Source organism: Molothrus aeneus, chromosome 1 (genome assembly GCF_037042795.1).
Source record: "Molothrus aeneus isolate 106 chromosome 1, BPBGC_Maene_1.0, whole genome shotgun sequence".
In the NCBI taxonomy this organism is placed as follows: domain Eukaryota; kingdom Metazoa; phylum Chordata; class Aves; order Passeriformes; family Icteridae; genus Molothrus; species Molothrus aeneus.
This window is the reverse complement of record NC_089646.1, coordinates 56,849,327-56,921,415: the sequence shown is the minus strand read 5'-3', so window position 1 is coordinate 56,921,415 and position 72,089 is coordinate 56,849,327.

The following is a 72,089-nucleotide window of genomic DNA, read 5'->3' as shown; positions in this document are numbered from 1 at the left end:
TGCTTGCTCTTGTCTTGAAAAATACTACTGGCATATGCATGAATGTATGAATATGCAGTTTTGTTAGAAAAATTGTAAGATAATGGTTGGTCACTTCCTCAATTCATCCTGATGCAGCTTTTTTTTTTGTAAATTGCTGGAACTTTCAGATTGGCCAAGAATCTTGTTCTTCTATTGAACATAAAGAAATTTGAATCAGCAGGAAGTGAGACTTGTCAATCTAATACAGTTTTATCTTTCCTTGCAAAAGAATTATCCTTGATTACGTGTCAAAATACTTGTGAAAGCAATATGACCCATTTGATTCAAAAAAGTAATTTAGCTGCATTTATCATTTGACAAGGAAATAATAAATTTTAATATAAATTATCAGCAAAACAGAAATTTTCTTGTTCTGACATATATGCAGGTTTCTTTGGCTTTACTGCAAGAAGATTGTGATAGTTACTGCTGCATACATGCAGAAAGATGAACAGGCTGCCTTGCAGTGAGAGACTGATAACTGATTGGTAGCATTTTAATCAAAAAGTGTGCAAAATTAACCAGGCACCAGCTCATCACCAGGATCCTGAGGAGCTGGAAGTATGCTGAGGACCTGTGGGCACAGATTATTAGGTTAAACTGGGAAAGCTAAGGAAGAAGATAAAAGGCATCTATGGTATGGTTGACACTTTACATTAGTGTGCATGGGCTGCTATATTTAAGATTGATAACTCAGCCAAGATGCCATCTAAAATTAGATAATTTTAGGATTGGAAGCTGTTTATTTGTGGGGCAATTTTAGAGACTGGCTTATTATATGTCTTCTCTTTCAAAGTGTTTCTCAGCAGCAGTGAGAGATCCAAACCATGCCATTTTGGAAATAAGAAAAGCAAGCTCAGAAAGGTCCTCTTCTTTCTAAACAACAATGTTCTAGTGTCCTTTTTCATTAATGGATTACTACTGGTCTGTGATCTAGATTGAGGAGTCAGGTGAACGTCAAGTCAGACAGGGCTGTGTGGTAGATTATTGGCTTGTCTTCTTTCTGAGGAAGCTAATGGTCATCATGAGGGCCATGAGGGCTGTGTCTACGCTAATGAGTCAGTTTAGACCACTAGTGCTCTTTTGGAGTGATTACTTCATCTGTCTTCACATACCAGGCATTGTTTTGTTTTATTTTTCTGTATTTTTCAGCATGTAAAAAAACCACCCTATTTTTTATGAAGGAAGAGAAATCAGAGGCTGTCGTTCAAGACCCACCATGGAGTTTAAGGCTGCATCATCCCTGATCCTCCAAAAGATATCTACACACTGCCACACTGAGATTCAGGAGAGCCTTGTTGGCTCTTCACTCAGCATTTGCAAACCCTGACACTAGCATTCCTGGTACCAATTTGGGTAAATATACTACTTTTCTATTAATAACTTCAGAGTTGTTGGTGAAGAGGTTGTTAGAGGTCTCTAGTAGAACCTCTATGTTTGGCTTCCGGAGCTATAAAATGAGAACGTGTGTGTGTGTGCATGTGTGTGTGTGTGTGTCTGTCTGTTTGTGTATGTCTACAAAAAAAACCCCAAGTTTCCCCAAGGCATGTTAGCCAGTGCTGTACTCTATATGAGGACAAGACACTAATAGTGATAGAAATCTAGCCCTTAAGTAGCTAAACTATTGAAAGCTCTATGATCTGCTTTAAAAGGGAAAAACAAAAAATCCAAAAAGAAAACACTTCAGTCCAAATCCCTATTTCACTGATCAGGCTGTTATTTTTAAATATACATTTATGCTGAATGTGTGGACTGATTGATATGGTAGTTGTTGCAATATTTTGGAATGGAGGGATATTGCAGTGTATCCAATTGTGTGTCATGCTCCCGTGTGTGCCTCCACATGGCCATGTTACCTTTGTTTACATGGGACAGTTCAGTTAAATGTCACACTGTCTCCCATAACCTAGACCTTGACAATAATTTGTTCTTGAACTCTGCCTCCTTGTATGCTTCTATGGCTGCTTCTAGGAGAGTATATTTAAGAATGAAAAAGCCACACAAAGTTCTCTTGCTCCCTTCTCTCTAAAAAGAGGTGGGGGGGCTGGCTGGGCCCCCTTCCTGGTAGGGCCAGGGCCCTTCCTGGAGGAGACCACTGGGCCTCATCCCAGCACAGCTGCCAGACAATGCTGCCGGGGATCATCCCACTGCTGCAAGCAACCATGCGGCCAGAGCAGTGCCATGTGGCTGCAGCTCTCTCAGCATGGATTGCAATGGACTTTATTTACTTAGCTGCTTTTAGCCAGCCATGCTGTGGACAGAAAGGTAGAAGCAGTGGTAGCAGTTTTCCTTTTTACACCATCTCGCGTGAAGAAAAGGTGCAGATTGGAGCCTTCAGTCAGTGTAGCATCAGTCATCAATTGAAACAGTTCCTATAGAGTTCTGCAGCACTGAAAGTTTGATCTTATCCAGGCTCCACAATTGGGGAATCACTCGCCATGCTTCTCTCTCTGTTGGTCATGTGGTCTCCACTAGCACTACGCAGGCTACACTGACTGACGGCTCCACTCTGCACCTTTTCTTCATGCGAGATGGTGTAAAAAGGAAAGCTGCTACCAGTGCTTCTACCTTTCTGTCCACAGTATGGCTGGCTAAAAGTTGGGAACAAACAGACCTATGAACACCAATTCTCTCCTGAGTCAGGAACAAGGAAAAGGTGAAGACAGGTGAGGAGAACAACATGGTGGCACCAAGGTCGCTGCAAAGGAACAAACTGTTTCCCTGTGATTCATGAAGTGCATGGGGGGATGCAGCATTCACCCTCAGCCCATGAGAAAAAGGCCCTCATGCTGGAGCTTGTGGATGCTGAGAAGCTGTGATCTGGTGAGAGGCTTGAATAGAGCGAGAGAGAGAGAGAGCCCCTCATTCCAAAGACAGAGGAAGAGGACCTTGCTTTTATACTCTAGAACAGCTCATCCTTTAAAACTGCACCCCATAAACTAAATGGCCCCCAAAAAGCAGTTGTGGAAAGACTGGAAGACGTGGGAGGGACTTCTCGTTGCAGATTTTGGGCAGACTGTTATTTGTGAAAATTAAAACCATATTGAAAAAGTTCACAGAGAACTGTCTCCCATTGGAAGGACTCTATTGCATAGCAAAAGAGACTCTTCTCCTTAAGTGAACTGAAGAAATATTTTCAGAAGTGACATACTGACTAAAGATCCCATGTTTTGTCTCCCTGTGCTGTCAGTGGGAAGGAAAGAAGGCTTGGTGGGGCGGGGGAAGGTGTTCTAAAGGTTTCTTTTTAGTTTTCATTATCCTCTTTTAATTCTGTTAATAAATTTTTCTTTATACCTTTTAAAGTTTTAAGCCTGTTTTGCCCTTAAAGTGTTTTATTCTAATCTGTATCTCACGCCCTGAGTTTTTTCCCCTCATCTGTTTAACTATAGCAGAGGAAAACGAGTAAATGATTTTCATGGGTGCACTGGTGTTTGATCTTGGGAAAAGGGTTTTAATATCAAAAACATGGAAAAAGCAGGAAAACTACTGATATTCTTAGCTTTGTTTACCTTTTTCTTATCCTTTATGTGTCTTTCATTGCATTATAGTCTGTTTTGTCTTTGTTTAATTCTGTCTTGCTATTCCTCTGTAGTCAAATAATGCCAGCATAATGCATAAGAAGATATCAGGCCACTATGTAATCTTTTACTTGTGATATATTTCAAAAATGGAGCTCTGATATTAATTGAAAATGTGCCTCATCAATTTGAGACACTCAGAAATTATATTTAGCAGGCAAAATATTCAAAACTAGCTGTGGGTGGAAGTAACACAAAATAGGACATTTGTCTTCACTTTATGCATCTGTGTACAGGTAGATGGTCTTCACAGATCACTTCTATATGCCCACATGACTTTCATTAATGCTGCTGTATACATAGAACAGTATCCCTGACCAGGCTGGCAAATATCTGAAAGTCTTGAGAAAAAAGAAAATCTGTTATTAAGGATGCGTGCTTTCTATTTACAGATGAACCTTAGGACCCTGAGATAAATACATCCAATGTACCTTTGCTAGCCCTAAATAAGAACCTGATATCCAATCATGAAAATTCTATTTTATTCTAAAGGCCTGACTCACAGGAGACAAGAAAGACATAAAGTGTAAAGGTGTAGCACTTGAGAGGTGAATTGATCCTTCCCAAACAAAAGCAAGAACTTGAGATTAGATGGGAATTTTCTACTGTCTACTGTCCATTTCTTGTTTTGAATGCTCTCACCTGTTCTAAGAGAACTGGGAGATGGGGGACTCCATGCTAAATAGAGTTAAATGCTTCTCAAATAAGCTGAGGAAACAAGTGAAATGTAGGTCCTTTTATTGTCTGTCTACCAGGAAGGAAAGATGAATGGTGACACACATTTTCCTTAGTTTTGTTAGTTTTCAAAGATTTCCACTTGATATTTTTGCTTAATACAATTGGTTATTAATGAGAAATTTCCATTTCTTTTCAAGGTACTCCAAGGCATCTAGTCAGATTAATTGCTTCAATTTCTTCTTCTTTTGCATCAGCTTTTATTTTTGGGCATGATGTCTATCAGAAGCCTATTAATTAAGATGTCTATCAGGCTCTATTAATTAAGATCTGTCAGTCAAGGAAATCTTAGCTGTGGAGCCTGTCTGAAATCTGAAGTCCACACTGTCATGAGAAGGAATCTGCTCAGTGCTTTTTTCTGTCCTATTACATCATCACAAGTGTTTGTGAAAAGAGCAGGGGAAGAGCACTCTCTTCTGAGCAGCACTGGACAGCAGTGTTCTGACACTGGGGAGGAATCTCATGGACAAGACTTCCAAATGTGACTGCTGATTCAAGGTTTCTCCATCTAGGATTTTGAACCTGAAATACCTTCAAAGAAACCTACATTTTAGAAGGCATATTCTTAGATGTGAGAGTCAAGCTTTCCTAGACATTTCAGATTTTCTACCAAAATTACTGATTTCCTAGCATTGTAATGTTCCTGGGTATCAAAAGCAAGTTAGTAATTTGAAATTATACTATTTAGTTTTCTGTCTTTAGACAAACTGAAAGTATCTGATTTAGTCAGTATAAGTGCATTTGGTAGGCCAATACTACAGTATTCAAGATAACGTCAGTAAAAAAAAAATCAGAAAACGACAACAAAAATTTTTCTACTTTATATTAACAAGAGACAGGTCCTTTGGAAGAGAAATGTTTTTTCTCAATTGATGTTACACTGTTGGGATAAATGACATTTTGCTTAGCTGTTGCAGTTGATATAGTTTTCAATTTTTCAGATTGTCTTAATTCATACTTGTTCTGGTTCTTTTGCTTCAAAGCAGATCAAAAATTCAATTAGGCTTTTATTTCCAAGCCTGTAAACTTAGTTATTAAAGTGTGACAGAAAATCAGCAATCATTGGCAGTGGGGACAGTGGGTCAATAATAATTCCCATTGTCGAAACCATTAGGGATAGGGAGAACTTGGGATTAAATACTGGTGCATTTAAAATCACATACTTCTAAATTCTAAATTAGCAACTGGTAGCTACCAAATGTATTCATTCCAGCCTAGGGAAATACATCAGAGGAACTACTGGCTGGTATTTTGGATCCACAGTAACTTCTTTACATTTGTAACAGTGAACTTTTATCTAGTCTGCATCAATCTGTTATGAACAGGGGCAGAGACAAGTAAAAGTATTCTGCCCACTGAGATGGAGAACACTCATCAAAGACAGGATTTGTGAGGGATGTGTTATTTTTGCAGCAATATCTACAATTCACAGGTTCTTTAATGCAGTTTTTGTTTAGTGTCATTGGAGACCATCAGATATGGTCTAGTACAGGCTGGTGGAAATGACTTAGCTTATAACAAGATGATGTTTCCAAGATAGGAAGAATATCTTGACTTTATTTCACAGAAAATACTTAAAGTAAAATTGTTTCTGAGCATCCAGTTCAGGGGTTTTTAAACAAATATGGCAATATTACTACTAATTTTAACAATAATCCTCTTACCACTGAAATAAGGCCTCTATAGTTAATACTCTTTCTTTGAATAATGTGGCCATCTGGTCTTTTTTTCCCCTATAATTAATTATTTATGTTTATTTTTTTTTTTTTTGCTGCTGCTGCTGTGTGGTTTTTTCCTAATTACTATATTATAAATTGCAGTTTAATAATTTGTATTGCTATGAAAATGACAATATTAGATTTACAACATTCAGTTAATTGAAAATTAGTATATATCAGTAACATCCCTTTGGAAAAGCATGGATTCTGGATGACCTAATGAAAATGTTGAATTATTACTATTATTTTAGAAATATATTAATTATACTCAGTATTTTAATTATTTGTTCTTTAGAATTGTAATTTCACTCTAGAAATACCTAAATTTCTCATGCATCATGTGAACCTTTCAGTGCCTGTTGTGATGCTGCTAAATTTATTTCCTAATGAATCCATTTATTAACACACTATATGTTGACCCAATTGCTGTAGGTTTGCATTAACAGGTTCATTTTTTAAAAAGAATAGGATGCCATATGTGAAGTGAAAGCCCACTGCACTGCTCTATAAGAACTGACTGAAAAAATAATTTATCCCTATGACCACACTGACATAAGTCATGTCAGATCTTTGTGACACTTGGTGGCTGCTCAGCTGTTATTTGGCAGCTTGCAGTCACCAGAAGGCCTCTTGCAGGTTACAGCTGAATTTGCACTGCAATTGAGGAAGGAGAAGACATGTAAGCGCTTTCCAAATAGATTCCATTTATTTGTTACCCCAAATCTAGCAGACTATTAGGAAATTAAATCAAGGAAGATTTACAAGTTAAGAAGTACCAGAGATACCTTGATAAATATATGTGAAGAGCTAAAACAATTTACACTGCACCAGTAGCTAACTTTGGGCAAAAAAGGAGAGAATGAGGGAAAATGCAGTGGTATAAGTAGTTGAAACTAAAGCATGAAATAAATTAGGGAGGAAAGACAGGACACAAATATTTTAACTAAAGTTAGATTTCTTGTAAAAACCCAAGATGAATTATCAATACATAAGAAAGTAAAATAGTTGTTTGTTTTTTGAAATGGGCAATACATGCATATCACCTTTTGGTCTAATTGGGCTCATTTGCTCGGTTTTCTCTGGCAGACTAATATCGTCAAGCAGCACTGTATCTTTGATTATAATAACATAGTCTTAGATGTATCTTTAAACTACAAAAATACAGTCTATAAAAAAAGAGATAAATTATATAATCCATGAAAAAAGCACTCTTGGAGAGAAGTTATCATTAGCTTATGAGTTAAATGGGGGTATTTCAAATTGGGTTCCTCAGTGGAACTGAGGAATTAATTTTATCTTAATTTTATCCAAAATTTCTATGGCATTTTGAATAGGATGTAAGGTTACAACGTGAACAATTAAAACAAAACTAGAAGAGTCGGCAAATAGTTGGCTTATCATTCTTCTAATGATCTTGTAAAACTTAGGAATGAGCACTTCAAATTCTTGAAAACATGTTTTTCTTAATATTTGTGCAATTGTTCTTAAAATTAGTAAGAAAAATATGTTTATTTATTTCATTATATTCATTGCTTTCCTAAGTTTAAAAATCTCTTGGTATATTTCCCTGAACTTGAACTGCATTTATTTTGACTATATGAAAATTTTAGCAGTGTTGTTTTCTACCTGTTCTTAAGACTAACTTTGGATTCCAGTAGTGATCCATTTAAAAAAAAATAAAAATGTCATTTCACACTGTGAACCTTATGGTTTGCTTATGCATCAGTAGTTGCTTTATAAGGAAACATAGTATGTCATGTAGATGTGGGACAATGTCACTGTCAGTGAGGCTTTTTACAGTACAGGTCAATCCCAGGGATGGTAACCTCAATTGTGTCCTCAATGGTGGCCTATTTATTCCACTTGAAGTATTAGATCTATATCTGTAGTGTAACAATTGACAATTAAAAATTAAAAGGAAGGAAGGTTATTTTATTTTTCCTGTGGGAGACACTGGGAACTCTAAGGCTGTGGGGGAGTATTTTAATTATCTTGAAATTAAAAATAGCAAGTTATGTGGCTCTGTGCAATTTTAAATTTACTGAGGGACTAGGAGGACTGTTGTTTTCTCCAATTAGCCTGGTACAGTTTTGTATCATATTCAAAAAGAAAGAGTACATTAATTCCTATGTATTCATTGATATCATGGCTGAATTTACCCAAGCTTCTGACAACAAATAAATGTGGGTGATAATGTGATAAGAGTTTGGAGTGGGAGCTACCTGGGGATTGCTTAAGCCTCATTTGGCCATGTGGTAGGAGGGAATACATAGTATACAATTCTTTTGAGAAGAGTTTTTAATGTTCTCCCTGTCTTTGACTCCTTGTTTCCCACTTCTTTGTTGTGGTTCTGATTAATTTGACATCCAGGCACATCATAATACCTTTCCAGTGTCTGTGGTATGTATCAAGAATGTAGAGGGTAACAGCGCTCTATAACAGACAAAATGGAGATGGAAGATGGATAAACAAAGCGATACAAGATACAGGAGAAATCCCTGTTCATTCACTGATATCAGGTCTATGGTAACCGAAACAGTAAAAATGCTCCAATTACCATATTTTATTTAAAGTTCCATTCCTCTCAATAAGACTTACAACCTTAATCTCAATAAATGAAACACAAAACCTCTCTACAAAAAGAAGTGAATACGGCTTCATCAGAGAAAATTGTTGCCTACAGCAGATGAGTTTCTACAGTGTCACTGTGCATATACTTCTCGAAGCTGAGATAGAAGAAAATTGCAGTCCTGAAAGAAGCCTCATAAAATCATAGAATATGCAGAGTTGTAAGAAACCGATCAGGATCTTAGAGTCCAGTACCTGGGCCTGCACAGGATACACCAAGATTCACACCGTGTACCTGATAGCATTGTCCAAATGGTTCTTGAACTCTGTCAGACTGGCACTGTGACCGCTTCCCTGGGGAGCCTGTTCCAGTGCCCAAACACCCTCTGGGTGAAAATGATTTTAAATCTAAACTTCCCCTGTGATAGCTATATGCCATTTCCTCGAGTCCTGTCACTGGACATGAGAGTGAAGAGATCAGTACCTACCCCTCTGCTTTCCCTCGACAAACCTGCCCACACAAAAAAGCTTTGAATTAGAATAGCAAGGAGAAAATTGTTTCATATTTCTGTAAAAGAACTACTGGTTTTAATTTGAGATTTAAGGGTCTTGTAGGACATGCCTTTCATCTGAGGCACTTTGCTCATTCTTCATGGAAATGGGGACTATTTGAGCAGAGGTGCTGGGATGTGTGGGATGGGGTAGTAGCAGGAATTGCTGGTAATACTTTTTCATTTTTCTTTTCTTTCTACCTTCTTCTCCAGCATGACTGCAGTTGTCTTTAAGATAATTTAGGACTTTTAGTTTATAAAATAACTGCTATTACAGAGATCTAGTAATTGGTGTGCCCTTCATCTCTTCTTCCTTTCCTTTGTCCTTAATATCATCTCTGAATGCTATTAAGAAATGTTTTCTGTATGCACTTGTGATCAAAATGGATGTTTGATAGACTCTTTGAACGGAGCATTATGCAATAATTTATAATTGTCAAATCCAGAATTCAGCAATGGAATTTCCCACCAAATTTAGACTATATTGTATTTAACAGCAGACAGCTTAGTAGGTGGTTAGGAAACTTTTCTCCCTCCCCCACTCTCTCCTTCCTTTTCTTGGTTGCTCTGTTTCATGCTCCACTTACTTAACATACACAAGCAGCCAGAAAACTGCAGCAAAAATGAGGAATTTAACCCCTCACTCTCCTCAGTCTGCACTAGGACCAGGTGCAGAATTTGAAAGGCAGAATTTGACTCAATGATGATGACAAAAGAATTTGATACTAAAGTAAATAAATCCCAAGTAGATATTAGCTGGCACTGTTAAGTCTAACTAAATAAAAAAGATTTATTTTGGATGGAAGTGGGTGAGGCTTATAAAGTTTGTAAAGTATCACCCACTACTTGCTTTGGGGAGCTGTGTAGATTTTATGGTAGCAGAGCTGTGTTTCTTACTGAATATGAGCTATACTTTCTGGTCTTAAGTCTGATGTTTCTTTACTTTTCAGTGTAACTCTATTGGATCATGAGGGACAAGGGAGCTACCCATCAAGATGTCTCACCATGTTTGCTGTTGTGACCTTGATTCCTTCTATACAACAAATTCATAGCTTTCTTTGAAGAAAGCAGTGTTACATATATTGAACTTTTGCAGAACTGCTTGGTCTTCCTCTGACTTTTGTCTCATTAAAATTGTTCATAATAATCATGTGTTGTAAGCATTTCATTTATTGGCTTAAGCATGTGGGTGTACTTGCAAACACTGCAATTTGGAAGGAAATTTGCAACCTCATCTAACAAAATGCAAGCAAGCAAGCAGGCAAGCATTATCACAGACATACTTATTCAAGGAAAAAAACCCCAAAGCCTGCAGCAGGAGCACACACACTCTTAGAGGGTGTTTTGCTGGGTTAAGCTAGGTACTGTAAGTGTAGTAGAAAATCATTTAGAGAGCTAATTTGGAAACACGTAATTGTGTATAACACAAAACCTAGCTCATATAACAGAGCAGTGTTGTAAAGGGGAGTGGGATAAGGAGACAGGGTGGTCTTAAATGAATACATGAAAAGGAAAAAAAACCCAAAATACTATTTAGCACATTTCTTGAAATACCTTTGTGGTGAAGGATACAGAAAATTATATGCCTTGCTACTTAAGGTACTAGTACTCTGTTTAATAGTCTGGTATTTGGTTTAGTCTTCTTGTGTTTTATTTTGTGTTTTTGTCTTCCCTCTATTGGTTATCACAGTTTGATTTGTTTTGTTAGGGGCAAGATGAGATGAGCTTTATTTTAATGAGGCTTAGTAGAAATACTAAAATTTCCTTTAAAATTATGAAATATAATCTACACATGTAGACTTCTTACCCCATAATAAGATTTTTTGATTGCAATGTCTATGATTCAATTTCTTCTTGAAATAGTGTACAGATGATTTACTTTAATATCTATTATATACACACTTATGTGTGTATACATCTATGACTATATTGCAACTAAAATTGAGATTAATATGCCAAGAATTTTATTTTAAAACATGGAATGGGAATGGGCTATGAGCATAAACACTGGGAAAGACATGAAAAATATATGACTTTATGAGCATAGGTAAAGGAATTTTCTTTGGGATCCTGCATCCAGTTTGACTACCTTATACCCCATTTATCTTTCTGACATCACATAAGATTCATTACAACATCACATAGAATTCATTCATATGATAAAATCCACAATATTAATTATACATATTGTGAAAATGTATATTCTTATTGAGCTCTTTTGATAATTTCATTTGATGTTCTGAATTTCTCATTTTAAGACAAGGTTCAAAGAGATTTCTCTGTTTGCTTTCTCTTTTTTTTTCCTGTCACTTATCTCTCTTCTTAGTTCCTTATGCCTGCTAGACATTGCTCCTAGTTATGGATTGTATTTGATTTTTTAATATCCAGGGCCAAGTTTATTTTCATCAATTCACCTCCTGTGATTAATTCAAGAAGTCTGTATAATTTTTTATTTCTGCTTCCAGTTAGTGAGCCCTCAGCTCATTATTTCTTCCCAAGGTTGTGAACCTCTGTTTCATAACAAAGATGTCAATCCATTTATATAACTCCAGTATTCAAGGTCAAAAATTCTTTCTCCAAGACTCCTTTGTATTGACAGCTCACCAAGTGCGCAGTGATGGCAAATTTCATGAATGTATATTGACTAATTTGTCAGTATCATTAAATGAAAGAGTAAATGAAACTGATCCCAAATTGTATTCTAGAGAAATTCATTAGGCATGTGCCTTATAGTCTCAAAGATCCTTTTTCAGTGTAAGTCATTTTGGGCTCTTCCTTCAACCAATTGCTCATTTACTTCATATATCTGACACCCATACTTCCCAGACTTCACCATTATTTTCCACTTGGCATGATAGGAGACATTTGGAGATATCCAGGGATATTATATTTTCTAGTTTCCTGTATGGACATAAATGACATGTTGAAGAAAGTAAGTACAGAATTATCTTTCTCTAGTAGAGTAATTTTTCATTATCTCTTCTGTCATTTAGCTCCCAATTTGCAGAAGTTTTGCTTTTCTTCAGAGCAAAAAAACCAGATTTTTAGTTGAGCAGATCACTTCTTACCCTTTACTATTCCCCAGTCAAATAGTACCTCAGCAAACTTGAATGAATTTTAAAATATTTCTGTTAAATCACCAGGAATTTTCCATCTTGTACAACAGAAAACAGAGACCCCCTACAACATAAGTGCATCTAGGTTTACCAATATCTCAGTTGTAAATATTATAATTTGTATATTGTCGCAGACATCTTTTTGTGAAAATCTTTTCTTTAGGATTTTCCTGCTGAAGCTGAGACATTTCAGCAACAAATGTAAACAATTATTATCTGCTGCTGTGGAATGCAACAGGTCCACCTGTGATTGGCCCCTCTTGGATGTTTATAATTAATGGCCAATCAAGACAGAGCTATCTCAGAGAGAGTCCGAGAGAGCTGCCTTTGTTATCATTCTTTTCTTCTCTATTCTTAGCTTAGCAAGGTTCTGAAACCTTTTCTTTCTTTTCTTTTTAGTATAGTTATAATGTAATATATATATATATATATCATAAAATAATAAATCAAGCCTTCTGAACATGGAGTCAACATTCTCGTGTCTTCCCTCATCCAAGAACCCCTGTGACCACGGTCACAGTATATGTAGCAAATATAATAAAATATATGAGTTTATTTTCTCTGCATGCTATCTTTTCCCAAAAGTTCATTGTCATTGCGCTCAGATCAAGAAAAGCATTTATGTTTTTTTTAATGGGAATAGCATGAAGTGATGCCTTCAGCTTTAGGTTTCACATTATCCACATTCTGTACTGCATTAGTATATAGCTCTGAACTGCATATAAAGTGTTAGCAAGCTCTCCTCTCAATTTCATTAGACAAAACAATCCTTTTCCAGCCTGAGAATCAAGGACATCATTGCAGCTTCGGGCCCAAAAAGTGTAAAAAACAGCAAACAAACAGCATGGGAGGATGGGACTTCATAACCTGAAGCTGTAATTGGACAATTAACCCCAGTATGTAAATGGACCAAAACCTATAAAAGTTCTAAGTTACACATTATAAAACGTGTGACCCATCATCCATCTTGGGTATAGCCATGGCTGGGCTCTTGTGCTGTCCAAGGTGTATCCTTTGAAGGCCTTTTAATAAATACCTATTTTATTCCTTTAACACTGTCTAGCCTCTGTTCTAGGTAGCCTCTCAAGGCATCAGGAGTGGATTGAGAAGCAGCACTTTAGAATGTACTTCAGAACTTGGTGCTGACACCAAATTGGCCTGACATTGCTATTAAAATAGATCTTTTGTGAGGCAAACTAGAAAAACAGAGGTAGAAAAAAAATCGTCTCCCATTTTCTTCTATCTTTCATGGAGGATTTTTCAAAGTTTTTCTGAAGCTTTTCTTCAGAACACAAAGGGTGAGATTTGCTGGCTAGAATATCTCCAGGAGGTATCTATTTATTGCAGAGTGGTTTTTTTAGGCCTAGTTTGCTTTGAGTGGATTTTGGCTGAAGGCAAAGCCTACGGATCACGCTTTTGTAAAATATTTAAAGCATTACTGACACTTCTAGTGCTTTTTAAGTATCCCTTCCAATTTGTATTAGTTTCTTAATGGGTGTTTTGTCCACCTGCCAGCCAGTAATAGAATGTGGGAACAATGCTCTCAGTGACAGCTGGATTATATTTTTTTAATCTCATAGCATAGCACCATAGTTTTTAATAGAGTGGTAAAACTATCTGAAAACTGTGTGTAGCAGAAGATGAAACAGAGTAACTTTTTCAAATGTTCACTGCTCAGAAAGAAAAAAAGCCAAAAATAGCTGGAAACAAGGATAATGAATTCAGCTACTAAAAGGGCAATTTTTTCCCTCTGTTTCAAGATTTACTCTCTGCATCTACAACATAAAAAGGAAAAACTCAATACATTCTCCTTTGAATCTTTTGATTTTATGAAAAGGTATTTCTTTTTTATTTTTGAATGGCACCAACTATCATCAATGAAAATTTTACTAAAAAGTCTGCTCTAAAAAGTGACTCTGTAGGATCAGCCAGGTTTAGAATAGCCTAGATGTAAGAAAAAGTCAAAGTCATGGCATGGCATCTTCAATCAGTGCTCAAGCACACCCTGCTGAAGCTTGTGTTACATACTTCTCTAGTTAATGATGTACAAGTGCAAACTGTTAGCTATTATGGTGAGCAGCTTTATGTGGCTTAATGCTGTCTATGACATGCTGGCTACCCATTAAAATTGTAGCAAAAAATATGCAGCCAGCAATAGGTCTTTGGGAATGCAAATGTAACATCAGTGGCCTTGACAGCATCTCACATTGGAGCCTAGTGTTCAGTCTTGCCATGATAAAATGCTGGTGTAGCTTGGTGTCCCTGAGAAAGATTGTTTCTGTGACTTCCCCTGAAAAAAAGATGATAGTGATTTATGTATTTACTTAAAACTGCATGTGAAGTGTCTAAGCCCAGGTCCCTAAAACTTCATTAAATACTAGTTAGCATCTTGCTAGTCTTTCCCTGACTGGTGTCTCCCTATGTTCTGCTTCTAAGCATGTTTCAGCTTTTTTGCACATCAAGGTTGGAAAAAAAAGTGTGTCAGACAGAAAAAAACACCTTTCTGTGATCAATACAATTTCAGTGAAGAACTTTTATTACCACTGAACATATGCTCTCAGCTTTTTTAAAAATCCACCAGAATAGAGAGCATGTGGAGCAAGATGATCACTGGTCACCATGGCAGTCTCACAACTGCTCACAGTAACATGCTATCTCTGCATGTCACAGGGGTTTTACAGTCAGCATGGAGAAAATCACATGATGGTGGATAAAAGCATGGCCAGTTTTGAGACTGAACCTTAAGCCTTCTGCCTAATACAAAGTGCCCTATTGTGACAATGTCAGTGTAGCACGATGCTTTGCCTGGAATGGAAAAAAACCAACTCACAGAATGTCCTATTTTGCATAGCTATCATTGGTGAATTGAGAAAGGCATGCTACTTTGGTGCTGAATTCTGCTAAAATCAGTCGGATTGATCAACCCCAAAGTTAAACATCTTGATAGTGAGGTGAAGATGGGGCAGATCGAAAGCATTCTTATCTAAAAATTCTAACCTGGTGCAGCTGGTGTGGAAATATACAACTGTCAGTCAACCACTTTATACTCCAAGAGTCCAGTTCCACTTTCAAATGGCCAGGTCTTCTACAGTTCTTCTAATATATCCCTTCTCAAAGTGTGTGTGGAGATTCCTCCTTTGGATGAGGAAGCCCCTCTAGCTATCTCCTTGAGGCTGAAAGAAAGAGCTTTACCCACAGTTGTTAGTATGGGCATAAATGTCTACTTAAAATTTGGGGGTTTGGGAGTTTTTTGCTAGCTTTAATATGATTGCTTTAATATAATTGCTTTGACAGAATACATTTTACTATACTATACTAGTAGTTTTAGATTCTATACTCTGCAGTAAATTATTCTGATTAAGATATTTTTGCTAAATCACTTATCACACTAAATCACTCATTTTTGTAGAAATATATCTGGTTTGTGATCCTTAGTGCTGAAGGATAAAGTTGTACATATATTCCTCACACTTCTATAACTCTTTAGGCTTAAACTGCTGACAAAGTCTGGGGCTAAGATTGGATCCAGGGTCTTCTCTGAGAAGGAGTTTAGAAAACCAAAGGGGTCCTTTCTGCACTTTCTGACTCAGTGGGAGGACTTCTCTAATAAATTTTGTCTGAAGCTCCCACTCTGCCTGTGACAAAGGGGACATAAGAATTGCAGTATCACATAAAATAAATCAATGTCTCACCTAGTAATTGTTCATTAAAATGTAGTTTTATTTTGAAGTTATTAAGGAGAATAAAACTAAACAAAACCCATTTGATTTTGTGTACAATGAACTGTATAAGTCTACTATTTCTGTGTTTCTCACTGCAGAGAAGCTATTAACTTAGAATTGAATTCACTTAGAGACAATCAAGCAGACTCCTGGCAGCAAGAACTAGTAACTTTTACCCATTTGGAAGATACGAGGTTCTAGCTTCCAGGGAGCAGGAATGCATTTTAAGCTGATCTTCAACAAGTTTGTGACAGGGATTTTGTCACACAAGTTCCAATTTGGGTCAAAATTAGGAAAAGTGATATTTCTGTGTTGTAAAGTCCTTTTATAACCTTTTCAAAGCTCTGACAGGATTTCTGATATTGCGTAGAATAATGGAGTAGAAGCACAGATTCATGAGGAATAAAAAGTAAAAGGGATTTCCAAAGGTCATCTGCACCACAGGTCTATCTTAAAAGGATCATGCTTCCTTTTTCCTGGAAGTTATTTACCTGACCTGGTCTTGGAGAGAGGAATAAAAATCCGAAGCCCCTTGTGATGCAATTCCATAGACTTCCCCTGCAAACTAGTCCAATGCTTCCCAATAAAATAATATTAAATAAAAATTTACAAATATCCTTTTTCCACAACCACAGTTTGACTTATTCTGCAAAGGTGGGGTGATGGAACTTCAATAATCTTTTAGGTCCATTAAAGCTGCTATATTTTTTCCTTGCTGGTATTTTCCTTTCTGGCTGAAAACTCTGGTAGTTTAGTCTCTCCTTGTAAGTCAAGCTTTCCTTTTACTAAACTGCATCCCTGATCCTTTCTGTATTTCCTTTCTAGACTACCCTGGCTAACTTCTTTCTTAATTATGGATGTGATATTTATGGAGAAATGCTAGCAACTACTCAGTAGAATGGAAAGATTCATCAAATATGCATTCCATTTCTGATAGAAATGGCTAGTGAAAAGGTATGGTATTTTCTTTTGTGGCATGGCATTTTGAATTTCTGTAAAAATCAGTGGCCTAGTATAATAGTCTCAGGCAAAAGTGCAATCTGTATTTTACATTCATACTGTGGTTTAACCCCAGACACTATATCCCGCACAGCCACTTGGTCACTTCCATCATGGTGGGATGGGGGAGAGAATTGGAAGAGTGAAAATATGAAAAGTCATGGGTTGAGATAAAGAAGTTTTTAGAGAAAAAGCTGCTCACAAAATCAAAGCAAAACAAGGAATTCATTCACCATTTCCTATGAGCAGGCATATGTTCAGCAATCCCCATGAAAGCAGAGTTCTGTCATCCTGAATGGTGACTTGGGAAGGCAAATGCTATCATTCTAAACACCCTGATTCCTTATTCTCCCCCCACTGTGTGGTCACTTTACACAGTGACCACAAGATCATAGGGACCAGAATAACCCTTCGGTCAGTTGAGGTCAGCTGTCCTGGTTATTTACCATCCCCTCTCTTTGTGCAGCCCCAGCCTCCTACCTGGAGGAGTAGTACCAGAAGCAGGAAAGTCCTTGATGCTGTGAAAGTGCTGCTCAGCAATAAGAAAAACATCTCTATATTAACAACATTATTTTCAGCATAAATCAATAAAAATTGCCCTACACTAGCTACTGTGAAGAAAATTGCTAAAACCGGAACCACTTAGAGCTGCATGATAATTTTGTGACAAAAAATCAGACTGATTTCTAGACTTGTCCTGTAACATGTCAACCTTTTCGAATACAATGTACTCTCATTGCCGTTAAAAAAAAAATTAAAAAATCAAGGAAATACTTCTATTTATACAAAGTAAAATTTTCTGATGAAATTAGAAAATGACCCCCATAAAAGGAAAAAACCTTCATCATGTCCATTCATATGTCCTGTTTCATTCTGAATGATTAACTCTTCTCAAGTAATTGGACTTCTCAGTGACTTTACTTAAGTGGCTCAGGGCTCTTTATTGATTTTGCTTACATTTGCGTTTATTCAAGAAGAAAATTTGAGAGCATTTTTCTTCTTTCTCATCATATCTGTAAGAGGAACTGTTTAACTATCAATCTCCTGAAAATCATAGAAATAGAAGATAACATCATTATTCTGCAACTACTACTGAAATCTGAGACACCCTAAACTATTACTTATCTGCCATGATAAAAAATTGCTTTTTCAAATGTATTATTGTGAAGCCTACCAGACTCTTCACCAAGAAAATTTCATCCCATTAAGCCTTGAAAATTTTCTTAGAAAGTTAGGCCACAAAGAATGACTGGGTGGTTTTGAATGCAGGCTTAGATTTTTGAACTGTTTTTAATGCTGATATCTTGTGCAATCTAGTAAAAAAAAATTAAGGGACTGGAATATTCAGCATCACAATGAATATATCACAGCTGGTCAACGTGTTCAGTAGTGGTTTTGGTAAGGTGGTAAAAACTGCAAAAAAAAATACTGGGGGAAGATGCTATTTGAAATTTCCTGTGTAGTCCAGGATATTAATGAATCTACTAGAAAGAAGTGAAATAGCAGATATTTTAGTGTCTTCGGGTATTCAGTTGTTTAAACGGAGGGAAATGGATTGTGTCCTTTCTAAAAGCCTCAGACACAATTAACTAGATCTCTGTCTTCGACTTCTAATAGATCTTATTTTCAAGAACCTCTTGCAGAGGAACAAACATCCAATATTAAATCCCCACTGTGTTAATCACCTAAAATTATTTCAGAATAATAGAATTTATATATCCTAGAGCCAGAGAATCACAGAATCGCAGAACCACCAAGTGGTTGAAGTTCGAAGGGATCTCTGCACTTCATCTAGTGAAATATCACCAGTCAAGCAGGACTACAGGCAGTCAGTGTCCCAGAGAGCTTTTAATATTCTCCAAAGAGGGACACTGCACAGTCTCCCTGGGCAACCTGTGGCAGTACTCAGTCACACTCACAGACAAGAAGTGTTTTCTGATGTTCATAGGACACCTGCTGTGTTTCCAATTATGCTCATTGTCTCTAGTCTTGCCACCACTGAAAATAATCTGTCTTCTTTACATTTTCTCTTCAGCTGTTTTGCAAATTAGTAACCATACGGATGAGCCTTCTTTTCACCAGGCTGAGGGTCACAGATGTTTCAGCTTTTCCTCACCAGTGAGATGCTCCAGTCTCCTTAACATCTTAGTTTCTCTTTTCTGGAATTTATCTAAAACATCCACATCTCTCTTGCATGGCAAAACCCAGAACTGAACACAGTACTTCAGATGTGCTCTCACAAGTGCTAAGCAGAGGGACTGGAGCATGTCTGTTGATCTGCTGGCTATATTTTTTCTCATGCAGCCCAGGATGCCAGTAACATTTGCTGCAAGGGCACATCACTGACTCATGTTCAGCTGGGAACCCCAGGGCACTTTCTGCCCAGCTGCTTTCCAGGTGGGTGTCCCTCAGCATACACTGTATGTGGATGGGGTTGTTCCTCCTCAGGTGCAGGACTTGATACTTCTCTTGATACCTCTCTGAGGTTCATGGGTGTCCTAGGGTGACATTATGATGCTTGTATCCCCAGTCGTCTGTTCTGTTTATACTGGATATTATGTTCTGTGCCTTCAAGACTGGCTCTGAAGAATGGAGTTTTGTTTTGTTATCAGCCTGTTTCCCCACTGCTGGCGGGACACAAAGGCAGGGCAGTACGTAGCGCAGCTTTTGCTTGCCTTTTTGCTTTGCTCTTGCTTCTGCTTTGCTCCTGCTTTTTGCTTTTGCTTGTTATTTAGTTTAGCTAAGCAGTCTGAATTTTTGCCTGGACTGTTTCTCCTTTCCTGTTTTTGGAACCACTCGAACCTGCTCTGGACTGGGACCTGGGAACACTGAGAGTTTGCACCTTGTGGCCTACAGCAGCTACCCCAGCACAGGACAGACTGATAACAGAGCGACCACCCCCAAGAGAAACTTTCTGAATTTTTCATCTTTTTCAGAGCGGTGGGAGAGTGGTGTCATCCGGTATTGTTCATTTTGTGTGCTGGGGGGTGCTGTGCCTGTTAAATAAACAGGTTCTTTCCACTTCTCTCCAAGGTATCCTTCCTGAACCGGTTGGGGAGAGGGGCTGTGTGGGTTTGCTTTCTGGAGGGGTCCCCTTTGGAGGTTTTCTCCCAGATTTGCCCTAAACCAGGACAATAGGTCTTCTGTCATCCCATCCCTCTAGCCTATCAGCCCCTCTGCATGGCAGCACAACTCTCTGAGGTATCACTGCCTCTCCCAGTCTCATGCCACCTGCAGACTAGCTAAGCGGACATGCAGTCCCATCATTCAGTCCATTGATTAAGATATTTGGCAGGATTAGACCCAGAATGAATCTCCACATGCCACTAAACATCAAGAATAGCTACTTCAGTCATTAGCATGCCACTGGTCTCCAGTGATGTAGGGACACACATAGATTCACCAAATCTAAGGAATACTATTTTACCTTTTCCCTTTTGTTGTGTCTATTTCTGAAAGCAAACATGTGCTGAGAGTTAGAAATGTAACTGTAAAACAAAATAGGCAGGCTTGTAGTGGATGTGGGTAAAAGGAGAAATAAGCCAAAATACTTTCTGGTTTTTGAATACAAAGCGTGTTTTTCTCTCTGTGGATACTTAATGTGATGAGCAGTGCTCCATGCATCTAGAACTTGTTTCCAAACATTGCCAAGCTCAAACAAGTAACATTTTTTCCCCTTTTGCATATGAGGAAACATATAAATCTTGCTCCTCTTCCAGCAACATTTTCCAAATTGCTCTGGGTCTCTCATGTCTACCCTAGTAAAAAAGACTTTTTGCTTTCGTATGCAGTGTTGAGGCATGCAGTTAGTGTTTTCCTCAGTGTCATGCATTAAGTTATTCTGAAAATGGTTCCACTGAGAACTGCAGCCAAAATAGTACCATACTAATTGTCAACATGAATTATAGTCTCTATTAAGTAAACAGAGAATTGCTAATGCTAAATTTTGGGAGTGGAATTGGTCTATGATGGAAAGAGTATTTTAAAAACAATATAAAATAATACATTCTTCTATCATTTTAATCTGCAGTAGTTCTTTACTGACTGTCATTTGATCATTTCACTTTCTGTGAGCACTTCTGAGGCTAATTATTCTTCTGCCTAAATTTCTTTTTTTTTTTTTTTTTCAGAAAAATGCCAGTCAATAAACCTGCTTTGCATTCTTTTTGAGACACAGAGTTGACCATGACATTGTTTGATCAAAACTAAACTTCCAGGTAATACATAGCACAGCAGAACCATATTTTCAGTAAACTCTTACTCATCATTAGAGAATATCTTCATAAGATGTAACAGTAAATGTGAGATTGCAAGTGTATTTCCTGTTAGCATTTTGTTTTATACTTAATACACCGAAGACTACAAAAATCTAAATTTATCATTTTGACGAATTGGCAGTGAAGGATTTGTTGAAATAAAAAAGTCTTGTATTTGTGATTCTTAGAAGGAAAAACAAACAATCAAGTATGGCTAAGTCTTCAAAGTAAAATACAAAGCAAAGCAAAACAAAACAAACAAACCTACAACAGCCTCCAAACTAAAAAACATGGCATTCAAGTTGTCTTCAGTGGATGATTCTACATGCAAACATAATTGAGAACAGGGTATGGGGCTTTTACATATTATTTATATTCTTAATATTATAAACAGAGAAGAATATTGCTAGTTTCCTTCTGAAAATTCCTTTTTTATCTCATCTTCAATTCTTTCCTAATAAAGTTTTCTGAATTCGGCTTTTTTGGCATGTGGTACTGAATATATGGCTACCATATTCTACTTTTTATTGCCTGGAGATAATAAACTTGCAAAAATAACCTGTGATGCCAAAGTCTTTACTTAGCCAGAAAAATTTCAAAATTTACTCTTCTAGGGAAGCTTATTCTGTGTTTTTAAAAAATTAATATTATAAAAGCAGTATGGATTTTATCAAAAAGGGAAGTTCTTCCACAGATAAATTCTTCTAAATTTTGTCTTGATTGTCACCAATACATGAATATATGACATAATATTGTTCACTCTTATTACCTAATACTACCTAGTTAATATTGCTCCATTACCATTGAATCTAACATCTTCTTTCAATCTAGAAAATCCACTAACTTTAAAATTAATGTGAATGTGTAATTTAATCTAATAGCTTCCAAGTAATACACTCTAATTACAGTCACCTTCTTGAAACTATGAAAAACTTTGAATCTTAGTTTGCATAACTTATGCCCTTTGTAATGTGATTTTGCAGTGATGATAGCACTAATGCCATGGGCTATGAATTCTAATTGAAATCAACTCTGGATTCAATTAGGGGGAAAAACTCATCAGTTCCTATTGGTCTCATTGAATATCATTACAGAGAATTCTTTCCTTGGAGTAAAGCTCACTTTGAACTGTTCTCTCTTTTTACTGTTTGCATGTTTCTTTACACCCTCTCGGTTCTGCTGGTTTATTTTTATAGAACTGCATGATCAAACAGATCAAGGAACTGATCCAGATTTTTAATGTTTGTACATGATAACTGAAAACATATTTGAAAACCAGGTGTACTTTGAGCCATCTTTGTCATTCAGCAAAATGATTGGATTACTGTCAGAATTATTGCCAGGATAAGGTAGATGCAGGTTTGCTATTGGAGGATTACATGTTATGATATCTCCCATTATAAAGTTCAGGTAACTGTTTCTGAAATTTCATTCTTCTATTTATACATTCTGATATTAGTTTTACCTGCACAAACCTGTAACAGCTCTATCTAAGAAATGAAAAACTGCTTGACCTCTTTATCCGTCTCTCATGGTGTTTCAGTCATATCTAGACATGAGCAGAAGCTGTTACTGGATTTAGAAGCCTTCTGCCTCCATTTGTGCCACTCTTTGCCCAAGCAATAAATAAACATTTCTCTTGGGATTCTAGGAAATTATCTGACTGTCTACAGGGTTGTTAGCCAAGTAAAACAACAGACTAGCTGATATATTATTCATGTAAAAGAACAAAGGAATATAACTGACAGCAGTAGAACATGCTTTGTTAAAAAAAATAGTGTTCTAAATTTTTCATTCTTGCTTTAAATTTGTAATTTTTGTTTGGGATTGTTAACCAGGTTGATATTTTGAAGGTTTTTTGTTTTATTGCTTTATAATCAGAGAAAAAAATGAGCATGCTCATTAGAGAATATTTATATTCAAAGGTAGTAAAGTCTATGCTCAAATGTGATGTAGTCATAGGCAAAGCAATGTATTTATACATGAAGCCTGTAAGATGTTATCCTAGAAAATTCTTTGTAAAGGGCAAAGAGATTATCAACTTCTGCTAAACTGATGTGGCAAAAAATTTGATATGATACTTTGGTGTATTAGGAGAGTGACAGGATTAAAGGAGGTTACATTATCTTTCTTTCTCTGGATATATGTCCATATACAGAAATAAAATTCTTACAGCTGAGACCAGCTTTCTAAATTTTTAGTCTGTAGTTAAATTCTGAAGGCATATGGCAACATACAAGTCAGTAGAGGGTAGGAAAAGGACACATTTTTGATAAATTTTTCAGGATTTTGGAATGATATATGTCTCATAAACATAAAACAATTATTATTTGTTATGTTTAACCTTAGTAGGCAGTTCAGCTTGCTCACTCCCATGCAGCAGGATGAGCAGGATGGCAGAGAGAACTGGAAGAGTAAAAGTGAGAAAATTAACCGGTAAAGAAAAATCTGAGCATGCAAGCAAAACCTGCACAGGAAAGCAGGACTTCACCAAGAACAATGGTTACTTGGGAAAAAAAACCACCCTCTCTCTAAATGTCACGCCTTTGCCCCTATTTCCACGCTCCCCCCCTACCCCCACCACCATTTTTTATCACTCAGTACAACACCTTATGACCTGAAATACCTCTTTCATTAATTTGGATAAATTCTCCTGGCTGTGTACCCTACCAACTCCTTTCCCGCCCCAGCCTAGACATTGAAGCAGCAACATGAGAAACAGAAAAGGCCTCGATGCTATGCAAGCAGTGGTCAACAGCATTATCAGCACAGCTTTGATCACATATACCAAATACAGCACCATGCAAACTACCATGAAGAAAGTTAACTATAACCCAGTCAAAAGCAGTACACTACTTAAAGTAATAGAAAATCTAGGTCACCACTATTTTAGCAAATGAATTAATTTCTAACAACTTTTCACAAAGACTACATGTCCTAATAAAAATTATGAAGAAATTTGGCATCACATTTTCTTCTGCCAGTATTTGTACTGTTGCTTCTGGTAAGAGCCCTCCCTATAAATTTCAGCCTTGTACCAGGGCCCATACAGCAGCTAGTGTGAAGTGAAACCATGTTTCAGGAGGCTTTCTGTTTAAGAACTGTTCTTCCATTTTAAGAATATTTAATAATGACTGAGGGAAATGAGTTTGTAGGAATCATGTGCTTAAAGCTATACTAAGCTATAAATATACACAACCACTTGAGTCCGTGATAGCTGATGGATGATGGTAGAATGGTTTAGACAGACAGAACTGAAAGTTCTTTTATGATTTTTCTTTTGCTTGTGTGAGAAACAAGCCACTAACCATAGGTTTAATAAGTCTGCTGCTGAACTACCACTTGTCTACTAGAAGCACAGATTCATTTACTGTTATTAGCTGCTGTTTGAGTTGGTTCTTCAAGTGAAGAAAAGTTCGTTGCATGTACATTACATCAAATAGGATGGAAAGGTTCCCTAACCTGAATTGCATGGGCTGATTTCTCCTGTTGCACTGCATCTATGTGTCCCATGAATAGAAAGGGCTATTTGGACACCTGAACCTTAAGAAATGAGGCAGGCAGAAGGGCAGGATGCGTGTATGGAAGTATATATTCATAATGTATTCTTTGAGGTTGTGGTGAGATGACTCCATCCAGCTGCTACCTCTTTGAAAAGTAGGTCACCCATTCCCTGACAGTGAGGTTGAAGAGACAATCAGAAACATGAAAGTGAAAAAATCTGTGGGCTTAGATAGACAGTTGAATAAGTGAAACAAAGCTGCACACACAAAGAAAGCAAATCAGTAGTTAATTCACTATTCTTGTTGAAAACTAGATGTCCAGCTGCTTCCTGAGAGCCCAGGTCTCAGCACACAGAAAGGCTGCTTGGGGAGACTGACACCATAGCACTGAGGATCAGCTCTTCCTCCTCCTTTCATTGAGTTTTCATTGCTAAGCAGACATCTAAGGTATGGAATATCACTCTGGGCACTTTGTGTCAGCTGTCCCAGCTGTGTCCTTTCTCAGACTCCTGTGGACCCCCAACTCACACCTATAGAATGGGAGGAAAAAAGGCCTTGATGCTGTGCAAACATGGCTTAACAACAGCTAAAAGATTGGTGTGTTATTGCTATTGTTCTAGTCACAAATCCAAACCACTGCACCATATGGGATTATGTGATGAGAGTTAACTTCAGCCCAGCCTGACCCAGCACCCAGCTGCAGAGCTTTGTACCTTCCCTCCAGCTCTGGAAATGGGAGAGAGGTAGAGGGAAACAGAGTGCTACACTACTGCACAGCAACTGGGAGCTTAGCAGTTCCCAGCATCACAGAATGCAAACACAAGGCAGAAGTTAATGACTGGACTCAGGCTCTTTAGTAGTCAAGTAAATGCACATTTTCTTCAGACTAACAAAATTCAAGAGGAATATCTGTGTTTCTAGTTAGCAACCATCTTGAAAGAGAGGACTTCGATGACTAAGTAGTCATTCTGTCACTGAGCAAAACAATTCAATATTCAAGGTTCCCAGTCTCTTCTGAGATGAATTAGGGCTGCAGGTGAGGCAAGGCAAATGCCTTGTGTGCAAAAAAAACCACCCTCACTATGATGGTTTTTGCATACTCTCCTTGCTGAACCAGCTGTGGGACCAGAGACTCTTGCTCATTACAGGATCAAGACTTGGCTGAGAGATGTCCTTGCTGCTGTAAGAACCTGATACTTGTAAACTAGTGAGCTTCATGTTGTTTTGAAGACCTGAATACTTAGAAGTACTGGGGTTAGCAGCCAAAGAAGGCAACAACAATAGCAGCAAAGTGCCTATCTTGCTGCCTGCTTTGAGCTGTCCCCATAATAATAATAAGTTATTTAACTCAGTTCTTCCATGGTCATTTTTGACAGCCAATATCATTACTTCTACTCATGAATTAGGAAATAGCCCTGCACTGTGTCTACACCACAGGCATTCAAAAGGCAAACCTGGAAGTAGAATCTAATTGAACTTACTATCTCAGGTTCCATCTTTTATCACCCCAGAAACCTGCTGGAAAAGGTTTCACAGAGATTGAATTGAATGTTTTGTGAAATTCTAATGATCTTACATAGTATGAAAAAAATTGATACTATTATTATGCTTAACTTGATATTCAGAACTATTTGCCATTCCTTTTTCGTTCCTCTCAAATGGCTAGAGCCTTCAGAATCATATTCATCAAGAAATTAATACATAGAAGAATGAGAGGAAGAGAGATGGAAGACACAGATTAGACACTGGTTCCCAACAATTCTAATATGCTTAGATGGATGTTTAGATGCTTAGGGGAACACACTCTGTTGCTACCTTAAGTAAAACCTTCATACCTTCTCTGTGAGTTCTCATGGGCATCTCCTCACAACACTGACTCCCTCCTGTCCCTTGCACAACCGCCTAACCCTTACTGTCCCCCACACAGCCACCTGACTCCAACTCCTCCTCACAGCACAACCAGCGCCTCCAACTCTCCTCTCAACTAGCTAACCCACTCTTTTATAACATCCATCCTCACTGGACATAGCTGTGATCTATTAAGGGCAGGCCTGTTCCTAATCCTTAGTAATTAGAACAGCCGCAACTCCTCAGGGGTGAGAATGCCTTCAGCACTCTCTCTATTCTCATACATTCCATCCTCCCACACACCCTCTCTTTTTTATTTCCTCTTTCCAGTGATTTCCCTACTCTCACCCACTAGTAACTTGAAATTCTGGCCAAGGCAGCAATGCTGAAGTTTCACTAGTGAAACTATATTTACAGGTTTTTTCTTCAGCATTGGAAGTAAGGATGTACACACAACTCCACAAGTAAGCCTTTCCCTATGCGATTTCCTATCCCATTAATTTTCCTTGTACTCAAGAGAGTTGGGAAACTGACAAGTATTAAAAACTGTGATCTTAAAAATGTCATTCTAAGGTAGGTGTGTAAGTTATTTTTCAGGATTTCTTTCACTGAAGCCTAACAATTATAACGAATGTTTTACTGGTCAAATTAACTGAGTGTGCACTCTGAGCTTCTCCAAGCCACTACAGCAACACTGAAGTTAGCTGACAGTGACAATTCTGCTCTAGTCACACACTTATGAAAAGGGTTAATCTTATGGTATATCTTGCCCAAGCTGGTATCTGACCTACCTGAATTAAACAGGTTACATTATTGTGTGTGGATAAGCAAGTAGTTGAAGTCAAAAATGTGAGCTAGTGTGTGAAGTGTTCCTTTTTCCTTGTAATTAGACTTTGAAGGGCTTCAGATTCAGAAGAGCTTCCCTAAAATTTCAGGCTATAACTGGCAAAATAAAATAAATAAAGCAGATGTGTCAGCCAGGAGTGTCAGCCCCTTCTTTTGGCAAAAGGCTAGAAGGAAACACTTGAGAAGTGCCAGAACTTTAACACAAACATGAATCATGTTTAATGCCAGACATGCACACAGAGCTATTTCAAAATGCACTTCTTTCCAGGAATGGCTTTAATTCAGGCTACCATGTGATAGAAAAATTTTGTTCTGCTTCAGCAGTGTAAAGGCACTGGGGCTTCTGAGCACTATCATCTTGAAATGTAATTTCCCTTCAAATGCTTGTGCTGATTATTATCTTTCTGGTTACCGCTGAAATAAAACATTTATGTTCCAGTAGGAATGGTGGTGCTTGAACTTCTAATTAATTTTGAATGCTCTTTGGAAGATTAATATGAAGATGTGCTTCGGTGTGTGTCTGTGATTGTGGTATCTCAGTATATAATATTTCCATTCACAACCAAGAAATTAATCTTTCCCAATATATCCTTCAGTTCCTCTTTAATTTTGTGCAGTGGAGTATTACAACATTTTTCACTCTGGTATTTCCTGTATGGAAGGGTTTCAATAAGATATAGAATGCTGAGATGCTCTTGGAGAATTACATCTTGCATACTGGAAGAATTTAATCCCTTAAATTTTTTGATTGCATTTGGACTTTAAATCTTTGAACAATGTAAGGCAGGAATCACAAAATACGAGACATATTTGGGAAAGAACAAAATAATTTTCTCCTAAGTATATTGTAACCATACATTTTGATGTTTCAGTTTTGGGGTTGTTTTGGTTGGGTTTTGGGGTTTTTTTCCTCATTGAACTAAAATTCCAGGCAAACAAATTTCCTTTTTTGGTGATTTTCATTTGATGAATTTGTCTATTCTGCTATACAGGATTTAATCTATATCACTCTGAATTTGTCCCCTTTTAGCTGAAAGTGACTGTTTCTAAAAAATAATTTTTCTTTTACTTTTTTCTGCCTCCACTCTTTTTGTGATGAGTTGGCCTCAGCCAGCAGTTAAGCACTCACAGAAACTCATTTTTCCCTCCCCTAGCCCAACTAAGTAGGACAGAGGAGAGAAGAGAAGGACTGAAATTAATAAACTCATGGATCAAGATACAGAAAATTTAATAGGCAAAGGAGAGGAAAAAAAAAGCTACACAATGAAATCTAATAATTTGCCATCTCCCACAAGCATACTGATGCCCAGACAGTCTGCACATAATGGCCACCTTGGAAACCAAGGAGCTCCACATCTTTCTTCCTCTAGCCCAGTTTTAATGCTAACTATGATATATGCTATGGAATTTCCCTTGAAAAAAATTGGGACAGCTGTCTCAGACAGCTATCAACTTCTTTCTGACACCCAGCTTACTCTCTATGGAGGGATGGGGGTGCATGAGGGGAGCGGAGAAACCATTGATGCTGTGCAAACCATGTTTAACTGTAGTCAAAATACTGGTGTATTATTGATGTACTTTAAACCTAATTAGCATAAAAGATTTGATAATCAGGATGCCTTGGCAAGAACAAACAGAGCTGGAGATTGAATCAAGACTAGTGACAAGAAGATTGACTCAAGGCTTCTGCAAGCAAGAGATGTTGCAAAATGTATGAGTTTGTCTATGTGATGGTTAACCCAATCATTGTAGCAAAAAATTACTAGCCTTCCTGGAATAGTATATAAGTATATGTAGTCCACAATAAAGACAGATTCTGACCACCTCTCAGTCTCCTGCCTCTCTCCATCACTGATATATCATCAATACTGATTTAAGCTCAAATCCAACGCACAGCACTACAGGAGTTGCTATGAAGACAGTTAACTTAATACCAGCCAGGTTCTGTATGGTCTTAGAAAAGCTTGACCATTTTCCAGGCACATTACTTATCCAGCTTCTCTTCCCAGTTTCCAACAAATAAAACATACCCTACTGTTTGTTACAATCTTCGGCTTTCTAAATTTTTTGTTCCAGAATTGAGAGGTAAAGAGGTGTTATATATTCGCATTTTATAAAGTTGTGATCTTTCAAGATAAGACTAAAGACATTTAATAAGTTAGATTTGTTTCAAATAAAGTTTGTTCCCTCCAGAGCCTATGCTTGGTTCGAGGAACATATGATAACCACAGTGTCGGAAATGCGCAAGTACTTTGATAAAAAAAAAAAAAGTAACTGCTTTGTTTACTTTTTTTTTCTGTTATAAAGAAGCAATAGTGGAAGTGAAAATCATTACTGTTCATGTAGCAGCCATTACCTACTTAAAGAACTTTGATACTTCCCAGCATGGATGGGGCTACCGGAGAAGTCAGGGAATTCATATCTATTAGAGAGCTGGGACCAGAAAATATGGTGGGTGTGGAGCTTCCATGCTTTGCAAATTAGTGCCCAAATTACATCGACCTCTTATAGCTACTGTTAATCCAGTGTTCTTTGCTTTTTTTCTATCAGATGGACTTAATGGTAATTCAGCAAAACAGCAATAATAGACCTATAATTTTTGTGTTCTCCACCTCAGCTTCATTAAAAGCTTTAATCTAAAGCTCCACCATGGGAAGTCTCCTAAGACCTTTTGGTTTCAAACTCAGTTCATATCTCATAAGCACACTTTAGTGATTTTTTTTTTTTTTTTTTTTTTTAGGACTGGGGTGTTTTGGGGTTTTTTATTTGGATTTTTTTTTTTATTTGTGTCTTCTTTCCTTCCAATGATACCTTAACAAAAACTTTGCAATTGCTTTGGAAAAAATTAGGCTTAGTTCACAAAACTCAGTTTTAATGGGCTGTGAAGAGGGACAGAAAGAATAATGTTAGAAGGGGAAGATAGGGGCTGACCAAAGTAGAGGCTGAATGTCATTTCACATTCATTTCACATTCTCATTCTGCAGAGATGGATGTAATTTATAGGAAGAGCTGCAAAAGTCACTAGCTGATAAAGCTATTTAATTTCATCCTACGTTTCTGCGTTCTTAGGGACAGGGAACCAGCAAGTCCCTTTATCAACATGGGAATGCCTGTGAATTTATAGGTTGAGCAGACCTTCATTTTGAGGACAATTTCATCTGAAATGTTAAAGTTGGTAGGCTAATAGGCAACCTCACAATTCTGTGGGTCTGATACTGTGGGAATACTTAAATAAGTACTTGATTTGCATTTTGATTAGATACTTTGGTTTCATCTTGCTTAATTTTTCTGGAGGCTCTGGTGTTGTACAAATAAGAGGTCACCAAAACATCACACCCACCAGCCCTTCCCGTGTCTCTGTTTCACATAGAGAAGACATAATAGAGAATCCAAGAAGATTCTGTGCTTCCTTGCAGCTGAAACAGCATTCCAGTTTTCAGTTGTACAGAATTCGTTACCTTGTACTCATTTTGCACGCACATATTATTGATCTGCTTGTTAGCATGTTCTTAAATCCTTTTTTTACTTATCTATTCATTCCAGGGTCTGTAATCTCAAGGCAAGGCTTTGCAGCAGGAATGAACTTAATTCAAGCATTTGCTCACAGTAGATCAATTACAATATTCATTCACTATAAAAGTTTGCATTCAAAGAACATTAAAGTTATAAATTAAAATAACAGGTTCCACTGTGCTCATAATCAGACTTCCCATGACATGTTTAGCTGGCATGCAGCTCTACAGTGTAACAGAGAATGACACTGGTGTATTAAGACCAGGGTAAAAACCACAACACTGAAAATACTTCAAGGGATAGCAGTAGAACACTACATGAATTTATCTAAAGGGAAAAATGGAGTGGAAAATGCATGACTGTGTGTCACTAGAAATTAAAAGTGTCCTAGCTGATAAGATTTGGAGCTGTGGCTTGAGTATGCCCACTTTTATTCCTGATACTGCTCTGCTGGATGAGCTACCAGCTTGCTGTGCCTCCATTTCCCTGTTCATTATGAATAAGGTCACAGTATTTTTCAAAGAACATTGTAAATCTCTAGCAGATAGCTATTTCTCACATATTGAAACTCACTTTTACACCAAATCCCAAGTGATCTTCCCAAAGGATAGGAAGAAAACAGAAACAAAAAAGAAAAATTAACTTTAGTAGAATTTCAAAGCAGACAATATATCACTTTTTTTGTAGACGGATTAGGGCTTTTTGCTTTTGCATTTTTTTTCAGCCTGTGACAACTCTGCTGTTTTGTACTGTTAAGTGAATGAAAAATTCTTGTGTATTTTAATATCTTTCTTGAGGGCATAAGAAATCAGAGCTTACATTTTACATAAAATTATTATTTCTTTACTAAAACATTTACAAAAATATAATTTCTTTGAGAAAGTCCAAACAACATCCAGTACCTTGGGCCAAACATACATGCAAATGGTGTGTGTGTATTTTTATGAGGAGGACATTGTATCAGCCTTCACCTCATGCAGTACATTCACAGTATTGTATGTATTAGAGATGATAAAGTAAATGTGAAATTCATGCCTGGTCAGGTATCATGGAGAATTAAAAAGCAAACACTAGATTTTGTTTCTGTCAATCAAAGCTCAAGCAGATAGAGATAGAGGCTTTCCCCAAGACTGTAGATTTCCTCCATAGAACCTCTGAAGCAAAGTATGCACCAACAGAAGCACAAGGGGAGGAAAGCAATGGCCCCTCTGTATCCCCATGGAGCTAAATTTTAAACTCAAATAAATTACATCTATCAAAGTATGGGCAGCAGCTTTGCATATGCTCTTTTATCTCAGTGTAGCTTAGGGATGTAGGTCTCAGTGTTTATTATTCATTTTACTGTGCCATCCCATTTTCTATGCGAGTGATTTCATAATGTCTGCATGTGAGCACAGTTTGTTTGAAGTATCTGCCTAAGCTAAATAACCTTACTAAAAGGGAAAGGAAATTGGATTGATTTGGGATTGTCTCCATTTTTTCTTTTGTGCAGTCTTTATTAAAATTTGCTTCCTGTTTTCATCTCTTGTAGGAAATGTTTTAATCAATGTAATCAAAATCTATGATCACATAGTCCAAGATTTGTCATAACCACCACAAGTGCCTAGAATCTAGAATTACTTTTTATTATAGATTTTTCAGGATTTCCAGAAGTTAATGCATGCATATGAACAATATAATTGCTATATATGGAGCTATATGCAAATCTTCTTATTTACTCTAATAAGAAATGTTGTGTATGGACAGTAGAAAACACTGTTGGTTTTAACTGTTTTATACATTGCCTTCAAGCAAATGCAAGCTCCAAGATTTCTTGAAATTCCTGAATACTGAGATGTAAATTGAAATCAGTTTCTTAATTACTGAATAATTTGTATCCACTACAACTTGAACTTAGGTCCCTTGTATTGAATACCTTCTGCATCTGTTGCTCACCAGTGAAAGTGGGCTAGCTGAGGACATCAAGATTGGAGGCACCCTAGACTGCAGTGACCATGTATTGGTGAAGTTCATAGTCCTGAGGGATATAGGTCAGATAAGGAATAAAGTTAAACCCCTGAACTCTAGGAAGTTTAGGAATTCTAGCTGTAAGACTTCCAGCTCTTCAGGGACATAGTCAGTGGGATTCCCTTGGAGGCTGTCCTCAGGGACAAGGGACTGGAAGAGAGCTGGCAGATCTTGAAGGAAAGTCTTCCACAAAGTTCAAGAGCTAGCAATCCCCAGGGGAAAGAAATACGACAAGGAAGACAAGAGCACAGCATGGTTGAATAGAGATCTGCTGGTCAAACTAAAGGGGAAGAAGAAAATGTATGGACAGTTGAAGCTAGGACAGGTGACTTGGAGATGAAATTTGGTTGTGTAAGAAAGGGTGAGAAAGGCTAATGTAAAGCTGGAACTGAACTTGGAAAGGGATACAAAGAATAAGAGGAAGGGCTTCTTACAAGTGTGTTAACCAGAAAAGGAAGGTGAAAGAAGATGTATGCTGTCCTGATAAACAATGCTGGAAAACTGGTATCAATGGATGAGGAGAAGGTTGGGGTACTCAACAGCTTTTTTGCCTCAGTCTTCAACAACAACATCTTTTCCCACACCTTTTGAGTGGATGGACAGCAGGATGGGGAATGAGGGAACCAAGTCCCTCCCACTGAATGTAAAGATCAGGTTCATGACCAGCTGAGGAGTCTGAATGTTTATGGAACCTGATGAGATGTATGCCAGACTCCTGAGGGAGCTGGCTGATGCAGTTGTCCAGCCACTCTCCATGATATTTGAAAATTCATGGCAGTCAGGTGAAGTCCTATGTCACTGGAAAAGGGGGAAAACTGTATTCATCTTTAAAAAGAGCAAAAAATGTTGACCTTGGGAGCTACTGGCCTGTCAGCCTCACCTCTGTGCCTGGGAAGATCCTGGAACAAGTCTTCCTAGGATCTGTGCCAGGGCACATGGAGAACAGGGAGCTGATTTGGGACAGCCAGCACAGCTTTACCAAGGGCAAGTCCCACCTGACCAACCTAGTGGCTTTCTATGATGGAGTGACTGCATAAGTGGAAAAGGGAAGGGTACAGATGTCATTAATCTGGATTTCTGTAAAGACTTTCACACTGCCACAATATCCTTCTTGCTAAACTGGAGAGAAAGTGATTTGATGAGTTGACTGCTAGATGGATAAAAGGTGGTTGTATGGTCACATCCAGAGGGCACTGGTCAATGGCTCAGAGTCCTAATGGACATCACTGAAAAGTAGTGTCCCTCTGGGATCCATATTGAGGTCAGTGTTATTTAACATATTCATTAATGACATAGACATTAATTCCAACAAAGGAATAAAGTGCATCCTCAGCTAGTGCACCAAGCTGAGTGGTGCACACTTGAAGGACAGGATCCAGATGGACCTGGACAAGCTTGAGAAGTGTGCCCATAGGAATTTCATGAGATTTAACAAGGCTAATTGCAAGATGCTGCCTATGGGTCAGGGCGGGCCCTGCTATCAGTACAGGCCAAGGAATGAACAGATTGAGAGCAGATCTGCTGAGAAGGACTTGGGTGCGGTGGTGGATGAGTGACATAATTCTTCCCCTCTACTCTGCTCTGGTGACACCCCCACCTCCAGTGCTGCATCCAGCTCCGGGGTCCCCAGCACAGGAACCTGTTGGAGAGCATCCAGAAGAGGACCACAGATTAGAGGGATGGAGCACTTCTCTTTTCAGGAAAGGCTGACAGAATCAGGTTTGTTTGGCTGGGAAAAGAGAAACCTTATGGGCAACCCAACTGCAGCCTTTCAGTACCTGAAGGAATCCTACAAGAAAGATATAGAAGGACTTTTTACAAGAGCATGTAGAAACAGAACAAGGGGAAATGGCTTCAAACTGACAGAGTAGGTTTAGATAGGTGTTAGGGAAAATATTCTTTACTATTCTGACTTTGAATTCTTTACTATGAGGGTGATGATGCCCAGATGTTGCCCAGAGAAGTTGTGGATGCCCTGTCCCTGAAAGTGTTGAAGTCTAGGTTGGGCAGGGCTCTGAACAATTTGGTCTAGTGAAAGGTGCCCCTGACCAACACAGAGGTGTTGGACCTAAATTATTTTTAAGGTCCCTTCCAGCCCAAATGATTCCCTGATCCTATGACTCTATACAGTCTTCAAAATGCAAGTATGAGACACAAAGAGGTGTAATTTGTAAATCAGTTTAAAATGCATGTACACAACTGGTTTTATACTGTATTGATCTAGTTGAATACAGGAAGAGTAAAAATTGAAATCAGCAAGACATGATAGGAGCTTTTCATACTGATACTTTTAGGTTACTTGTGGTATCATGGGAGGTTAAATGCTGACATTTATATATATTACTACTTTAAAACTTCATAGACAATGACAACTTCTTTTATAAGGAACATATGGTAACTTTTATTTCAGCAAGTTGAAAAACTACTAAAAACATCATATGCAGCACTACAAGGAGGAAAGAAATGCATACTCTGAGGTACAGTGGAAAGTGCTCACTCAGCAGCACTATAATACAATTGACTAGATGAACAAAAAGCCATCACCAAAGCTGTCATTTCAATTTCTTACTCATTTTCTCTCTCTTTTTCACAGTTTCTGTTGAAAAGGCTTATACCCCATATCCTAGACAACGGCAACCTGCAAACAAAAGTTCTCAATGTCAAAAATGTCTAAGGAAATGGAAAAAGAAAACTGCCAGGGAGAAAACATCAGACATCCCTTTTCAGGACCTATGGATACTGGCTTTAGCAGCTGCACTAAGAAAATGATGACAAATGCTATAGCACTGCTCTTGCTACTTCTCCTGGGGCTGGAATGGTAAGGCCTCGTCTTTGTGAAGGATTTTAAGCTCATCTTCTATAAGCACGTGAGTAACCATTCAAATAAAAAAAAATGTGCTGTTCTCAAAGAAAATTCAGAAACCCCTGCTTTTCAAAACAATAGCAGATTTTTCTTGCCCAAGTCTGGTCTTGCCCAAGTCTGGTCATTTATGTAGAATAGCCTCCATGGTCACTACAGTTTATTATACAAAATAAGACCTGACAGAAGAGGTAATTATTTAAAACTGGAAATATTTATTATGCTGTATGTCAGGAGAGATCTGGCAAAACCCCACTTGTTCTGAATAACCAATTTCTTTCAAGAAATAGCTCTGTCTTCGTGCTTCCCTATGGACACAATCAAAGTTTACACCACCTGGTGGACAGCATTTATTATCAAGAGCCATGAAATATTAGGATTAGGACATTATCTGTGGGTGAAATACTCTAGTCCATTACTCTGAGACATCACTGGTGATGGAATTCATGGCATTTGAGAAGATTTCAAGAGTTCTGAATTCAAGCTGCATCCAGAATTGTAACTTTCAGACTTGAAGTTGATACAAAATTGACCAGATAGAAATTTTCTAAAACAGTTTTGAATATCAAAATGCAGGCATTCGTTATTGCAGTGAGCTGGTCATTCAGAGGATCCTTTTCTAATCGAGTGTGCCGTGTCAGGTGCATATTCCTTAGCTCTTCCCATGCCCTTGATGCATATGTATTACTTTATTTTACATCATCCCACCCCTTATCAGAAGTCTCAGTATGGTTCTTTGGGGATCTTCTTTGGTGGTCTTCAAAGTCCAAGGGGCTTTGAAGGGACAGGTAGCTGTTCCTTGACCCCCACTTTTGAGTAACCACAATATAATTGTTTTGCATAACTTCTACTTGGTTAGCCAAGGGATGAGCTGGCATCCTGCTTGTCTTGTATAACTTTTGTTTGCTTAAGTTACATTCTTTATCTACTTCTCCAAGGCTATGTTACTCTGTTGTATTATCCTTAGAGTAAAATGCTGTGTTGTTCTGCTGTCTTTTTCAAAGCCTTAAAATTGAATTGTAAGATTGTGGACAGTGGCAGGACAAATTAAATATGTGAGATAGAGTTGAATATAATAGTCTTACTCTTTATTTGGATGGCTTACTATCCATAGGTTTTCTGTTTTCAGCTGGGACAGAGTTCTGCTCTTAGTAGCTTGTACAGTGCTGTATTTTGGATTCAGTATTTGAATAATGTTGATAATGCACTGATATTTTAGTTGCTGCTTGGTACAGTTTATCCTGAAAAAAGCTTATCCTGAACACAGTTTCCTGTGCTCTGCCAGGAAGGAGCTGCAAGGACCATGGCCAGAACAGCTGGCCCAAACTGACCAAAGTGATATTCCATACTGTAGAATGACATGCTCAATATATAAATTGAGGTTGGTTTTTGGAGGGGGGATTTGGGGGGGGCGGGGGGGGGGGGGAGGCAGTGGGGTTTTTTTGGGGGCGGGGTCAGGGTTTTTTTTGGTTTTGATTTGGTTTTTGGTTTTTGTTTGCTTGTTTATATCAATTATCAAATTGTTCTTACTTAACACAGGAGATTTATCTTTTCTATTCTTCTCCCCTTCAACATGATGAGGAAGTGAAGATTGTGTGATCAGCTTGTGTGGTACTTAGTTGTTGGCTGGGACTAAACAACAACATCAGGTCTGACAGAGGAAGAACAGAATTTGGTGGAAGGCAATGCAGCAGCCCTGTCTTTATTTCTGAACAACTCTGTCTTTTCATAACAGATAGCATAAGACAACACTATGGGGTTGAGTGTAGAATGATGCACAGACTAATCATGATTTGCCTGATAACATGCACTGCCATCCTTGTTGCTTCAAGTAATTTGCTCTACAGGTTTCCCAGGAGTTCTGAAAGTTGCTTTGTTTGAAAGATTTCATATTTGTTTTGTGTAATTCTTAGATTTCCTCAAGTTTTTTTATTCTGACTTTGAATATATAAAAGTCCTGTTATCTTTACCAATATTAGTAAGGAGACCAAAATTTGACTGAGAACTCCTTGGAAATAACACTCCATATTCATGCAAATATTTATTCAGTTCTCATACATGCAGAACTTCAAACATCTGCTGAGGCCATTGAAATTCACTTTTCTTCAGTGAATTATCTCTCTGAGGAGCTGCAAGCCAAATGTGCTTATTCAGATATGATGAAAACTTGCTAGCAATGCAACCTTAGCTTTTGGTATATCAAATAAAACTAAACTCTTTACTATATGTATTTTTAAACTCACTTTTCTTACATTAACAAAAGAATAGCAATGCCTTCAAATTATCTGTAGGATAAAAATTGTGTTAGTGATGTGTGTGTGAGTGTGATGGGAAATTCAGGCATAGGGAGAGAAGGAATAGCTTCTCTTGATTTGTGTATGACTTGTCCATGTCTCAGATGAAACATCTGATTCCCTTAGAGACTCAGTTTCACTAAAATTTTAATATATCCTGTCACAGTGTTTTTAACAACTACTGAATATCATAATAAACTGAGAATTGTAGACAGAAGCTATGTGGGTTACAAAGGGTAATGTCTTGTAACTTAAAAATAACTCAACCAGTCAATGAAATTTTGAAACAACAGACATATTCTGAAAGCAAATACTTAATATCAGTGTAGTACTATCCCAGGCAGGAACTCATCTAGGGATGCTTTCTCACAGTCCCTGTGAAATTCTACCCTCCCTCCCTAGCAGAACAACACTCTCCTTACAGAACTGGATGCAACCAAACTCTTCTTAGACCTACCACACAGACCACAGCTTTCATGATAAAGTTGTGTTGTGCTGGGCAGCTTCTGTCTTTGTCCAGGATAGGAAAGAGACAGAGCTGTGGCTTCTAAGAGGAGAATGGCATGCTTCACCTCTGCTCTCAAGCTATAAGGGTTTCACTATTAAATGTGATTAAAGATAGGGTTTGTCTTTTCAAATAGCACTGGGTATGATGATTTATGAAATAACTTCTAAAACTGTGGTTGAAGAGATGAATTGCATGTTTAATTAGGTTAATACTGATGGTTTTGCAACCAGTAGGTATATTGAGGTTATTCACATACCTTCTTGTATACCTATTCTTATGCTAGTTTAATGTTTGAGAGATGTTGTCTGTACTTGTGGTCTTTACTGAACATGTAAATTAGTCATGCAAGCCAAAAAATAGTTTCTCTAGGCCAATACTTCATTTTGTATGCTTAGAATTCAAGAAAATCCGGGCGTTGAAAGTGAAGATACTCAACAGAAGAGCTAGAAATTTATTCAAATGACATGATCTAAAATTATGCTTCTGAAAATCATGCTTCAAGATTTTGTATGAAAGAACCAGTTGAAAATATGGGCATCCAAAACTACATATTTGCATTGTGATCAACCTAATTTTTGAATTAGTGCTTATCTCAATTGTATGTAATAAAAGCTGTGAGTAAATGATATTGAGATTCTTACATGAAAGGATTTTTTAAAGAACTGAACCACAGAACACTGATTGTTTATTCCCATTAGTTTAGGCAGGTTTGAATCAGTTCTCAAATGAAAAAGAGAAGATCTAAGTCAATATTTGCCTGTTCCTGAATTCCTGTCCCTGGAATTCAATATACATGACAGTTCTACTACTATAGTGAAAACATCCCTTTTGGTCCTCTCCTTGCCAGTACATTTTTTCTGAGCCTTCAATTCCCTAGAAACATACCCTGCAAATCAGCTATGGGAAAAAAAGATTGGATAAGAGAAATAATATTAATTTTCTCTGACTCCTAATTTAAATGAAAGAATGCAGTTTTCATGTCTTCCTCAGCATACTGTCATACCAATTTTTCCAGGCACCTGCTATCATATGCTTTGCTCAGTGAATTATTCTGTCTTCATGCATTCAATTACACTCAATCTGTTTCTACTTATAAAGAATCTAAAATAAATGGCAGGAGGTACACTAGACTCAAATTAGGTGAATCTCTCTAATATATAGGTTTTAAGATGTTTTGGTTTTGTGCTTCTTTTACAGAGAAAAGGTGCAAGAATAAGTATAGCAGGTATAAACAGTAGCTACAGCAATCTGGAGTAATCATGAGTAGATCAATACACATTGAAGACATGCCTGGAGCTGTTTTAACTTGAACAGTCACTATAAGCATTTTTGTTTATTTTCATGTGTATAAAATTTTAAGAATAAAACTCTGCATCTGAAATATCTGTTGAATTATGAAAGTGCCCAAAGAAAAAAGCTGAGTGTATACAAATACACACAAAACAGCTTCCACAGCAACATTATCCTCAGGAGAAGAAACAACCATTGTTGTATTGCACTAAGTAGTTTCTTTAGTTATTATTTTGCACTGGGTGATTGGAATTTTGCACTGAGTAGTTACTATTTTGCGCTGAAGTGGTTTGTTTGTATCACATGGTTTGTTCCATTCCCCCCTCTCCTTCGAGCCCTGTGGTGGTGGTTTTAGCCCTGGTTGGTTCCTCCCCTCACCTCTTCTCTCAGTTGTATCCCATTGGCTGTGGTCCCTCTCCTCCATCCCCCTTCCCCGGGTTTAAAGTCTCCCGCCATGAGCTATTCTCTTTCTTCTCCTGGATGCCGTTACCTCCCTCCTGGACTCTCTCCTTCCCCTGGAGGTGTTCCACAATAAAGTGTGGGACATTCCTCCCAAGAAGAAGAGTGCCTTCCGTCTTTTGTTTTTGTGCTTGTTGGTGAAGCCGGGGTCCAGAGCTAGCCAAACTGGACCCCCATGAGACTTTCAATCTGACAAGCCATATTAGGAAAAACATAAGGAGAACCCTGAAATTAAAGGTTCATATGAATTTTAGAGGATACTAGATAATTTCATGAAATAGTATTATTCCATTATTCCCTGACTTTGAAATTTCTTTAGAATTTCACTGGCTTCTTTTCTGTATGTTTATAAAAGCATAGATATTGCTGTTTTGGGATGGGGGTTTCTAGGTGTTTTTTTGTTTGTTTGTTTTGGGGCTTTTTTTGCTTTTTTTTTTTTTGTTAAAAGAAAGACTACTGTTAGAAAGTGACTGCTTAAATTAAAATGCTTGCCAATCTTAATTGCGTTTCTTGGAATAGGTTCATTCTGTGACATTACATACAGTAACATGATTAATTAGTTTTTCCTGGCTTCATCATGCAACAATCATGGAGAGGTTGTCATCAACCACTTAAGGATTTCCTTAAGGATTTGCTTTATGCCAGACAATACTAGTTGATCACTACCTGATCACAGGTAGTAAAGATGCCTACAGGCAGGAAAGAACCTTTTCTAACAAAAATTATAAGGCAAAACAGATTAGTTTAAATAGAGACATGACAAGCAGCAGAAGTTTATTAATAAAAGAGCAAAACTCTTACTAATATTTTTCAGACAGAATTTTATTTGAAGTTTATAATTCCAGACATATCAGTTAAGGTTAATTTGGGCTGTTTTCAAGAGATATTGTGCAGTGGGTTGATCTTGGCTGGCTGCCAGATATCTACAGAGTTGCTCTCTCACTCCCCCTCTACAAGAGGATGGGTAGAAATGTGATAAACAAAAGCTTGCAGGTCAAGATAATGACAAGGAAATAAAGTATCAAATACCATCATGAGCAAACCAGACTCAACTTGGGGAAAATTAATTTATTACCTATAAAAATAGAGTTGAATTAAAAGACTCATAGAATCATTAAAAGTTTTAGGCTGGAAGGGATCTTCAAAAATCATCTAGTAAAATTCCCCTGCCGTAGGTCATCTTTCATTAGAACAGGTTCCTCAAAGTCCCATTTAACCTGACCTTCAACACTTCTAGGTATGGGGCATCCACAAGTTCTCTGGGCAGCATGTGCCAGTGTCTCACTGGCATCATAAAAACAATTTATATCCAATCCTAATTTACTCTCTTGCATTGTAAAATAATTTTTCATCTTCTTGTCCCTGTGAAAAGCCTTTTCCTAACTTTCTTGCAACACCTCTTTAGGGCCCCTTATGAGAAAGGTTGCAATAAGGTCTCTCAAAAACTCTCATCTCTAGGCTGAGCAATCCCAACTCTCTCAGGTTTTCTTCACAAAAGAGGTGTTCCAACTCTCCAATTATTTTTTGGCCCATCTCTCTAGACCTGCTTCTAATAGATCTGTGTCTTTCCTCTGCTGGGGATCCCAGGGCTGGATGCAGTACTCCAAGGCGGGGGGCTCTCTTCAGAGCAGAAGAGAGAGGGAGATTTATCTGAAAAAACTCACTTCCCTGTACCTGCTGGGCAAGCTTCTTTCTATGCAACCCAGGCAACCATTGACTTGCTGGGTTGCAAGTGCAGATTGCCAGCATGTGTCCAGTTTTACATGCACCAGTATTTTCAAGTTGCCTGCTGTAGGGCTGCTCTCAATCCATTCATCTCCCAGTCAGTATTGATACTGAGTTTTTCCTAGACCCACATGCAGTGCATTTCACTTGTTAAATTTTGTGGTGTTCAGGTGGGCTCATTTCTTAATCTTGTCAAGATCCCACTGGATAAAATTCATCACCTTAAGGAAATCAGCTTCATCACTTAGCTCAGTTGCTCTCTGCCACTCATGCCTACTCACACTTTTCACTTGCTTAGTCCACTGTGGGGGACTACAGTCCATCAGGACAAACATACCCCAGTGTGGACTCCTCCTGGGCTGCAGGTTTGTTAATGACTATCTGAATAAATTAATCATTTAGGTCTGGAGGAGAGACTATTTACACTAGAAATGGTAACCTCTTGAGCTGAAATCAACAATCCCCTTTTCCTAACTCAAATACTTTTAACTGCAACATTTTGTCTAGTATGTGGGAGCAGAAGCCTGTACTTTAACACTAGGTGGAGGAAAAAGGTGCATGTATAATACCTCAAACAAGCACCTACTTTAGCCACCAAATACCTTCCAGCACTCCAGAGAGTGAGGTTTCTATCTCCCAAGAAGTTATTTAGAGTGCTGAAAGGAGTCAACAGCTAGTGCTGCAACAATGGCAGCCTCAAATAAATTCTGTAGACATCTGCCTCTCTCTTCTGAACACACTGTGATCCTACATTTCTAGATTTGGACCTTTATTTAAATGCCTAAAGATGGTAGTGAGAAATCATCTGCTTCTTTTGGAATGGTGAACACAGAAATATTGGTTTATGTACAAATAACTTCATGTTTCAGGTTTTTTTTTCTCACAATATATACTGATGCTTGTTCGACAAAATTTCTGAATCTGAGAATTTTAATGGTTCTTGAATTTTTTCCCTTCAATTTATTATCCCAGAGTATAAATCAACATTTAAAGGAGAAATTGCTTCTCTTAAAAATAAGTATAAATTTTTTTTTATAATTCTGAGCATTAAAAATCATACAGTGGTAATGAGAATAAAATTACAGCAGTAGACAGGCTGGCAAAGGAGTAAATTATAAAAAGCATCTTAATACATAATGGCATTGTTCAAATAATACATACAGTTAATTTAACAGGATGTTGACTGCAATTAAGTATCACAAAAATGAGTAGTGGGATTTAGATGCTGCAGAAAAAGCACAATCTTTCAGAGCTAATGTAAACATGTCACCAGATGCTATCAGCTTACTACTGCTTTTATTTTCCATTTCAATCACAAAATAATTGAAATAATTCAGAAGCATGGATGAATGTACAAGCTATACATATATAGAATCCTAGAATCATAGAATGCTTTGAATTGGAAAGGGACCTTAAAGATCATCTAGTTTCAACACTCCTGCCATAGGCAAGGACAATAATTGAGAAAAGTCTAAAAATGTGATTTGACCCTAATGCTCAAACTGTTTTTGTTTTAGTTGACACAGGTGGAGCTACCTGAATAAAGAGAAAAAAGGTGTACTGGGAAACTGCCAGTGAAAGTTTCTGTGGCATGTTTGACTGACTGCTTTCTTATATTTACTTGAATTTGGACTCTGAGGTAAGTAAACACAGCCAAATTGTCATTGATTCTGCCTCCTTATGTCCAGAATAGCTAAAGACATTTGATTTCATGTAAGATTTTTACTCTTCAGTATCAATATTTATTAACATACACAACTCAGTCTTTCCAGCACAGATGAGGGCTTTGGAACTGAGCAATCTGCTGAATATTGTTCAAGGAAAATGACAAGATAACATATCTTTTATGGTTTTACTTTGTACATATTTATGTCATTGAAAGTATGATACAGAGTCATTCACTGAAAATGTATCCTGATAAAAGCATGTTAGTTTGAAAAAATTTTGAAAACATTTAGAGGGAAAAAACAAAACACAATAGTTATTTATAACTCTAGTGAAGTTCAGTGTTAATGTGCCTTACTAGGTAAGAAGGATAAAATTCTAAAATTGTCATTCTGACATGCCATTTATAAAGGCTTTTAAACACAAATTTCATTCCTCATTTGTAACAGATTTAGGTGTGAATAGTAGACCCAAGATAATCCTACCATATGCATCTGTTCCATCAAAAGCCTTAAAGAAAGGAAATTGCACACTACAGTCTGAAATAGGAAATAAATTGAAAGCTAAAGACATTGAACAGGGCCCAAAAGGAAAGTAAAGAGCTGATGGTAATTTTGTCCTACATAAACTCTTAGCCATCATCAAGATGAAATATATGTAAAACTTTGTTCACCAGCAAACTGGGGATGTCAAGCACACAGCACAATTTTTGTGATTGAAGTCACTGTGTGTTTCCATGGTCAGCTAAAAAAGAGAAAAATTACTGCTACATGCAATTTTGATTTTTTTGAATTAACACAAGATGTGATGTTCTTTATATAAAGAGATACCTTCTCCTCCTTTAGCTCTTAGAAAAATCATGAAAAACCACAATACCTGTAATTACTGCTCTGAACATGACACATATACATTTCTCTGTGCGTTTCTGGAATTCCACCAATTCGTTTCTCACTTGCCTCCTTCTGGTGATTTTATTGCCAGGCTCAAAATACCTATTTTTGTAAAACTCTGTCACTTTTTAAATAGTCTAGCCCACACATAAGAAGCAACCTTGTCATCTGGAGGACAAGAAACTCTTGAGTCCCTCAGTTCCAAAGCAGAACTTTATAAAAATTTAGTCTCATCTCTCTACTTTTATATGAAAACTATATCATGAAAGTCCTCAATAGTATATGAAATAAATATACAGTTTTAAAAACAAATGGGATTTTGTTTGCAATGTGTTTCACAATCAGCCTATATAGCATATATACCCTGAGATATATGGAGGAAACAATGAATATTTATCTGTAAAAACTCAGGTTGTCTTATTATAGAGTATATTTTAATGGTAAAATCTGTAATAAGAACAAACTCTTTAACCGATGTGATACATTTTTTATGGTAATGCTTGTGGCAAAGAAAGAAAAAGGATGCAACAGATTCTTTGCTATCACTCCAACTAGCATCCAGCAACAAAGTAACACAAAATGATTCTCCTCAAATTACATGAAGACAGAGATAATTTCCTACTTATTTTCTATTTAGAACCACCCACAAAAGAAACCTTTTGTTTAAAGGCTAAAACTTCATTTAAAAACCAACCAACCAAACAAAAAGGCCAAAACAAAGAACAACTGGTTGCAACTGTTGTCAAAAGCTCAAGTTGTTATTTCAAGTAGCAACAGCAAAGAGTATTTTCCAACCCTTAGGTACCACAGGGATTTTCCACAATACAACAGCTGGCATATAATTCTACAAAATGTAGAGTGCTTTTTTAAAATCTATGTATACAATTCTATTTGGTCTAGAGAAGGAATATTTTTATTGTTATTCACTATAGAAATTATGTGAAATTTCTTTCAGGTATAAACAAAGGCTTTGAAAAGTAAAAGGATGTTCTACACTAAGGGATCTGTTTTGCAAAATTTGGATCAAATATATTGGCATCATATGCCAGAGAAAGTTGATAGCATACGTTTTGCCAAAACAACATCACTGCACCGAACCTCTTCCTCTCATGATTATTAATCCATTAGAGAAGTTCTGATTCCTATTCCTTCTTCTGTAAACAATGCTGCTTCTTAAATTACATGAGTGTATTTTTCTGGAGAATAAATGTATAAATTAATATTTCATATTTGCATTTAGTTCCCAAAAACTAAGATTTGTGAATAATCACCCCACTGGAATTCTTGTGGTGTCAGTTGTGGCATTTTGGTTCTGTTTTTCTCAGCACACTTCTATGTTAATGATGCAGCACTGTCTCATGAGGGAGAGAGCTGCCACGGCATCAGTCGTGATAAGTAAAGAGTACAGTTTGTTTAGCCTCCCAGCTCCTGGGTGTTGTATTTTCTCACAGAAGGAGGTAAAGGATGGGTAACCTTTCTAAAAGCTAATAGTGGCTGTCTTTCAACTGCCAATTTTTATTCCTAACTTACAGGCCTTGAATGCAACTCAAATACAGCAGGTTTCCAAAAAAAGCGCTTTAAATAATAAATAGCATTTTAAAAATAACTAAGATAATAATTAAAAATATGGTCTGCAACAGATTTTTTTCTTTTCCCTCATGGCAACTGAGACAAGATCCCAAAGAAACTGCAATGTCAGCCCAAACCCTGAAAAACTTTCACTAGAAGCTTTGCAAAAGATATTTTATCTGAGATTGGCTGCATGGAATGCTAAAGAGGAGGAACAAAGCCTAATCAAACAAAAACCAACCAACCAAAAAAAAATCCAGAAAGTTAAAATCAATACATTTATTGATCTGTATTTATCTACACATTTATCTTTTTAAAGGTGGGACATCTAGCCTCTGACTGAAAAGAATGCTCAGGATCTTGGAATTCTTTATTTGTTTGCCCCTTTTTTCCCCTGATCTGGTTTGTTCATTGATGGATTTTTAGTGTATATTCTGCTCAGGAGAGAAATTGGCGTATTTATGAAATATCTGAATATATTGCCATACAGATATCAAATAATAGCATTCAAAGGGATTCCTCTTCACACAAGAATCATGGCATTGGGTTTGTATTTCTCTATAAAGATGAGGCTTCATGTGCAAGTACTTGACAAACTGCTTTATTCTTTGCCTGTGACTGTTAACTGTGGACATTTGGGGACTATAGTACAGCTCTTGTGTTTCCAGCATCTCTAATATTTGCCATTCAAACAAATTTTTAAATGTTTGATTCCACTCTGGAGCTGTTACTGCTGAGGTGGTTGCCTTAAGCTATTTTTACAGGGTCTTGAGAAAGTCTGGTGCTAAAAAATAGACTTCACCTACTAGCAGCATATGTGAAAACATATTAATAACTTAACAGAAAAAAAAATCTAGTTTTGTAAAACTCCTGTTTGCAATTGCTGAAAATTAAAAATTTCAGCTTTGTAGTAGAAAGTGATTTTTTTAAAGTTTCATCTTTAAGATAGCTAAAATGCTAAACAATTCTCATTGAAGTAGAACGTTATGATTTACTGAGAAATAAATAAAAATTGCTTTGGATATTTAAGAAAGGACTTCTACATCATGAACATTTTGTATATTCTGACTTTATTTTTTCCCTAGTTTGTGAGAAAGGATTTTTTGAAAATGGTTAAATTTTCTGCAGGTTATGCAAACTATTTTATTCATTAATCCAATATCATCATAGAAGAAGCAGTGTCAACAAAAGTTCTATTAGGTCTTCGTAGTAGAAGAGACAAAGTTTTGGATACAAAGTATCAAAACTGATAAAGAAGAATGTGATAGCGCTTATTTGTCTTACATGCCCTCTTTCCTCTCGTCAGATGATCATGCCATTTCAGTGTACTGTTTTGTTGCAATCTGGTATATCTGTGGTTTTTACTTTCCAATACAGTGATGGCACAGAGGACATGGTCAGCTGCATGAGCATAGCCACAAGAGTAAAATACCATTAGGTCACACAGAAAAGGAGATGATCTTCTTTTGTGTCTGCTCCATGTCAACAGTGGTACCACAGGTTGTCTGGGGAGAGCAGAAGCCATCCCATCTGAGAGCAGTACAAATAGGGCTGCTCCATGGGGGGGCTGAGCAAGTCACCCCAGTGCCGGCTGGGGGCTCACTGAGAGGGTTTCTGCCAGCTCTGAGCTGAGCCAAACCGGAAGTAGTTACAGGATCTGCTGGCAATCCAGGGATGATTAACCCAGGATGAAGTAACAAGTCACATCTACTGTCAATCTAAGTCCAATGAGGAACAGCAAAAGCCAGAGCTAGAGACAATCTGCCTGTAACATAGGTCCAAAATGACAGAGATAAGCCTACACAGAATGCAGACATAGTCACTAAGTCAGGTCATGGAGTGTCCTGTGTAACCCTAAATGTTACAGTATTCCACATCTATCTGTGCTCAAAATTGTTATTGCTTCTTTAAGTCCCAGCCTCAAGGCAAGGGGAAGTGAGGTGCTTAAGCTTTTTAAAAAGTCCAGTCACCCAAGCAGAGCTCTCTTGGCTCTGGTTCTTTGCATTTGGTTCTTGCAGGGAGAGTGCGCAGAGGTACTGTGGGCAGAGATTCCGCTCTGGTTTTCCATCTCAGGGGGTTGTTTCAGACAGGTTTCAAGGCAGCAGTAGTAGCAGCCCTATATTTCTCACTCAGAAACTGTTTCAGAGTGAATTTTACAACACCTGTTGGCAGTAGGAAACCAGAGCAGGTTAGGATTTGGACCATGGTGTGTCAGTGCTCGAGAGTCAATTTCTCTTCTTCCCCTCCATCGGGGCAAACCCAAGACTCAGCACTGACACCAGTGGCTTGGAAGCTGCAGTGAAGCAGCTTCCAGTAGATCCAGCCACCAGAGCATGCCACCTGCCTTTGCTGATGGAGCTGCTGTCACCAGAGCAATAAAGACTAGGGGATGAGTTGCTGTGATCTTTCCTCTGCTATTGGAATAATTACCAATATAGCTGGACAGGATGTGCCTGGGCTTGTCTGGCCCTTGCTGCTTGACCAAAAGGCAGCAACTGTGGTGTTTTCATCTCAGAGACACCTTTGGCTAGTTGGATGCTGCAGCTGGGCTCTTGGAGGCAAGTCCAGACATACAGGACCTCAGGTTTACCTCTGATGGAGAAGCTTTAAGGTGATGGTGAAGGAAAGGAAGCAGTTCTGATGGAGGGTTTCAACCCAGAGCTTTATTCCTGGCCCACAGGCCTCTGAATCTGGCAAGTGCTGCAATAGAACTTCCTGACCGTGTGGTTGCTGTTCCTTTCAACCCTGGGGAGAGGGGAAGGGAAGGGGCACAGAGGTGCCCAACCAGGTAGGGGGGGAAGTCTTAAGGGACAAAGGACACCTGGACGGCCCAATGTCCTCCAGGGCTGGAGGGCATTTTTTGAATTCTGCCAATCATACGACACCCTTCTGGAATGCCAGGATTGACAGACAGCGCTCAACAGGGGGAAAGGTAGGGGAAGGGAGAGGTGGCTGGCAGACCTGGGGAAGAAATCTTCAGGAAGAAACCCAAGATATCTGAGGCAAACCATGACATCACACCGCAACACTCTGTGTCTCCCCATACATGGTGGGCTGTGGAGGCCGCCGTCTTGGGGGAGGGGTTCCTCTGCCATTTTGAGCTTTTCTTTGCTCCAGAAAGTCCCTGAGATTTCAGAAATTTTGTAATTAGTGATTATTTATTGTTATTTTTTGCCTGTTGCTGTTTCAATTTTTAGTAAACTGTTATTTTTTCACTTTTATATACTTGTATTTGTCTCTCCTTATTAGTGGAAATGGATTGGTTAAAACTAAAGGGGAAGTAACTAACTTTGGAAGATCTGCCTGTTAAACTGTCTTAAAACAAAGTATGGGGGAATGGGGTTGAGCTTCAGGTGCCCAGAGTGTAGGTTGGGCTGGGTCTGGGTAAAATTTGCCCTAGCATGGAAGGTGTTAGTCTGACCGATTGAAACAATTCTTCATTTACAGTTCCAAGGTTGAAAGGGAATAGATAACTGTGTAACACAACAAGAAAAACTCTTAAATTAAGATGGAGAATTTAAGGGTACTGTACTCCACCCCTTTATACAATTAGAAATACCAAGTGCAGGTGGTGTCCAATACCAGGAATGCAGTTGTGTGAACAATAGATAAGGTGCCAGTAGACAGCATTTGGGAAGTTATAGAGTACCTGGGGGAGTGCTTGTGTTATGCAATGACATATGATATGCATGGGGAATGGGAGGACTCTCACTGAAACAAATACATTCTTAGATCAAAGGAAGCATTGAACAGAATTTAGTGTAGGAAGAAAGACTAGGGAAGAAGATGATAAGATGATGGTGTGATGATGTTTCCGATCGTGGTAACCACAGCCTTGTCAGTAGTGAATGTTTAAATTGAAAGGAAGTAAGCAGCCAAAGGAGAAAAAATGTTACTGGTTTTGCTGCTCCTGGGTTTAGGGTGGGTGAGCCCTTTTTTGGAGGGGAATATGTTTTTCTTTGGTTTATGCACACTAGCTTGTTTGAATTTGGTAAGTATTGGAAAGTAGGACAGAAGCGGACACAAAGTTTTAAAATCCTTTGTCATATTTTAGTTTTGCATCTCTGAAACTCCTCTTAGTCCCTGCTTACCTGTCTTGTTTCAAGGACCTGTCTCAAGGTTTATTTGCACATGAACCTTGCTTTTCAGACACAGCAAACAGTCACAGAAATGTGACAGCGTGGGCTTTGAACTTCAAGCAAAAGGTATCCTGGGCATTTATATATATAATACATGCTTCTCTCTGCCAGAACGGATATATGTTAGTAAAGTCACAACTTTCAAATTCTTCAAAGCATCTTTTTTTCATTTTCTCACAGGCCTCTCTGAGTTTAGAAGTTCCATGTAAACTCAGAAAAATTGTTTTATATCCTGAATGTGCCCTTCTAGTTCAAGAATATCTGTGTTTAATTTTGGATAGGCGTGTTCTCAAGGGCATACTTGATTTTTTCCTATACTTATCTAAATAAAAATTACATTCTAGGTTTTTCTTCCTACTACTGAAAGGGCAATAGAATCACTTGTGGTGCTGAGCTCAAAAAAACCCCCAATCATAGTAAGCCCTAGCTGGCAAGAAATTCATCAAGTGCCATATCCTGTTCTGGTTTGTTGCCTTTTTCACACTGAGCAGTACCATCCTATGTGCTCATTATGTAACATTCCCTCATATTCTTTGTTTTCCCCAAATATATGCAAATAAAATGCAGATAGTGCTCACATTTGGTTAAAAGAGACTGGAGATCAGGAATAAGTGATTATAAAAAGCAAGGCAAGTTGTTGTCACATACATTTATGTACTTTTTTACTACTACTATCTTTTTCACTCATGATGTCTGCCTTCTTTTATAATAAGGCATGAAGCAAAAGGCTCACATTCAGCTGCCTAACCCAGAAACCTAGATGTGGCTGCTGTCTGTCTTATTTTGTTTCAGAGAAGTCATAGTCTTGTTCAGAATCTTGAACCAGAAAAATTACAGCTACAATCCTAATACAACTTCAAGTCGTACTGCTAAGAATTTTGCTGTGGCTGTTTTTCTTAACATTTTATCAGGCAGCTGGCTGCAGACCTCATCAAATCTTGCAAGATAACTAGCTGTCTGTTACTGCACCTCTCACTGCTTTTCTTCATAAGCTATAAACAACAAAATCATAGACGGATTAAGTTCATTGGGAGGCAAAATGGCCTATTTGAAGGACTGACAATGTAATTTCCTGCATCTAGTGTGTGTACAAATTATATCAAAGTGGATTTAATGTGAGGACTATACAGGATCCCTGCAAAGACTAGCAAGGAATACTGTAGCTAGATACTTCTTTGTAAATCACTGGGTCTTGCTTTTGGATGTAATACTAGCACTTTAACTCAAGAACATTTGGATACATAACATAGACTCAGGAAAGAAAACTTTGAGAAGACCGGAGGAAATGATTGCTTAATACTAGAAGAACTAGGATTGTATAAAATGGTTCAGAGGCTCTTGTATCTTACAGGATGGCTGTATGTTACATAATGTCTCAAAGGAATCACTTATTCAGCTTTTCTGCATCCTCCCTTCCAGTTTCTTCCATCTTCAGTTCCTTGTTTTAAAGTCAGTACAAAGGCTGATATTTAAATAATATTTATCTTAAGCTTTGAAATTTGTAAGAGCAAAGTCAGGATGAAACATCATTTTGTCTACAGTTAATTTTAAAACTTGTGTGTGTGTGTTTGTGCATGTGTGTGTGATCAGGGGCATGTGTAGATTCTTGCTTATCTCTATCATTATATGTTTATTCCCATTTAATTATATCTAGTTAGATTAAATTACAATTTTTCCCCAAATCTACTATTTATTTATCTCCTGCTAATATAAGCATTTGTTCCTGAAAAACATTCCCTGTAATCAGAAATATTTCGCTGGATTTCTTTGGGGCAATATAGGTTCTGGTTGAATGTCTGTGCTCATTTTCAAAGACTATTTGTTGTGGGCTTATAGGCAGCAGGGATCTGCTCTATGTAGACATATTTGCTTACTTTGCCATGGTTCCAGCAAAACAAACTTTCAAGCTTTAGGCACAAACACAGTGACTTTAGGAGGAGAATAGAGAGTCAATAGCTTTCAAATATGCCCATCTATTTCATTTTCCCAAATGGATATCTCGCTATAAATAATTACATAATATTTCCATCACAGCCATTAATGTGCAGGGTTTACAGCATTTATTTAAGTTTAATGGATTTTAGTTTACCCTTGAGAGAAGGGCAAACTCTCAGTAGGACAACCTTGCTTCCTAAGACAAGATATAAGCTACAACTGTGCAACTGCAGAGCAGATCTAAAAATAGCTTTCTGGCAGTACAGTACAAAGCAATGAAGTATAAAAGCAAGATACTCAGTCTCATACTGCAGTTACCAGCTCACTGGAGATTTTTCTCCACTTTAATTTGAAGTATTATAAAAGAAACTATTAAATACATAGACACATAATTTTTTTCTATTACCTAAGTTAGCTGTACTTCATAGAGTTGCAACTGCCCAACCCAAACTTGTTCACATTATATAAAGGAAAAGACAGTGTCACAGTAGCAAAAAAAAAATAAAATCCTATTATAGTAATATTGATGCTCAGAGTCATTTCAGCAACCATAGCTAAATCTCCTTTTTACCACTCCTTAAAAAGAAAAAAAAAGAAAAAAGAAAAAGAAATAAGGCATTTTATTGCAAGCAAAGACAGTGAGTAAGCGACAAAGATATAGACAAAATTGAGTCTCCTTCTGAACAAGGTCTTCAGCTTTGAGCCGGCCCCCAGCACTCTCTCAGTCATGCTCCTCACCTCATTTTGGGCAAGGAGGTATTTAGTCCTGGTGATACTCAGTTCAGCAATCCCAGGAGTCAACAGGCTGTTACACTTTCTAAGCAACCTTTTCACTTAGAGAAGAAAACAATCATTCATTGGGCTGGTTGAAAATAAACAATCATCCTATTAAAATGTGATTGTGTAGTGTATCATGTTGATGTACTGGTTCAACAAACAAAATAATTTGCTAACTTCCTAATTATGTACAGATATTGGTTTGATATTTTTTTAATTTCTTAGATCCATTAATTTCTAAATTGGATGTATATAATGCTGTTTATTTCCATCTTTGTATCATTAAATTAGTATAAAAAATTACGGGTTTTTAGTCTAATGGTCTGTCCATTATTTTGCCTTAGTTTTCTGGTTTGTTCTAGAAGCTTGGTGGCTCACACTGGTAGCATAAATTAGATATGAAAGGGAAGTGGGGGAGGGATCACACTGATAATGTGGTAGTGAGACCCCCAACAGAAACATTTCTAGCTTTAGTGGTTGTCCTTTCACAGAGTAATAGTCTTTTTGAAGCCTGAAAGAGGGACTCTGCCTCTTCTGTCACCTTTTGAAACAATTGATAAAGTAAAGCTACATTGATACAATAAAGCCACACAAAGTTTCTTGGGCCAGATTTCTGCTTTAATTTTAAAGATATTTCTGAATTTTGTGATGAAGAAGAATAAATCAGGAGCTTAATTCACAACTCTTAAAATCAGTTCTTAAAAAGTTCAAATACACGGTTTTTGTTAAAGTGTCTGTCAAGACTATGGAAATTTGGCTGTTCCCATGAATAAACTGAACCTTTTTTTTTTAATTGAGGGTGGGAGAAATTGTTTTATCTTCCTTTTGCCCCTGGTTTTTAACTTGAATCTAATACCAAAATACTGCTGTGCTGTGTCTAAACTGATATTTAACTAACATATGTATTTTTGAAAATATCATCAAAATGAAGTAATCCAGCATGGCAAAATAAAGCAGGAAGGAAAGCTTTAGTTTATAATTAAAAAGTGTTTCTTAATCCTCAGTGTTCTGGTTACAGAACTGCCGGACAAAAATTACTTCCTGATGAACAATACTGAGTAAGTGTTTGATAAGCCTAACTGGTCTTATCTGTGTTGTTTTCCATTGCTGTTCATTGAATGTAGATGATTCTTCAATCTAGAAAAAAGGTAGCTCATTTGCATTGCATTTTGAATCATCACAAGAAGCAGGATTATTTTTGCCTCTGTTGTTTCTGTTTATCACACAGAGTGGCAGGTCCTTGTTTTATGGCCTGGCTCTTAGTAGTGGAAAATTCTCTGAACTTCTGAGTAGTAAATTGATAAAGGCATTAGGAGCCATAGCTAGATTCAATAAAAGAGGTAAGTTTCTGAAGTGGAACTTATGCAGAATTTTTACATGCATTTTGTGTATTAGATAAGCCTGCCTATATGCTGATTCCTTTAAGAGATTCATCTTTCTATGAAGCTATTAGTCTTTATAAAACATATTGTGTGTTTGAATAGCAGAAGTGAGCATGATGCAGATTTAACACTCTTTAGTGCAAAATTAAGGAATTATTTCAATAGAATGCAAAGATTTTCTTATTTTGCTTGCTACCAATTCAATTTGGTAGGAGACAGGAGACAGATGAATGATAGATATCAAGTCTCTTGCTGCAGAAAAAGTATTTCAAAAGGAAGTCCTCAAATGTGTCCTTTTTACTTCTGAAAAACTGTACCATTTCCACGTATATTCCTGAGTAGAAACAAGCCTTTGAAGTTAGAGTATGGAATATCTTATATAGCATTGGATCTGTAACAGGTGACTTATAGTCATCCAACTATTCACTGTCAAAGCTTTACTCTATAATTATGTTAATATAGTTGTATTGACTCTACACAAACACTTAAAGTCAAAGATTATTTGTTCATTTATGCCCTCACCCTCTTATCTAATACCCAAGCTCCTTCCAAAACTTCAGTCTCAGCTTATTTCTTTTCCATTAAACAAATGAAAATTTTAGCTGCTTAACTACCTAAAATATCATTGATTTGTGACATGAAAGTTTGCATTAGGCTACACTTCTCTAGGCCTTATATCCCACTCACACTCAGAACACTGATCCAGAGCACCAAATCCTCAGACCAGCAGACTTCTCCATTTCCTTTTCTGCTCCAAAGAACATAAATCCACAGTTTCTGCCTTGAACGGTTGACAAACTGCATCTTGGATCACTAGCTGCCATGTGAGATAGTGGCTTCTACCTTCTCAAAATCTCAGAATACCAGTGAGGTTTTTTAATACATTCAGAAGTCTAGATTGCTGTTCTGCTGGCAGCTCAGGATACTAATGTAAAGCCGGCCTTGATGTGTCTGACACTAAGAGAAACAGAAAGCAATTGGTGGATTTTAAAAGTGAATAAGCTACTGATACATATTGTAAACAAACACAAATTAAATTTAAGCTGCCTACTTCAGTGGTCAGCTTAGCAGTCAAATTTTTATAGCTACATTGAAAATGTGGCCTAAGTCCTTTTTCAGATTTGGCTTTGGTTGTTTACTGCTCCATTGTTTTGATTAGAATTGAGCCCCCATTTACTCTTAAAACATAATGCCTTTGAAAATCTTCCTCTCCAGATGAGAAGACTGGCTTATTTTTCAACATGCTTTATTGGTTTTATAACACTTTTTCTCCTTCAGTCAGGATATAATGCTGTTTTGCCAATGCATATTTAGTTATGGCATATATAACACAATATGCACCAGCGCAATATCTCCTGGTTATCTTTCTGCTGTAATTTATACTGCTTTTGTATAACTCAGTCCTACAGCAAAGCTACAATTGTGCACTAAACATGTGGTGACATCTCAGAGCTTGCCTTTCTCACTTTACTAGAGCAAGAAATTGTTCCAGTGTTGTCTGTCTCTATATTGGAAGTAAAGGCCAAGGTAAACAGAATGTGGACACACTATAAACAGAAAACAAACAGCTATTGTTAACAGTATTTCCTATATAAATATGCATATTGCTGAATTAAGCACGAATCAAAGTGTTCTGAATATTACAAAGGCTACCTGATTGAGAATATGAAGTTTAAAAAGAAATGGTAGTTAGGTCTAACCAAGTTAGTTAATTGTACAGAAATTGCACTCCTAAAAATGTTCTGCAGAACATACTGAAAAATAAAACTTCCATCTATAGCATTTAATGCATAACTGCTAATTAGTTTTGACAAGTGTTAAAATGTCCATTGAAAGCAGAAGAAAAGAAAAAATATCTTTACCTGCTATGCATATGAAAAAAAAAGTGCAGTTCTGGACATCTTAAATGAATGATGTCTTTAGTTTTCCTGCCCAAGTACTGCTTACTCATTGTTTGATTTTTTTCCCAAAATTTCTGTGATTATGGATTCTACATTCATAAGATTCATTTTGGAGTAGAGTGACAGCAACATAAGGGAATGTCCTAATTTCAGCCAAGGACAGTGTTACTTTTTTGCAGTAGCCAGGAGGGCACAGAGCTGAGCACAGTGTACAAAACATTGTGTTATAACATCTTATATCATGGCCAGGGGCAGGGGAAAGGGACTCTCTTGCTGGCCAGAAGAGGGGAGGGGTGGGGGGCTGTTCTTTTTGGGTGAAGGAACCGTCACAAACAGAGCAGTGGGGTAACAGTGATCTCAGCCAGAGGGAGTGGTTTGGGTGGTGTGGCTGCAGTTGAGTTGAGCTCCACACTCTCTCATTTGCACACTTTTGTTGTCAATATGGTTCTTGTTGCTGTACATTTTCTTTACTCATTGCTGTTTCCAGTAAATTGTTCTTATCTCAACCCATAATCTCTGCCCTCTGCCAGAAGTGAGCAAGTGATGTCTGGTTTGCAAGAGTCGTGGGGGTGGCAGGAGGGTCACTAAATTAGGGAGTGCCATTCCTAAACCACAACAGGGAAGGAGAGCTGTACAACAGGGATTCACCTTGTATAAATGACACTTGGGTAATGACCATATTTTGTAGGTTGGTTCTCCTCCTCCTTTCTTTCCAGACTACATAGTTCTAATACTTAAAATACTCCTCTAGCATCTAAATTATTCACTGTTTGGAAAAGTATTGTTAAAATGAGCTTGATTTTTTTTTTTTTGTTTCAAGTTTTAAGAACTTACAGCTCCCTAGAGAAATCTAAGGGGAAAACAGTGTCCATAATCTTTGAGAATCAAGGGTTTTTTACCAACTTTCATTGATATTTATAGAACCTGGAAATCTTAACCCTCAGCATCTCTTTCCATGACCGGCAGGTCATGGATGACTCATTGAGAACTTCCCCTACAAAGAACCTTCATTTATAGTATCAGTCTTAAACAATCTTTCCTCTTTCTAACTCCTTAAAGATAGGTTTTATCTGCCAGTTCCATGCTAGAGTCTCCATATGTAAGTGACTTTTCTGATACTGCTTAAGGTGAGCAAGAGAACCAGAATTTTTTTATAACATTGCTCTCTTTGTAGAAAGGTTATATAACGAATGTTTAAATCAAAATACTAAATTTCTCTCAAATATTTTCAAAACAGGAAGTATACAGGATGGTTATAGAGTACTTAGCATTTTTAAATTTCCTTCCAAATCACAAGGACCATCTTTACTTTGAGATAGACTCCTCTGCAACATAAAAATGGCACCACTGAACTCCTTGAGAAAAGTTCTTTGTGCCTATGTTTGTATCAGAGGGAACACAAAGTTCCTTGTTTGAGAGGTAGTGCTGCTCCACTGGAGAGAATAAACAGTAGTAGTAAGTAGTACAATTTAGGTCAGAGATGAAATTTTACCCTCAGGGGAAATATATTTCCAAAAAAACCCCAAAACTACCACATTCGGTTTAAAAGCCTAGCTATTGTTCTTACCCATACATGGCAAACACATGGGTGGCAGAAATAATTTGTAAAAACAGATAGCATTATACTGTACTTGTGAATTATGCATTAATCCACAAAATGCTCAGTGTAAGTACCTGCTCCATGGAAGCCTGGGTTTACTACTATCTTAAACTTCTGGTGTTCTCCCTGTACACCAGACAGTTGGCACCAACAGTTGTGAGATGTACTGATGAAGACTTGGGGCTGTAAAAACATTAATGATAGAGCAAAGGTATTGAAATGCTATCTGTGAACAGAAAGGACGAAAGCAGAAAGACTGTCTGCAGAGATTAGTGCAGGGAAAAAAAATTACAGTCAACTTGTTCAATTCAGTTAGCATTTTCACTAAAAGGCAGATCACTGCTACTTCTTTATTAACTTTAAAAACTAAAGTAAGACTGCCCTGAGGGTCCTGGCTGAGGTGATCAGAATGGTGCTGCTGAAATGGATCTACTGCTGCTTTAGAGATAATCTAATAAAGTTAATGCTGAAGGTAGTATTTTACAAGTGCTGGTAAACGTCACCCTCAGGAAAGCAGAAACTCCAGTGACTGTACCAAAATGTGGGAGTATGAAAACATGAAGATGGTTGTGGGTAGAGGAGAAAATAGCAGCTTAATTAACAACATAGTTGCACTTGAAAATCAGTTCATCTCTTCATTAAAAGGTCATTTGAAACTTGTAGTGAAAGAAATGTGCATTCAAATATTCTAGCATGTACCAAAGCTAGACCAGACATAAGGTGACTAGAAAGAGAATGGCTTGAAAATGGCTAAAATCATGACATTTTGAGGCAGCTTTTCAACTAGTCTGTAACTACTCAAAGCATACTTCCCTTCTGTGGAACTGCCCTCATTTACATGAGTTGAGAAGGTGACCTAATATTTATCACTGCAACTGGGAATGGATGTAGGTTTTTTCATTAAAAGGTAGATATATTTCTTTAGAAAACTGGTGAGACTGAGAATGGGGTGCTGGGTCCAGTTATGAGTTTGCCACTATAAGACACTATAAGACATACTAGTGAAACTAGTCCATGAGAGGGCCACAAGGATGATCAACGAGTTAGAGTAGCTGATCTATGAGGAGAAGCAAGGAGAGATGAGGCTATTTAGCGTGGAGAACAGAAGAATAAGGGGGATATTAGCAATGTGCTTAAATACCTGATGGGAGGGATTAAAGAAGATGGAGATTGAGTCTTGTCAGTGTTGTCCAGATTGCTAAGATTGACTCTGGAGACCCTGTACTTGGAGACATTCAGAACCCTGGATGACATCCACAGTCACCTACTGTCCTTGACTCTATCTTGAGCAAGGGCATTGGTCTTGATGAACTCCAGAGTTTGCTTCCTGCCTTAACAATTCTAAAATTCTTTCACTTGAGAAAACTGATAAAAGAAGCATGGGTAAAGTGACTATTTTTTATTGTATTACAATGAAGATTTATAATCTAGTATTGGTAAAGAAAATGAAATCTAGTTCTCTTGAAGTGAACTATGCAAGTGAAATATGCAAGCGTGTGAAAGAAATATTTGTATTTTTTTTCTTTGTTTTCTTCTGATCTGCTTTTGGAGGGTAGCTTTTTTAGTCTTAGAAGTGTTTTACACTTCTAAAGGCATGGGGAACAAATAAAAAGTCATTTCAATTGCAGACTTGGAGTTCTTGGAGCAAGATCTGGGCTCTTCTCTTTTGGCCAGTTCAGTCTATGTTGAGCTTTTACAGTACTGCCCAAAACAGAAAAAAAAAAAAAAAAGTCTGTTTTTTTTTTTCAAGTACCTGCTAGATCAAGTAACTTCACGTAGTAAATATAGGGTATTCTAAATGGCTTGGAGAAGACAGTACATGAAAAAGAGGACATACACTGAGGAGGAAACAAGATATATTGTTGTCTGTTCTAGTCTCACAAAAATAAAAATCACAAGTCATTGAAGATGAAAATGTTCCTATTTCTTCATAGCACTTGCACAGAGATCAAAACCAGTCAGGTTTGATCCTGTACTTCCTGTAAAGTGAAGTTGCTGTTACTTTTGAGGCACATGGATTTGTCTAGAATTTTGTTAGCCCATAACTTGGAGCCTCTCTGTTTTAGCCTTTAAAGTCTAACATCTCATTAAAAACAACGTTTTACATTCTGCAGCACTGACTGTAAGAGGAGATATCCCTAAGCAGAAATAAAAGAAAATGAGATTCTACTGATTGATGTGGTAAGCAGTCCACCTAAAAATTTTCTTCTTAATATAGAGGCGCACTCATTTTTATAATGAATTTATTTCCATGAAGCTTCTTTAAGGTTGTGTGGGAAAGTCTACAAGCCCTGTTCCCATGCAACAAGAAAGTGAATTATTTGCTCAGCACCCTAGGAAAGTCATGATGTGGTGCCTGGATCTCTTTTGTAACTGGGGTCCCAACACAAGAGAGAAATCCACCTCCAGCAAAGTCTATGACAACTTCTCCTGTCTGTGTATCTTGGCTGACTACAAGACGTCTAACCTAGCTGTTCTCTCACTGCCAACCTCAACAGAACATGAAGAGAAAGTAATTAAAAAGAACGTCAAGACAAGGACATAATTTACAAACTACCATCAGACATGATTTGGAGGAAAATAATTCATTGACAATTAAAATAAAGTTGGATAGAAAGGAACAAAGACAAAAACGGAAAACATCATGTCACACACCCCTTATTCCCAGGCTGTTTCACTTCTTCATTTCTGACTTCTGACTTGTTCCAACCCTTGCAGAGCACAAAGAGAAGGTTTTGGTGAGATGGTAGTCAGCTCCTCTCTCCTAATTCTTTCTCCTCACATTTCTCCCCTGCTCCAGTGTGGATCCTCTTCATGGATCACAGTCCTTCAGGGTAAACCTGCCCTAGCATGGGTTTCCCATGGTTCACTGTTCCTTCAGGAAATAGTTCACTTGCTCCAGTATGGGGTCCTACATGGGCTACTATGTGGAGAGCTGCTCTATCATGCTTTCCTCCACAGGCTGCAGTGAGCTCCATGAACAGCTGTTTTTTGGAAATAGTGAATATTTCTTTCCTATTATAAGTACTGAATTTGGAACTATAAAAATTCTCACTGAATAGGCAGCAGTAAATGATATATATTAGTTGAACCCTTGATCACTGCATTGAGAAGTAGGGAAACTTCTTTACTGGAGAAAAGGATTTTATTACCACTGTAAAAAATTCTGTTGGGATAGACATATGTGACAAAATATCAATGTGTCAAACAATCACTACATTTTCAATGTCGATATACAAGTCGGTAATCTTCCTAAAAATATTTCATGCCCTTTCACATATCCCTTTCAAGACTGAACTAGGCCAGAAATAATTTTATTCATTTTTTAAAATTGTTATTGCCCATTTATTAAATCGATGTGCTGTAAACCTCTAGCCCGCAGAAGTTCCAACTTACAGATAAACAGTGTGAAAGCCTTGCTATATGTTGTGTTTGTTTTATTGCTAAAGTCAAACGGCATTATGTGGTTTGCTATGTATAGTAAAATGATTGGTTTTAATTCTGTGGAATGTATAGATTGGCAAGTGATCAATATCTTATAAAAACCATCATTTTGGAGCATTTATGGTAGCCAAAAACATCAATTAATTTATTTGTGTCGTTCTGCAGATAAAAAGTGCATAATTTATTTACAGCTTTGTCCTCAAATGCTCATTAAAGGCTGGAACATGGAAGTCAGTGCACTACTTACATTGTTTTACATTGAAAGAATAAGTGTGTTTCTGCAGTTTAAGTAACCAAATGATGATGACTATCTTTTCACATTTATTTATCAGAAGAAAATGGTGCAGATAGCTCATATATTCTGCTGCTTCTCAGAAAAAAAATTTAAAACAGTGGAGGAAAAGGGAACAAAAAAGAAAGAAAAGAAAACCAATAATATAGAAAATATATCAACAAAGAAAACTACAGAGGGGGCAAGGATTCTCTATTCCTAAAGAAAATCATAACTTTTCTGATGGGGAACATTTATATCAGTTATTTCCCTCTCAGGGGATTCCTTTAAAGCCTGATTCTTAGACTATTACACCTCTACTCTTCCTCTACAAAATAAAAAGTCCAACATCTTCTGCATTCTAAGTTATATATATGAAGATGGTTAATGAAGGTTACAGAAACTGAGGTTATACTGACTGATATAAAAATATTTAGAAAGTTATATATTTATACAAAGGCTATGCAACACAACTACAAGCACACTGAATTTCATTCTAACAATGCAAAAACACACTGCTTTGTTATGGGAAGACTCAAAACATGCATCTTTATAGATATGTAGAAGCACTGTTAATAATACCAGACTAGTTTGCAAACTTTTTTCTGAAATAATATAAATGAAGTCTCTTCAGTAGATAAACTAAGATATTTTATGGATCATCATTATGTTGCCTGTAGCTTCCTGTGATCAAAATAAAACACAATATAAACATGCCTTTTCTGTGTTAGAATATTTGTTTCGATTAGTCAAAATTTAATGTCACAATTTTAAACTCAAGGCTAACTTACCCATGAAAAAATTTGATGTTCTGGGTTTCTGCCTTGCTGAAATTTTTGTTCCTCTTTTCTCCTTGTGTTCTATTAAAGAAGTTAAATATCATGCTGACAGTACCACTATCTTACGGGTTAAAAAAATGTGTATGTGTTGTACTGTGATGTAAATAACAAAGCCTTTCTACTTCATCTATAAAAATACCTAATAAGAATACATTTAGGCCAACTAAAAATGTTGCCTTCATACCTCTCATATAGCTGCATTTATGAAAAAGATTTTGAAAGAACTTGTGGTACATCAGTAGTCACTGCCAGAAATTCAATGTGCTCCCCACAGAGCTCTTAAACATGATGTTTTATTCTCCTCCCTTACAAACCGGATCCCATTGGTGTTGGACAGTTTAATCTATACCAACCACAAACTGTATGCATATGTGCTTCCTTAACACATGTTTACTAATGAGGCTTGATGTTTTTCTTGGCCTGTTGATTATGTCTATTTTTAAGTGATTGTATTTTCTGGTTCAGCAAGTGTAGACTGAAAATCATACTCTCATACTTCTTAGCTGAGATGCTACAAGATCAGTCTCTAGTGGGACTCCACATTTCTGAACAATGGAAGTGGTGGATGAAAATGTTAAAAGTACCATGAAATCAAGATAGTGTCTTGCTGCTACTGGTGAAAGTATTTTCCAAAGGCAATCTGTTCTTCTTAAATGCTGGGAAATACTAGAATTCTTTCTAAATACTTTCGGTATATCATTAAAATTCTGCAATAAAACCCCAAATTTACCTCTGGATGAAACTGTAGCAGTATTATTGTAGACTGCGGACCTCATGTGAGGGCTGTGACCTCATATGTTCAGTCACTGTACATTGCTTTTCATGTAAGTACACCATAGCACTGTGATAAAAATCACATATGATCAAATCATGAAATCATAAAATGGTTAAGGTTGGAAGGGATTTCTGGAAGTCATCTGATACAAAGCACTTGCTTAAGCAGAACTAACCTAAAGCAGACTTCCCAGAACCATGCCCAGAGATATCCAGAGCTCTAGATTTGTATTAGTAGATACTAATGTGTAAGATCTAAGTGTTCCTTGAGGAGGCCAGGAAGACTTGAACCTCTACTAGTTGTACTGCCTATCATTTAAAAAATTTTCTTTTCTTTCTCCTCTCTTCTATACTTCCTAGGCATAAACCTGAAGACTGAAAAGAAGTTCAGGACACTATCACTGAATGGCTTGTCACTTTGTATAATTTTTTCTTTGACTTTTTAAAGAATCTCAATTTTAGTATTGAATAAACAAATTACCTATATGTATAATTTTTGTATATATTTACTCAATGCAGTTTTGATTTCATTTGAACGGTGCTGTTTGGTGATTATAAATACTACTCTACCTTGTATTTTCTGCTTCATGAATGTCATGAGTCATGGCATAGTACTTAAATAAATGGATGATTCTATTATTATGAAGTGTTATTGCTGAATTATGCTTTTAGCCAATAGCCATGGGGGACTGGCTGTTTGTTATTCTTCATGTTTGCTGAGATTTTATAAATTGTTTTTCAGATAATGCCTCTGAAATGCATTTCCTTGTTATTTATAAAGAATTTTCTATGAAAATCATAGAATAATAGAACAGTTTGGGTCGGAAGTGACCATAAAGATCACCTAGTTCCAACCCCCCTGCCATGGATAGGGCCACCTTCCACTAGAACAGGCTGTTTAGAGCCCTATCCAGCCTAGCCTTGAACACTTCCAGGGATGGGATGTCCACAATTCTGGGACAAGTGTTCCAGTGCTTCATCATCCTGATTGTGAAGAAATCCAATATATGGTCAAGAAGGTCATCATAAGTTCATAAATTATTTAAACTGGCTCTTCCATTTCATCCTTTCACACTCTAACCGTAGTGCTGCCTCAATTTTTCACTTCTGTGTGTTAACAGGAGCATTTTGACTATCATCTAACACCAGTGTATACAGGAAAACATGAAGAGCTCAAACTGCTTTTGGTTTTTTCTCCTGTTTTTTTTATCTTATAGTAACAAAAAAGTTTGTGATGCCAAAATCAGTAGGTGGAAAGAGACCTGGAAGGAATAGGGGTGATACAGTGGACAGTTCTGCTTCCTCCTGTGAGTATTCTGAGGCAGTACAGACTGAGTTTATAGAAATAGCTATTGAATTTACATTTTTTTCTTTGGATTGTGCATCAGAGTGGCATTTTAAGAGCCACACTCAAAATTAATCCTGATGAATAATTGCACTGTGAGGCAGAACACCCACTTTCGGACAACTAATTTAGCTACTTTATTTCCATTTTTTCCACCTAACTTCTCCATGTCAGAATCCCTTTAGTTAGGGGCATGAACTGGACTGTACCCTGAAGAAGCTTCCTTCTCTCCATAGTCCATGAAGAAGATTGAGATGCTCTAATGGAGGTCCTGAACATTCTCTGGGTGATGTGCTCAAAACTGTACCTGCAGCACCTGGGATCTGTTCTTTCCTGAACCTGCATGGGGACTCTAATTGAATTAAGACCTCATTCCTTTGTAAAACACCTATGCAGGGGAGTTTCTACCTGAAATGTGAAACCTGATTCTTTCAAGAAATTACTCTGGTTTTGGATCCAATTGACCAGTAGAGGACAGGGTGACAAACCGTCAAGGCCAAACCTCATCTTCATCTGCAGATTTGGAAGCTGGAGAAATAGGTCCTGCCATGAATGCTGGTGTTCTTCTCTTATATTGAACTTTTGCTTTGAAAGCACAGTGTATGCTAAGTAAAACCATGGAACATTGTTTGATCACTGGGAAGAAGCCAGTTGTACTGACTATCATTTCAGGTATGTGGGGAGGAGCAGAGACCTTGTGAGGAAAACAGGACAGTATCAAAGATTTATTTCCTAGCATCAGTGTACAAGGGTGAATGGGATAAGTGAACAAATGAGAGCAAAAAGGCCCCTAATTGTGGTATTTTTGAAGTTTGTAATGTTTGATTTTTATGACTGATGTTTTGGGTTTTTTTTAACAAGCAGGTAAGAGTTAGGGTAGAGGAGATGAGGGACTATTGCCACTTTTTAAAAGTTTGCAAATTTTTCTTTTTTTAAAATGGAAATATGCAGTGTGTCATAAAATCAAATTGTGGATTTTTCCGCAAATTTTATCTTTTCATTGATGTTCAAAATCTATGGCCATGCAAGTTGTGGTGGAGCATACTAAACCCATTCACAATACTACCATCTTGTTTAGCAGCTCAGGCAAAAGAGGGTTAGTGAAAACAGGAATATACCAGTATCTTACACCTCCTTACTTCTGCAAAAGAGGGAGCACTAGGCTATTTCAGAGCAAATTTAAACACATTAATGCTAAATATTTATATTTTAACTAATTTTATTTTTAACTAATTTGGCATATGTTGAACTTAGCAGTAGAAGCCCTTTCACAGTCAGCTGCAGTGGTGTAGGAATAAGCACTGTATCTAATTTCCAAGCAAAACCAAATCATCAGAAGATTTTCCAGTTCTATGTATCTACAAGATATGACTGCATGTTTAGTCATGTAGGTGTCTCCACCCTCTTCTATGTGCTTTTTAATTCTTGTCAGACATCAACTTTTTCCACCCTGCAAATGATTGATGCATGAATGCAAAGTGTTTGAAAATGGTAGTAGAGAGTCTATTTGTGTGTGCCTGTGTTCCTGTAAGTATATACAGAAGAGGCAACAAGTAATTAAAGAAAAAAAAAAAAAGAAAATGGAAAGGAAAAAATTAATTATTGCAGAAAGCAGAGGAGACACCATAGTTCCCAAGGCAACAAATCTTTTCTCTTAGAGCTCATGTAGGGAAAGAGCAATCTCACGTGTTCACAAACATATTCCTATTTTTTTGATCAATCCTATTTTTTGAACAATCTCTGTTGCTGAATAACAACTTAGCCCAAGACAAAATTTTTCTGCTTTAAGTGGGAGAGATTTATGTTTCCAGTGACAAAGTATTATGTACTTTATGAATAGTATGCTGTCTTTCATCCATTTTATTTCTCTTATTGAAATTTTACTCATTTGAGTGGTACCTCTGTCATGGTTTAACCCCAGCCAACAGCCAAATCCTACACACCCATTCCCTCACTCCACCACCAATAGGATCAGGAAGAGAACTGGAAGAGTGAAAGCTGGAAAAGTCCTGGGTTGAGATGAAGAGCATTTAATAAGGAAAACAAAAGCCACACTTGCAAGCAAAGCAAGTAATTAATTCACTGCTTCCCATGGACAGGCAGGTGTTCAACCATCTCCAGGAGAGCAGGGTCCTACATCATGTAATCATTATATAGGAATTCAAATGCCATCACTTCAAGCATCCCTTCCTCCTTTTTCCTCCCACTTTATATACTGTGTACGATGTCATGTGGTCTGGAATATCTCCCAAGTCATTTGGGGTCACCTCACCTGTTCTGGCTGTGGCTCGTCCCAACCTCCCAAGCACCCCCACATTTCTTGTCAGAGTGCCAGTATGGAAAGCAGAAAAGGCCTTGGCTCTGGGCAAGTTCTGCTCAGCAATAACAAAAACATCTCTAAATGTGCTCAGCACATCACCCTGTGCTCAGCACAAATCCAAAACACAGCCCCATACAAGCTATTATGAAGAAAACTATATCTGCCAAAAACAGCATAGCCTCCCAGAATGCAAGCAGGATTTAAAAAAAATTATATCAGAATGCAAAATCAGATCTACTCACTCAGGTATTTTAGTCTAGTCTTTTTTTACATAAACCAGTTCAGTGATACTACAAAATCCCACGTTTGTAGAACAGTGCTAATGTTATTAAATTATATTACCCAAATACAGTACAGTCTTATTCATTCTTTCACCTTAAGCTAACAAACGTTGTGATTGCTATCATAGATGACTCTATACATATTCAAAACCTCAGTCTCTTTTCTTGAGCTATTTCTGTTTCATGCATATGAGTATGCGCACACATGCCTGTGTTTAACTCACAATGAAGGAGAAATTTCTATTCATTTCTGACTTCAAAACGACATTCCACTTGCATAAAAAACCTCCTACTTTCTTTACTGCAGTGTGTTTAATGTGAATATGTGAACAAAAGAACCAAAATCCAGTGATCTTTTTAATGTTTCCTTAGTAATTCCTATTGAATGATTGTTTTTGGGAACTAACTCAGAAACGTAGAGGACACGTAGTACAACTGAGCTGATGGCAAGGACAAGCTGGAACATTCAATAATGAAAATGTGATAAAAATAACTAGAATGAAAACAAACTTAAGGCAATGTGAAGAACCTGTTTTAGAAAGTTATTTGACTTTTTTCAAGGTTCTTGCACATGTTTTTCCAGCCTTTTGGAGGACAGATAGGCTTCAATATGAACTTATTTAACTGTGATTTTGATCATCACTCGTCTGCTCTCTGCAAGGACTGTTTATTAACTCAGTGAACTTTGCTAGACTTTGGCCCAAGACATTTTCATATTAATGGAGAAGACTAACCCAGATGGAAGTGAGTGAACTGCACACAACGTTAAACTAGGATAGGCTATAAATTTTAGATGGAACCCTAAATATATTGACCTTATATTCCTTGTCCCTGATAACTAAACAACACAGTTTTCCTCAATTTATACTATACTTTGGATTTTAAAGGACACATACTTATTTTAAGGCTTTATTAATAAGAGGAAGCAAGTAAAGGCATCTTCACTGCTGTTCATTACACTCAAGGCTTCTACCAGTTGCTGATTTTCCTGAAGAATATTAATATAATATTAATTAATTTTCCTGGAGAATATCCTGCAGTAATATAGGTCCACCAAATCAGCAATGTGCTACTGACAATCCACCAACAATATTTATACCTCCATATTTGTGGTTGGTTTAGTCCAAAGCAGTACTCACTGAAGTGAAATAATAAATCTTTCTTTGCTAAGAATCTCTGACCTAGAAAAGTGTCCAATAACTCCTTATTGACCTTAAAGTCTGTTACTGAGAGTCAATAATGTTGCTTTAGTGCACCATTCCCATCAAATTTAGAAACAGTTTTAAGCATCATCTGGTGACTTCCATTTCTATATGAACATTTCATATGCTGCTGAATGGAAATATAGTAATGGGCTAGAAATTTATAGCTGTTCTTGCAGCACCAGCACAGATTAATAACATAGGGAACACACTATCCCTTTAATACAACAAAGGCTTAGAACACTGGGATCAGGGTTGAGAGACCAGGAACCATCTTATCCTATTAATTGTCTTCATGTCTTTTGGTAATATGAAAACATTAATAGAAATAAAGGGAGCAACAGGTTATGTGTGGGAAGAGCAACATTACTGCTTACTGCTCAGGGAAAATTTGTGCTGTTAAATTTCGTATTTATACTTGACAATAAACTTTCATATATTTAGCATTTCATTTAGAAATCTGGAATTAACCAGATCACTCAGCAGATTGAAGAGTTAAAAATTTTTTTAAGACCTATGCCATGGAACCTTCAAATAAATGAGAGCTTTCTCATCAACTTCTGTAACCTCAGACTGTGAATGCAGAGATGTATTTGAAGTAAACTCGGCCATTTTGTTGGGGTCAAAACATTACTTTTATTTTTCCTCTACAATCATTTTGCCCTGTTATAGCCTATATCTTTTACTTGCAATGATTACTCTTGAGGAAGTATCCAAAAGCATGGACAGTTATAAGACTTTAATTGTGCTAAATGTCTTTCATATACAGATTGATAAATCATGTTCTCCTCTGTTTACAATAAAGCACTTAACTTCCAACTAATATTAAATTAAGTTTAAATTCCACTTACACCGGAAGAGCATGTGAGAGGCAGGAACAATAAAGATATATCTAGACATTTCCAAGAAAAGACCAAAATTCGGGACATCCATATATTCCTTTCTAGTTCTAGCACTGGCAGATTTGTACCAAGAAAATGATGTTGACACAGACCTGCCCTTACTCAGGCATGTATCTTGGAGCACCCTAAATCCTTGCACTGATTTTGAGACAGTTTGGTATGGAATGTTCTCTTGGGTTGGCAGGAAATGTAGAAATGAGGCATTTAGCAAAAGAGATAAGAAGTAAACAATCCACTTTAGCCAACAGAGATATGTAGTATTGGAGTACAAACATATTAGGGAATGTGCTCTTAAGTATCTAGGAGGTCTGGATGAGAGTAGGGGTTCCTAAAATATTTCACAGACACATTTCAACTATATTTTTTTTTCTTTATTTCCAAAGACTGAAACCATGTCTAGGCAATACAGTAACAGTAGTAAAACTGACCCCTGCTAATCTAAGCAGTTAAAAATCATAGTGCCGTGTAACGTTGTAAGAAGGCTAGGGAGGAAGCAGTTTTTCACTGATATGCTAAAGTATACTTAAAATATCCCATACTTCCACAATTTTTATTTAAATAGCAAAAATAGATATAGGCAAAAAATAAAAGCCTATTTTAAAATCTGTTTTTCTTTTCAAAATAAGACAATATTCACAGAATAACATATTTGGAAAAATCATATTCTTAAAATGTAAGTGACTTTATAAGACTCCCAAGCTGACATTGTCTTAGGGAAAACACTGTAATTTGGAAAGCAGACAAGATTTTTAAAAAAGGGATTTTTGAAATAAAGTATTTTTCAAAATCAAATCTGAAGTGCATTAATGCAGATCTTTTTTTGTGTGTGTGGTGTTTATGCCTGAATTTGGTTAACTTGGATTTTTCTCTGTTGTTTTAATTCTGTTCTTTGTTTCCTAATACAGTTAAGGCCTAACATTGCCTACAGAGATTTTACTATACAGGCATAGCATTATTTTCTCTTTCCACCTCAAAAAATGAAATGACTTCTTTTCCCTTCAAAATACTCAAGTTCTGGTTACAAATTAGTATGACAAATAAATCTATATTTCTCCTAGGGGCTTTTCTAAACGGAATTTTGCCCAGAGTTACTTATTTGGCTGCCAGGTAAACCACAGTAGAAACTGTGGCTGGAAATGCTAGATCACTAAGTAGCAATAGAACCAGGATACAAATAAAACTAAAAAAAAGTGTATCTTGGAAGGGACTTCTAAATAATTTACAGAATAGCATTTTAAAGCTTATTAATTTGCATTATTTTGTGATAGGAAGTGCCTCTACTGGGTCTTGTTTCAACTTCAGCTGTTAAGTGCTGAAATCAGGTAGTATGTGAAGCATCCTGGGCCCCAGAAGGATGATGTTGTCCACTTGCCTCTAGAACCTCTTGGCAGGGTTCCTGCTGAACTTCCAGGACAACCTGGTGGTTTCACAATTGACCTGATATGTCTAGTGTCCTTGTGCATTCACAGGTCACTCCTTTTCATGTGCAGACTAACCAGTGTAGGGCAGGATTTCTCATAAAAAATAAATCTATACATTCTTTAAAAGCAGTGCAGTTGTAACCATGTTTAGTATTTTGCCACTAGTCCTTAGTAGAGAAACAATTTGCCATTACTACTCTTGGGTTTTCACAATAGTAATTCATTGTACAACTATAAATGTCACATAAATAGGACAGCAACCCTGAGGCACTGACTGCTGGAGTTTGAGTAATTTCAGCATTAAGAAACAGCTAATCCATTGCCATGGGGAGACAGTCTTTTACTGCGGCTGCTGCTTTCTAAATGCTGTGACCTGGCTCAAAGCCTGATTGAAAAGGCTTCAGGATTTTGGCAGGTGTGCTGTTTTGTTATTTTCCTGGCACTACTTTGTCAGTGATTTTGCCCATCAGTGAGAGATGGGATAGAAGTCAATTACATTCCCACTCTTTCCAGGAGGGCAATTTAGAAAAATAGAGCCTGAAACTATACTGTTCCTGATGTGTAATTTGGAAAAGCCCTTTGATTTTTTTAATATGTTCTTTTCTGTTTGTTTTGCTCTCTGTAACAATTTCATGAGAACAGCAGTATTTAGGGATTTCTTGGCCCAGTCTTCCATATTTGGGAGGTTTGAATGGCTCAGAAAAACATGAATTTCTGAGGCAAAGCCTCCTACATTCACATGCTTAAAATTAATGTCTAAGACACAGTATTGCACTGACAGAGACATTGTCTTTAAATGATACCAAGATTAGTGGTGATGCCACATAGAAGGAAAGTGGGAGGGAAAGTGAGTGAGCAGGGTCCCTGAGCTATGTGGGTCTGTAGGAAGAGGTTGCAGCTAAGTAAATGTGTCATTGATGTTTAAATGATGTATCTTACCCACCTCATTACTGTTAATTTCTTAAAATTAAACTAATCATAATTCTGCATTCATAAGTTATGTTTTCATGGGAAAATGTCTCCTTTTTCCCTACCTACTCTATTCATGCAGCAGATGACTGACACATTTTGTATGGAGCAAAATAGAGCATTCAGTAAAAACTTTTTCTCCTCCTTGCTGTTAAAAATAGAAAATTCCATTAAACTTGTTTGGATTTGAACACAAACTCTTTACTCAGTTCTAAAGACTTCAGTGTTCTTTAATATTTCCTTGGGAAAATGACAACTTAATTTAGTTGAAAAATTTATAACCTTCTTATTGCAAAAAGAGGGAATTTTTTAAAAAGAGAATGGCAGCTCAGTAGCAACAGCTTTT